Source organism: Meles meles, chromosome 8 (assembly GCF_922984935.1).
Source record: "Meles meles chromosome 8, mMelMel3.1 paternal haplotype, whole genome shotgun sequence".
Classification (NCBI taxonomy): Eukaryota; Metazoa; Chordata; class Mammalia; order Carnivora; family Mustelidae; genus Meles; species Meles meles.
In genome coordinates, this window is record NC_060073.1 from 15,153,682 (window position 1) to 15,225,770 (window position 72,089).

The window sequence follows — 72,089 nt, forward strand, 5'->3', positions numbered from 1 at the left end:
TACATGTTGGTTCATTGAATTTAAACAAACACATAAACGGTAGATAAAGGTCTTGAATATTTCTCCAAAAAAAAAGATGTTTAAATGGGAAAAAAAACACATGAATAGGTTCACCATCATTATTCACTAGAGCAGCGCAGATCAAAACCACAAAAAGAAACCACTCCACACGAAGGTGGCAATAATAATAATAATAATAATAATAATAATATAGGTGTGGACAAAGATGTCTAGAATTTTGAACCCTTGTACAGTGCTGGTGGGAATTTAACTGGTGCAGCCACCATAGAGTAGGGTCTGTTGGTTTCTCAAAATGCTATAAGTAAAATTACCATATAACACTACTAGTTATACGCCTAAAATAATTAAAATTCGGGATGCAAATAGATATCTCTATATAAATGTTCATGTCAGCATTATTCACAATAGGCAAAAGGTGGAGACAACCCAAGCATACACCTACAGGTGATGGATAACAAAATGTGTTATAGGCATACGATGGGTTACTATTAGTCAATAAAAAGAATGAAATTCTGACACATATGGCAATGTAGATAAACCTTGAAACTATCATGCTACATGAAATAAGCCCTGTGCAAATGGACAAATATTATATGAGTGCTCTTACATGAACTATCTAGATGAGGCAAATTCATGGAAACAAGTAGATCGGAGGAGACCAGGACAGAGAAAATGATGATGGTACATAGTGTCTGTTTGAGATGATGAAAAAGTTTTGGAAATATGCTGTGGGGATCATTGCCTAACACTGTAAATGCAATTAATGTCCCTGAATTATGCACTGAAAGTTGCTGAACTGTCAAATTTCATCTGTAAACAAATTTGAGGAATATGGCCTATGCCTCTTGAGAAAAATTATATCAGAGAAGATATGGTTATTGAGAAATCAGTATAAGCAAACATACAGCACAAAAGAAAAGACAAGACTTGGGAATTACTCCCATTCCAGGGATGAGGTGTATAAGGGGATTGCTTGAATGATTTTTTTTTTGCAATTTTTAAAAAATATTTTATTTATTTATTTGACAGAGAGGTCACAAGTAGGCAGAGAGGCAGGCAGAGTTTTTTTGCAATTTTTATGGTGTTATGTCAGTCACCATAAAATACATCATTAGTTTTGTTGCAGTGTTCCAAGATTCATTGTTTATGTAAAACACCCAGTGCTCCATGCAATACATGCCCTCCTTAATACCCACCACCATGCTCACCCATCTCTCTACTCCCTCCCCCCTAAAATCCTCAGTTTGTTTCTCGGAATCCACAGTCTCTCATGGTTCATCTCCCTCTGCAATTTCCCCCAACTCACTTTTCCTTTCATCCTCCTAATGTCCTCCATGTTATTCTTTATGTTCCATAAGTAAGTGAAATCATATGATAATTAACTTTCTCTGCTTGACTTATTTCACTCAGCATAATTTTCTCCAGTCCCATCCATGTTGAACCAAAAGTTGGGTATTCATCCTTTCTGATGGCTGAGTAATATTGCATTGTATGTATGGATCACAGCTTCTTTACCCATTCATCTGTTGGAGGGCATCTCGGCTCTTTCCAGTTTGGCTATTGTGGATGTTGCTGCTGCTATGAACGTTGGGGTACAGATGGCCCTTCTTTTCACTACATTTGTGTCTTTGGGGTAAATGCTCCATTGTGCAATTGCTGAGTCATAGGGTAGCTCTACTTTTAATTTTTTGAGGAATCTCCACACTGTATTCCAAAGTGTCTGCATCAACTTGCATTCCCACCAGCAATGTAAGAGGGTTTCCCCTTTCTCCACATCCTCTCCAAAATTTGTTGTTTCCTACCTCGTTAATCTTTGCCATTCTAACTGGTGTAAGGTGGTATCTCAATGTGGTTTTGATTTGAATCACCTGGATGAATTTTTGACAGAAAAAGCAACAGCTACGTAAGGACCTTGAAAAGGAAAACAGAAAAAAAAAGAAAAGTTTTTTATCAAAAAGTTTTTTTTGTTTTTTTTTCCATTTTATTTATTTTTTCAGCGTAACAGTATTCATTGTTTTTGCACAACACCCAGTGCTCCAGGCAAAACGTGCCCTCCCCATTACCCACCACCTGTTCCCCCAACCTCCCATCCCTGACCCTTCAAAACCCTCAGGTTGCCCCAACCTCCCACCGCTGACCCTTCAAAACCCTCAGGTTGTTTTTCAGAGTCCATAGTCTCTTATGGTTCGCCTCCCCTCCCCAATGTCCATAGCCCGCTCCCCCTCTCCCAATCCCACCTCCCCCCAGCAACCACCAGTTTGTTTTGTGAGATTAAGAGTCATTTATGGTTTGTCTCCCTCCCAATCCCATCTTGTTTCATTTATTCTTCTCCTATCCCCCTCACCCCCCATGTTGCTTCTCCATGTCCTCATATCAGGGAGATCATATGATAGTTGTCTTTCTCCGATTGACTTATTTCACTAAGCATGATACGCTCTAGTTCCATCCACGTCGTCGCAAATGGCAAGATTTCATTTCTTTTGATGGCTGCATAGTATTCCATTCTGTATATATACCACCTCTTCTTTATTCATTCATCTGTTGATGGACATCTAGGTTCTTTCCATAGTTTGGCTATTGTAGACATTGCTGCTATAAACATTCGGGTACACGTGCCCCTTCGGATCACTATGTTTGTATCTTTAGGGTAAATACCCAGTAGTGCAATTGCTGGGTCATAGGGTAGTTCTATTTTAAACACTTCGAGGAACCTCCATGCTGTTTTCCAGAGTGGTTGCACCAGCTTGCATTCCCACCAACAGTGGAGGAGGGTTCCCCTTTCTCCACATCCTCTCCAGCATCTGTCATTTCCTGACTTGTTAATTTTAGCCATTCTGACTGGTGTGAGGTGATATCTCATTGTGGTTTTGATTTGTATTTCCCTGATGCCGAGTGACGTGGAGCACTTTTTCATGTGTCTGTTGGCCATCTGGATGTCTTCTTTGCAGAAATGTCTGTTCATGTCCTCTGCCCATTTCTTGATTGGATTGTTTGTTCTGTGGGTGTTGAGTTTGCTAAGTTCCTTATAGATTTTGGATACTAGCCCTTTATCTGATATGTCGTTTGCAAATATCTTCTCCCATTCTGTCAGTTGTCTTTTGGTTCTGTTAAATGTTTCCTTTGCTGTGCAAAAGCTTTTGATCTTGATGAAATCCCAATAGTTCATTTTTGCCCTTGCTTCCCTTGCCTTTGCCGTTGTTCCTAGGAAGATGTTGCTACAGCTGAGGTCGAAGAGGTTGCTGCCTGCATTCTCCTCAAGGATTTTGATGGATTCCTTTCTCACATTGAGGTCCTTCATCCATTTGGAGTCTATTTTCGTGTGTGGTGTAAGGAAGTGGTCCAATTTCATTTTTCTGCATGTGGCTGTCCAATTTTCCCAGCACCATTTATTGAAGAGGCTGTCTTTTTTCCATTGGACATTCTTTCCTGCTTTGTCGAAGATTAGTTGACCATAGAGTTGAGGGTTGATTTCTGGGCTCTCTATTCTGTTCCACTGATCTATGTGTCTGTTTTTGTGCCAGTACCATGCTGTCTTGATGATGACAGCTTTGTAATAGAGCTTGAAGTCCGGAATTGTGATGCCACCAACTTTGGCTTTGTTCTTCAATATTCCTTTGGCTAATCGAGGTCTTTTCTGGTTCCATATAAATTTTAGGATTATTTGTTCCGTTTCTTTGAAAAAAATGGATGGTATTTTGATAGGGATTGCATTAGATGTGTAGATTGCTTTAGGTAGCATAGACATTTTCACAATATTTATTCTTCCAATCCAGGAGCATGGAACATTTTTCCATTTTTTTGTGTCTTCCTCAATTTCTTTCATGAGTACTTTATAATTTTCTGTGTATAGATTCTTAGTCTCTTTGGTTAGGTTTATTCCTAGGTATCTTATAGTTTTGGGTACAATTGTAAATGGGATTGACTCCTTAATTTCTCTTTCTTCAGTCTTGTTGTTGGTGTACAGAAATGCAACTGATTTCTGTGCATTGATTTTATATCCTGACACTTTACTGAATTCCTGTACAAGTTCTAGCAGTTTTGGAGTGGAGTCTTTTGGGTTTTCCACATATAGTATCATATCATCTGCGAAGAGTGATAGTTTGACTTCTTCTTTACCAATTTGGATGCCTTTAATTTCTTTTTGTTGTCTGATTGCTGAGGCTAGGACTTCTAGTACTATGTTGAATAGCAGTGGTGATAATGGACATCCCTGCTGTGTTCCTGACCTTAACGGAAAAGCTTTCAGTTTTTCTCCATTGAGAATGATATTTGCGCTGGGTATTTCATAGATGGCTTTGATAATATTGAGGTATGTGCCCTCTATCCCTACACTTTGAAGAGTTTGGATCAGGAAGGGATGCTGTACTTTGTCAAATGCTTTTTCAGCATCTATTGAGAGTATCATATGGTTCTTGTTCTTTCTTTTATTAATGTGTTGTATCACATTGATTGATTTGCGGATGTTGAACCAACCCTGCAGCCCTGGAATAAATCCCACTTGATTGTGGTGAATAATCCTTTTAATATACTGTTGAATCCTATTGGCTAGTATTTTGGCGAGAATTTTTGCGTCTGTGTTCATCAAGGATATTGGTCTGTAGTTCTCTTTTTTGGTGGGATCCTTGTCTGGTTTGGGGATCAAGGTGATGCTGGCCTCATAGAATGAGTTTGGAAGTTTTCCTTCCATTTCTATTTTTCGGAACAGTTTCAGGAGAATAGGAATGAGTTCTTCTTTAAATGTTTGGTAGAATTCCCCTGGGAAGCCATCTGGCCCTGGGCTTTTGTTTGTTTGGAGATTTTTGATGACTGTTTCAATCTCCTTACTGGTTATGGGCCTGTTCAGGTTTTCTATTTCTTCCTGGTTCAGTTGTGGTAGTTTATATGTCTCTAGGAATGCATCCATTTCTTCCAGATTGTCAAATTTGTTGGCGTAGAGTTGCTCATAGTATGTTCTTATAATTGTCTGTGTTTCTTTGGTGTTAGTTGTGATCTCTCCTCTTTCATTCATGATTTTATTTATTTGAGTCCTTTCTCTTTTCTTTTTGATGAGTCTGGCCAGGGGTTTATCAATCTTATTGATTCTTTCAAAGAACCAGCTCCTAGTTTCATTGATTTTTTCTATTGTTTTTTTGGTTTCTATTTCATTGATTTCTGCTCTGATCTTTCTGATTTCTCTTCTCCTGCTGGGTTTAGGGTTTCTTTCTTGTTCTTTCTCCAGCTCCTTTAGGTGTAGGGTTAGGTTGTGTACTTGAGACCTTTCTTGTTTCTTGAGAAAGGCTTGTACCGCTATATATTTTCCTCTCAGGACTGCCTTTGCTGTGTCCCACAGATTTTGAACTGTTGTGTTTTCATTATCATTTGTTTCCATGAATTTTTTCAATTCTTCTTTAATTTCCTGGTTAACCCATTCATTCTTTAGAAGGATGCTGTTTAGTCTCCATGTATTTGGGTTCTTTCCAGCTTTCCTCTTGTGATTGAGTTCTAGCTTCAGAGCATTGTGGTCTGAAAATATGCAGGGAATGATCCTAATCTTTTGATACCGGTTGAGACCTGATTTGTGACCCAGGATGTGATCTATTCTGGAGAAGGTTCCATGTGCACTAGAGAAGAATGTGTATTCTGTTGCTTTGGGATGAAATGTTCTGAATATATCTGTGATGTCCATCTGGTCCAGTGTGTCATTTAAGGCCTTTATTTCCTTGTTGATCTTTGGCTTGGATGATCTGTCCATTTCAGTGAGGGGAGTGTTCAAGTCCCCTACTATTATTGTATTATTATTGATGTGATTCTTTGATTTTGTTATTAATTGGTTGATATAGTTGGCTGCTCCCACGTTAGGGGCATAGATATTTAAAATTGTTAGATCTTCTTGTTGGACAGACGCTTTGAGTAGGATATAGTGTCCTTCCTCATCTCTTATTATAGTCTTTGGCTTGAAATCTAATTGATCTGATATAAGGATTGCCACCCCAGCTTTCTTCTGATGCCCATTAGCATGGTAAATTGTTTTCCACCCCCTCACTTTAAATCTGCAGGTGTCTTCGCGTCTAAAATGAGTTTCTTGTAGGCAACATACTGATGGGTTTTGTTTTTTTATCCATTCTGATACCCTGTGTCTTTTGATTGGGGCATTTAGCCCATTAACATTCAGGGTAACTATTGAGAGATATGAATTTAGTGCCATTATTAGCCTGTAAGGTGACTGTTACTGTATATTGTCTCTGTACCTTTCTGATCTACTACTTTTAGGCTCTCTCTTTGCTTAGAGGACCCCTTTCAATGTTTCCTGTAGAGCTGGTTTGGTGTTTGCAAATTCTTTCAGTTTTTGTTTGTCCTGGAAGCTTTTGATCTCTCCTTCTATTTTCAATGATAGCCTAGCTGGATAGAGTATTCTTGGCTGCATGTTTTTCTCGTTGAGTGCTCTGAATATATCATGCCAGCTCTTTCTGGCCTGCCAGGTCTCTGTGGATAAGTCTGCCGCCAATCTAATATTTTGACCATTGTATGTTACAAACTTCTTTTCTCGGGCTGCTTTCAGGATTTTCTCTTTGTCACTAAGACTTGTCAATTTTACTATTAGGTGACGGGGTGTGGACCTATTCTTGTTGACTTTGAGGGGGGTTCTCTGCATGTCCTGGATTTTGATGCTTGTTCCCTTTGCCATATTAGGGAAATTCTCTCCAATGATTCTCTCCAATAGACCTTCTGCTCCCCTCTCTGTTTCTTCTTCTTCTGGAATCCCAATTATTCTAATGTTGTTTCGTCTTATGGTGTCACTTATCTCTCGAATTCTCCCCTCATGGTCCAGTAGCTATTTGTCCCTCTTTTGCTCGGCTTCCTTATTCTCTGTCATTTGGTCTTCTATATCACTAATTCTTTCTTCTGCCTCATTGATGCTAGCAGTGAGAGCCTCCATTTTTGATTGCACCTCATTAATAGCTTTTTTGATTTCAACTTGGTTAGATTTTAGTTCTTTAATTTCTCCAGAAAGGGCTTTAATATCTCCAGAGAGGATTTCTCTAATATCTTCCATGCCTTTTTCGAGCCCGGCTAGAATGTTCAGAATCATCATTCTGAACTCTTGATCTGACATATTACCAATGTCTGTGTTGATTAGGTCCCTAGCCTTCGGTACTGTCTCTTGTTCTTTTGTTTGTGGTGATTTTTTCCGCCTTGTCATTTTGTCCAGATAAGAGGATATGAAGGATCAAATAAAATACTAAAAGGGTGGCAAACACCCCAGAAAAATGCGCTGTAACCAAATCAGAAGAGACCCCAAATTGTGGCGGGAGAAAGGGGATAAAAACAGGTTCTGAAAAAAAAAGAAAAAAAAAAGAAAAAAATTTAAAAAATAAAACAAATAAAAAAATATAAAAAAGAAAGAAAAAATATATATATTTAGATGAACTAGTCAAAAAATGTTAAAAAAGAAAAGGGTAAAAGTTTTAAGAAATTTAGCAGAAGAAGAAAAAAGAAAAAAGAAAAAAAAATTGAAAAAAGAAAAAAAAATTGAAAAAAGAAAAAAAAAATTGAAGTAGCCGCAAGACTAAAGAATCATGGGGAGAAAGCCATGAGTTCCGTGCTTTGCTTTCTCCTCCTCTGGAATTGCTCTGTTGTCTTAGGAATTGAACCTGCTTTCTCCTTGATAGATGAACTTCGTCCTGGCTGGATATTTTGTTGATCTTCTTGGGGAGGGGCCTGTTGTAGTGACTCTCAAGTGTCTTTGCCCGAGGCGGGATTGCACCGCCCTTACCGGCGGCCGGACTAAGTAATCGGCTCGGGTTCGCTTTTGGGAGCTTCTGTTCCCTGAACGCTTTCCGTAGAGTTCTGGAGGACGGGAATGAAAATGGCGGCCTCCTAGTCTCCGGCCCGGAGGAGCCAAGAGCCTGGGGCCCCACTCCTCAGTGTGCCCCCAGAGGACAGCACCCAATCACTCCCGTATCCCCAGCCTCTAGCCGCGCTCTGAGCTCACCCAGCCCGCGACCAGTTCAAGGTAACCCCGAGCTGAGAGTTCAGTCCTCGGCTCTGTCTCTGCAGCCGGCTTCTCCGTTCTAATACTTGCGTGCTCTCCAACACTCCGACACTCCCGATCCTTCTGTGACCCTGCGGGGCCTGGGGCCACGCTGGCCTGCGTGGGCTTCACCCTGTTTTAGCCTCTGGAGCAATGTCCCTCAGTGGAACAGACTTTTAAAAGTCCTGATTTTGTGCTCTGTTCCTCCGCTGCTTGCCGGGAGCTGGCCCCTCCCCCCACGGTCTATCTTCCCGTCGTTTTAGATTCACTTCTCCGCCAGTCCTACCTTTCAGAAAGTGGTTGATTTTCTGTTTCTAGAGTTGCTGTTCTTCTTCTCTTCGCTCTCCCGTTGGATTTGTAGGTGTTTGCAATGTTTAGATAAGCTATCGAGCTGATCTCCTGCTACCTGATGTAGTCTCAGGCTGCTACTTCTCCGCCATCTTGACTCCTCCTCCCGAAGGCTGGAGAGCCTCAAAAAGTTTTTTTAAGGGTGTGTGTGTGGTTTGGGTGGTTAAGTACCTGACTTTTGCTCAGGTCATTATCTCAGGGCCCTAGAATGGAGCTCTGCATCGGGCTCCCTGCTCAGTGGTGAGTCTTCTCTCCCTTTCCCTCTGACCCTCCTCCCACATGTGCAGGCTTGCTCTCTCTTTCCCTCAAGCGAATAATAATATCTTAAAAAAATAAAATAAAAAGTTTTTATTAGACAACAGGAGATGCCCACTGGAATATCCAGCCCCCTCTTCAAACTGTAAAATGAGGCAACATTAATGTTTCCTTCTATATACAACCCAGGGTTTTCTTCTCTTTATAATTATTTCTGAAGTGACAGGTCTTTCAGGTCATTGGAGTTTCTGTATAACTATTCCCATATTAAATGGAATATGAACTGGTCTTAGTTTCCATATACACACAGGAAAAATTTGAGTTGATTAAGAGAATTATTTTTAGGTATTGGAATAAAGTTAAAGTATTATTCAACATAAAAAAAAAAAGTTCAGCTTTACATTGGTCAAATTATCCCAGTGGGAATTTCTAACCTCACAGATAGACTGCAATAAATTTCTGCAGGTTAGATATCTCCTAGGTAAAGCTGTTTGGGAATTAGCCAAGAATCATTTATATTGTCTTTCTTTTCATTTCCCCCAGAGAATGCCATAAAATTGCTATTCAAGGATCAATAAAGAATAGTTGCCAACATAAATGCTGAAGATACCAGTTTCTTTGTCTACTGAGTATTAAAATATAACTGGGAAGACTCTTGAATTTGCTTTAGGAGAAAACTAGGTATCCTATCTTGGACAGAAGGTAAGCTGTAGCTTTAGGATTCTTTGGAATGGTCTACAAAATGAAACTTATTAAGAGATTCATTGACTTTATTGGTTGATTCTGAGTGTGGTAAATTTGAATCATTGCATGTACCCTAGATGTAAGTAAGCCTAGATGTAAACCTGGTGACTCGGACACAAGTTAAGTTTTATTCAACCAATCCATAATGACCCACTGGCCTTAGATCAGTAAGAAATATTATTTTAGAATTTATTGTTAAAATATCAATTTAATGATTATTTAGGTCTTGACTGATGTTTATTGGAAAACTTTGGCCATAATTTGTATATTCAAAGCTATTGAAAGTATTGCTTCCTCTACCTGGTAATATAGAACATCTCTTGGAGTTACATATTTTTGATACACTCCATATATGGTCATTTACTCTTTCTGTGTCAATTGCATAAAGGAATTCAAAACATCATGGCGCTATTTTTTTTTTCACAACTTGAGATAATTTCAGGTGAAATAAATAAAACAAAAAGTTAGTGGTTTGTATTTTCGTGAAGGGTACAGAGAAAATCTGAAAAGGAAAACACAAGAAACAAAGTGTATCAAATGACCATTGCTACTTCTTGTTGATCGTCTGGGTCGTATTTGCAGTTTGTGATTTTCAGTTTTGGATTTAAACAACACCTAGTCTGATTCTGCCAAATCTGGGCTATCTGTTAAAATAGGAAATGAATAAAAGATGATCTTCATACGCATCCAGCATTGTCAAAAGAGTGGAGAATAAAGTGCAGCTAGGTTTATATCTGTGCATTTTGGGGACCACCAAGGGAGGAGACCACCCCTTTTGGGGAAGGTGACATGAATATTAATATATATTAACATATAAGACTCAAGAATGTCATCTCCACAGTAAGCCAATGGACTAAGTAAGGAATGAGGGACTGTTGCCAGGAGATTTATGTGAGTACCGAACGATTTTCACAACAGGTACTGGTAGAATCAAAATCTAAATGGCTACCTCTCTATATCTCTCATTTGGAAGTAAATTTGATTACAAATATTCTGTATTTTTATAACTCCTCAATATAAGAAAAATGATAATGATAATGATACATAATTAAAATGAACTTCCAGTGTAAACCTGGCGATTCACAGACCTGTACCCCTGGGGATAAAAATACATTATATGTTTATTAAAAAAAAAAATTTGGAAGGGGAGGCGAACCATAAGAGACTATGGACTCTGAAAAACAACCTGAGGGTTTTGAAGGGTCAGGGGTGGGAGGTTGGGGGAACAGGTGGTGGGTAATGGGGAGGGCACATTTTGCATGGAGCACTGGGTGTTGTGCAAAAAGAATGAATACTGTTACGCTGAAAAAATAAATAAAATGGGAAAAAAATAAATAAAATGAACTTCCATTCTATTCTTTTAAACATTGAAAGTAAATTTATTCATTAATTTTGCAAATGCATACTAATTACTTAAAATGAGCAATCTATAATACATGGTTACAGAGAGGAATGAAATGGAATAAATATTTTAATACATGCTGGGGCCAGCTGTCATCTAGTTGATTACATTATGAATGTATTATCTTATTCATTGAATTCTTCACAATTCGTGAGTTAATTATCCAGTCACAGTCTTAAACTACGGAAGAATACAATAACTATCTTACTAAATAAGAACTTGAGTGAGGCAGAGATGACTTCGGGCTTTTGCCCATCAAGCACAATACCTGGCACATAGTAAGCATGAATTCATTCATTCATTCATTCATTCATTCAACTTTTTCCAAAGTGACAGGAGATAAAATTTATTCAGGGCAAAGTACTTAAGTTTAAGCCTATAGGCACGACTGGAGATTTCTGCGCGCCACAATATATAAAGGAAACAGTGTATAGGGAGTTTAAAAGTAGGAAGTTATGAAGTATCCACGGAAAGAGATCCTGCTCCTTTCCGGGAGAAAGGCCATTTTGTTGATTGTGCAGTTCACTCACTTGACCTGAGGAGAGATAAGAGGGACAACAACCTGAAGCTGTACTTGTAAATTTATTCCAGTGTGTTTGGAAGAAAGGCAATGAGCCATCCACAGCCAGCTGCTGACTCCTCCTAACCCAGGTCAGAATCATGGACAGGGCAGTCCCAGAAGTTTCCTTAAAGATCCTATTTAAGGGGCGCCTGGGTGGCTCAGTGGGTTAAGCCGCTGCCTTCGGCTCAGGCCCTGATCTCAGGGTCCTGGGATCGAGTCCCGCATGGGGCTCTCTGCTCAGCAGGGAGCCTGCTTCCCTCTCTCTCTCTCTCTGTCTGCCTCTCTATCTATTTGTGATCTCTCTCTGTCAAATAAATAAATAAAATCTTAAAAAAAAAGATCCTATTTAACATAACTGAATCCATAAAAGGAATACAGCATATTAATATCATCCAGTTAAGAAGTAATAGAGCCAGATGAAGGAGATAATGTTTTGTTCTATTTTACAAACAGTCCAGTGTTTTAAAGTATATCTACTAATAAAGTGATATCATTATCTATGCTTTAAAAATATGAAATCAGTCTTGTCTTACATAGGAGTCATGCCTTCTTAGCTTTCTTTAAAAATAGGGGAAATGATATTTTCAAGTGATTCAGGAACACAGATTATAGTTTTTGAGTTATGTACTACATAGATTTGCATTTTGAAAAGTAATTTAAATAATAAGTCTTTTTCACATCTTTTTCCCCCACCTGTCTAACAAAGTGGGTGGGGTGAATTCACATGATTATACTTTTTAAAAATACAGTGTATTTTGTCTGAACTATCTGAGTATTTGCTAAAGCAAGATAATCTGCATTTTAAAAAGTCTTACTTATTTTTCCTGATAATCCCTAATCATTCTATGTATTTTCCACTTTGGGTCTGAAAACATACTTTCAACAAAATTGCACTTGCATCATATTTTTCAAAGTGATTTAATCTGTTCCCTGACAAAAAGTCCCTTGCAGATTAGATCTTGCAGAACTTTAGACTGCCATTAAGGGGGAAAAAAATCAAGGAAACTTGCTATACAATCAGCTCATATATCAAATTAATCATGAAGTAAAGACTAGATTGTAATTAAAACTTTAACTTGCAGTTCCTTTCCCTAACTCACAAGAATATAATTTTTGGGAGAAGTTATACTAGAGCACTAAATTCCTTTACGTTATTGGGAATAGTTTTAAAAGCCTAAAACGTACTTGTTAATTGAATGAGATAGTTTATTTGACCACTATCAATACTCCTTCTTCATTTTATGGCATAAAGGATACCAAAATATCAATTTGTGGCAATTGATGTTAACTCTTACACAATGGATAGATTTATATGTTTTTCTTTTCAAAACCCTACTATAGGAGGTTTATGTACATAAATTTGAATGGTAACTCCACCGAAAGGCATAAGGGAATGGAAGGGTTATAGTTTTGAAAAACAATTGTAAATATATTGGTGTCAGATTTACGAATAATTAACACAAAATGTTTTAAATACTGTTTCAATGTTTCATACAGCTGAAGCGGAGAATTGATGGTATAATTTAGTGGGAAGTTGAAAATTTATTTCTAAAAAATTCTTCTTCAGTCCATTGATGATATTTGAAAGTCTCCCCGTAGAAAGGTATTTCTCTGTCCTGAGATTTAACAGTTGTTACCAAAGAGACATTAATAGAACTGGTTGTACATTATTACAGTGAGAGGGAAGTAAATTCAATGGGAGTGAAAGAAGAAAGAGATGTAAGACTGGCAGTGTGCTAAGTGAAGGGAACATGCACTTCCAAGATGGGTGGTTAGGAAAATGAGAACAATTTACGTAAAACAATTAAAAAGAAGTCGGTTTGTACAAGTGAGTAGGGCACTACAAGGAGACTCTAAAATCCAAACTATACCTACTACCATTATCCTCAAATGCCTTGATTAATGTCCAAGGCATTTGAGATGATGTTTTGAAAAATAGAGATATTCATACTTCTCTTGTTATCCATTTATTGACTATGAAATATAATCAATCCTTCATTTGTAAATTAGGTATATTTTCAAATTAAACACAAAAGAAACATAACTGATTATACCCATATATAAATACCTCACAGTTCTGAATACATTGGTTGGTTTTTCTATTTATTCCCTTGCCACATGGGACAGGCAGGAAATGTCTCCCGTATAATATTATCTACCTACTACACTAATTAAATTTGCATTTTTGTGTGTTTTTTTCTCAATGTTTCATTTGCATGTCTATTTTATCAGTAATAATGAGAACAGCAAAGATATTTTTTCTTTCTTTAAAAATATCATTTTTGTAATTTTATTGAGACATAATATCTGGTAATGTGTTAAAGTACATGTTAAGAATTATTACATAATATACTATATTTTACAATGTTAGTCTTCACCTTGGGCAACTAAGATGTTTATCACTAATTAATATTTTCAAGAAAGGGACAAAAAGACCTCCAAAAAGCCTTCATTGATAAAATTTAGATTTCTATTTTCTTCAACCTTTGAATGCTTTCCATCACAATCTGCTCCTTACCAAAGAGTGATATGTCTTTTCATATTTAAATATATATCATAAGCATTCATAATTTATCTAATTTCAGGTAGCTACAAACTGGTCTGGATCATGGAAAATAGGAATAACATCACAGAATTTATTCTTTTAGGACTTTCTCAGAAAAAGGAAATAGAAATCCTCTGCTTTTTACTGTTCTTACTTTGTTACATTGCAATTTTGATCGGAAACCTGCTTGTCATGATTTCTATAGCCTGCAGTCACCTTATTAACCATCCAATGTATTTCTTCCTGAGTTTCCTATCCCTGGCAGACCTTTGCTACACTTCCACTGTGACCCCCAAGTTAATCATTGACTTGCTAGCAGAAAAGAAGGTCATTTCCTACAATGGGTGCATGACACAGCTCTTCACCATGCACTTCTTTGGGGGGATTGAGGTCTTCATCCTCACAGGGATGGCCTATGACCGCTATGTGGCCATCTGCAAGCCCCTGCACTACACCCTGGTCATGAGCAGGTGGAAGTGCGATGCCATGATTGCAGCTTCCTGTTTTGGTGGATTCCTACATTCCTTTGGGCAGTTTCTCCTCGCCATCGTTTTACCCTACTGTGGCCCCAATGAAATAGATCACTTCTTCTGCGATGTGTATCCTTTGCTGAAGCTGGCCTGCATGGATACCAGCAGAATCGGTCTCCTAGTCGTGGCCAATTCGGGACTGATGGGTCTGGTGACTTTTGTGGTGTTGCTGGTATCGTATGCTGTGATCCTATATACTGTCCGGTCCTACTCTGCAGAGAATCGTCACAAAGCTCTTTCCACCTGCAGTTCCCACGTCACTGTGGTGGTTCTCTTTTTTGCTCCTTTACTCTTTATTTATATCCGACCAGCAACTACATTACCAGAAGACAAAGTGTTTGCACTATTCTATACTGTCATTGCGCCCATGCTCAACCCTCTCATATACACACTAAGAAACATGGAGATGAAGAATGCCATAAGGAGACTTTGGAGCAATGTCATGGGGAGTAAGGACATAAATTGAAAGGCATCCCTGATTTTTGCCACTGAGTTTGTTGAGTATGTGATTTCTCTACTCTGAAACCTTTAAAATGCATAATGCTTGCCTCTGTGTCTTGTGTGCAGCAAGGTGTGTACTGCCAAATATGACCAAAAGATTAGAATTCCCCAGATTTACCGAGGCTCCTCTCTGCTATGCTTTCTTTTCTAGTTTTCCTATTTATATCCTCTCTGCCTCATTGCTCCTTCGTGCAACTAACTTAGATATTTATCAGCAGGCTGCCCAAGGCAGAGTGCCCCCTGTATTAACCCTGCAAGTCCACACAGCTCATTTTTGGGTACGGCTGCATTCAGTGAAGCCAATTCTAGTCACTAAACAATGCTAAAAAAACAAAAACAAAAACCTGAACTTTTTACTTGCATCTATTAAAGACTACCCTAACATATCTAATTCAAGGGCCACAACAATATTTCTCAAAAAGTCTCCTTCTGTTCTGATCATTTTGTAGCCAGTGGCCTTCGGGAGCATCTCACATGCCCAACACCAGCAGTTCATCCCAAACCCCATATCAAAACTTTTTCTTTTGCTTTAAGGCACGTGTTCTCTTAGCTCGATCATATATAAACTAACTGCACCTCTCTGCTTAACTCTAGCATCTTTCTCTGCAGATGTGCGGTACTCTTCCTAACTCTTACATATTAATGTCGCATTCTTGTTACCAGTGAACTTACATGTTTCTCAGAACTTACATTTTCTCAGCATCTTTCAGAATGTTTTTTAGCACTGTAAAAGTTAAAGGCAGGTTTGGTTTTTGTTTGTTTGGTTTTGGCTTTAATTTTAGATGTTGTTGAAATTCACCCTAAAGAAAATTAAAATTTACACCAAATCAGAAAGGGCTAGGATTAAAATCAGGCCATTGGATAACTAATTAGAATAGAGGAGAAACTCAAAAGTTGTATAGAAAATAGTTCAGATATGAAATGCTTGCAGAAGTATTTGTTTCAGGCTGTGATGAGTTACTATTTATTGTTGAGGTTTTCCTAAAATGGGTGGAGAACATAAAGAGAAAAATAGCAGAGTGCTGTGACTCAGTTTAAAATACCCAACGAGGGGCGCCTGGGTGGCTCAGTGGGTTAAGCCGCTGCCTTCGACTCAGGTCATGATCTCAGGGTCCTGGGATCCAGTCCCACATTGGGCTCTCTGCTCTCTGCTCGGCAGGGAGCCTGCTTCCCTCTCTCTTTCTCTCTGCCTGCCTCTCTGCCTACTTGTGATCTCTCTCTCTCGCTGTCAAATAAATAAATAAATAAAATCTTTAAAAAATAAATAAATAAAATAAATAAAATAAAATACCCAACGAATGGAAGTGAAAATATCACAAGCTAAAAATTCTTGGAAAATACACCGACATACTTAGTTGTTCTTCATCTAATTCTTTTTTTTTTTTTTATATTTTTAAGATGTGGTCTTGTTTTTTTTTTTTTTTTTTAATTTATTTATTTATTTATTTATTTATTTTTTCCATTTTATTTATTTTTTCAGCGTAACAGTATTCATTCTTTTTGCACAACACCCAGTGCTCCATGCAAAACGTGCCCTCCCCATTACCCACCACCTGTTCCCCCAACCTCCCACCCCTGACCCTTCAAAACCCTCAGGTTGTTTTTTATTTACAGCATAACAGTGTTCATTGTTTTGGCATCACACCCAGTGCTCCATGCAGTACCTGCCCTTCCTATTACCCACCACCTGGTTCCTCAACCTCCCACCCCACCCCCACCCCCCCGCCGCCCCTTCATAACCCTCTGGTTGTTTTTCAGAGTCCATAGTCTCTCATGGTTCATCTCCCCTTCCAGTTTCCCTCAACTCCCTCTCCTCTCCATCTCCCCATGTCTTCCATGTTATTTGTTATGCTCCACAAATAAGTGAGACCATATGATACTTGACTCTCTCTGCTTGACTTATTTTGCTCAGCATAATTTCTTCCAGTCCCGTCCATGTTGCTACAAAAGTTGGGTATTCGTCCTTTCTGATGGAGGCATAATACTCCATTGTGTATATGGACCACATCTTCCTTATCCATTCATCCGTTGAAGGGCATCTTGGTTCTTTCCACAGTTTGGCGACCGTAGCCATTGCTGCAATAAACATTGGGATACAAATGGCCCTTCTTTTCACTACATCTGTATCTTTGGGGTAAATACCCAGCAGTGCAATTGCAGGGTCGTAGGGAAGCTCTCTTTTTAATTCCTTGAGGAATCTCCACACTGTTCTCCAAAGTGGCTGCACTAACTTGCATTCCCACCAACAGTGTAAGAGGGTTCCCCTTTCTCCACATCCTCTCCAACACACGTTGTTTCCTGTCTTGCTAATTTTGGCCATTCTAACTGGTGTTAGGTGGTATCTCAATGTTGTTTTAATTTGAATCTCCCTGATGGCTAGTGATGATGAACATTTTTTCATGTGTCTGATAGCCATTTGTATGTCTTCGTTGGAGAAGTGTCTGTTCATATCTTCTGCTCATTTTTTGATATGATTATCTGTTTTGTGTGTGTTGAGTTTGAGAAGTTCTTTATAGATCCTGGATATCAACCTTTTGTCTGTACTGTCATTTGCAAATATCTTCTCCCATTCTGTGGGTTGCCTCTTTGTTTTGTTGACTGTTTCCTTTGCTGTGCAGAAACTTTTGATCTTGATGAAGTCCCAAAAGTCATTTTTGCTTTTGTTTCCTTGGCCTTTGGAGACATATCTTGAAAGAAGTTGCTGTGGCTGATATCGAAGAGGTTACTGCCTATGTTCTCCTCTAGGATTCTGATAGATTCCTGTCTCACGTTGAGGTCTTTTATCCATTTCGAGTTTATCTTTGTGTACGGTGTAAGAGAATGGTCGAGTTTCATTCTTCTACATATCGCTGTCCAGTTTTCCCAGCACCATTTATTGAAGAGACTGTCTTTTTTCCATTGAATATTTTTTCCTGTTTTGTTGAAGATTATTTGACCATAGAGTTGAGGGTCCATATCTGGGCTCTCCACTCTGTTCCACTGGTCTATGTGTCTGTTTTTATGCCAGTACCACGCTGTCTTGGTGATCACAGCTTTGTAGTAAAGCTTGAAATTGGGTAACGTGATGCCGCCAGTTTTGCTTTTGTTTTTCAACATTTCCTTAGCAATTCGGGGTCTCTTCTGGCTCCATACAAATTTTAGGATTATTTGCTCCAGCTCTTTGAAAAATATCGGTGGAATTTTGATCGGAATGGCATTAAAAGTATAGATTGCTCTAGGCAGTATAGACATTTTAACAATGTTTATTCTTCCAATCCAAGAGCATGGAACAGTCTTCCATCTTTTTGTGTCTTCTTCAATTTCTTTCATGAGTGTTCTGTAGTTCCTCGAGTACAGGTCCTTTACTTCTTTGGTTAGGTTTATGCCCAGGTATCTTATGGTTCTTGGTGCTATAGTAAATGGAATCGATTCTCTAATTTCCCTTTCTGTATTTTCATTGTTGGTGTATAAGAAAGCCACTGATTTCTGTACATTGACTTTGTATCCTGCCACATTACTGAATTGCTGTATGAGTTTTAGTACTTTGGGGGTGGAGTCTTTGGGGTTTTCCATATAAAGAATCATGTCATCTGCGAGGAGAGAGAGTTTGACTTCTTCCTTGCCAATTTGGATACCTTTTATTTCTCTTTGTTGTCTTATTGCCGTTGCTAGAACTTCTAATACTATGTTGAACAAGAGTGGTGAGAGTGGGCATCCTTGTCGTGTTCCTGATATCAACGGGAAGGCTGCAAGCTTTTTCTTCATCTAATTCTTGACAGCTACACCAGAGCTCCTAAGAAGTGATGTGGGATACAAAGGCAGAAGAAAAATGATTAAACTTCCTTACTACCTACAGCCCATTGACAAGTCCTTGAAATATGCAGAGTGAAATTCCTTGAGGAACTCAGCTGCTTTTATGCTAATTACCTCACTAAGTGCAAAAGGCAATCTTAACCCAACCCTAGGACCCTGTTATTCTATTTAGCATGCAGGAATTCCTTTGGAAAATTCCTTTATCTCTACCCACCAAGATGCATGTTGGCAATCATCCTTGGAGCATGTGACCCATTGATAAAGGTCTGAAGAGTCTCCTGACTGAGGTTTTACTGAACAGTAACAAATGACCTTTGCTACCAATAGCCAACCCCTCAGCATCTGGGAAACCTTGTTTCCAAAATACCCAGAGGGCTTATGTTATCCTTAAGCCCTCCCCAACTTAAATGTATATAATGAGCCCCTCCTCCTGACCCCAGGGTAGCTCTTTCTGCTCCTGGGTCCTGTCCCTATGCTTTAATAAAACCAACTTTTTTGGACCAAAAGACATCTCAAGAATTATTTTCTAGCGATTGGCTTCAGACATCACCTATGTTCAAAACTATATCAGAAGGACTCGAACAGTTACGTGTCAGAGAACAGCAGCAGGGCAGAAATGTAAAAGATCACTTTCTGGTATAATAAGCAGAATCTCTGGCAAGAAGACCAGCAAAACCATGAACGTTGATGTTGTTTCAGAAGCTCTGTCTTCCAGGCCAGCCAGATTTGTAGTATTGAAAAATAAATTTTCTCACCTTCTCAAGACCATGTCTTTCTCATCACTTCATTGGTTCTCCTGCCCTTCTCTGCAAGAGCAATTATTCTTTCTCTAATAGGATCTCTATTAGGATCTCTAATAGGATCTCGAATAGGATCATTGATATCCACATAAAGCTGTAGGGAAAAAGGCTGAGATTCTTTGAAATTTAGTGAATATCCTTTCTAGCTCTTCCATTCAGATTATCTACCTTTCATTGCCTTTGACTAGGATATTTTACAACACTGTAGAGACAGAAATTACCTCACAGAAAATAATAGTAATGCCAATAATGCCTGTCCATAGAAATGCAAATTATGTCCAATGAAATGCAATTGATTGGAGTCTTGTGGGTATTTTGCTAACTTTGCATCCACTTGTAAATTAATCTCCACATTCTTTACCAGACTGTAAATGTGTGGAACACAGTGTTGCTGTCTGAACCAGTGGTAACATTTTACTGGTTTCTGCATTCACTACTGAGCTAGATGAAACATTTGATGTGTTTGTTTATTATTTGTTTAAAAATCATGATTATAGGGGTGCCTGGGTGCCTCAGTGGGTTAAAGCCTCTGCCTTTGGCTCAGGTCATGATCCCAGGGTCCTGGGATCTAGCCTCACATCTGGCTGTCTGCTCAGGGGGAGCCTGCTTCCTCCTCTCTCTGCCTGCCTCTCTGCCTCCTTGTGATCTCTGTCTGTCAAATAGATAAATAAAATCTTTAAAAAAATCATGATTATATCCTCTTTTAAAATTTATTCTTTATCACATGGTTTTACTTATATGTGAAACATAATGAATAGCATGGAAGATATTAGGAGAAGAAAGGAAAAAATGAAGCCGGTGGGGGGAGGAAGTCAGAAGGGGTGATGAAGCACTAGAGACCATGGACTCCAGGAAAGAAACTGAGGGTTTCAGGGTGGGGGGGTGTTGGGGTGGTGGAGGAATGGGTTAGCCTGGTGATGGGTATTAAGGAGGGCATGTATTGTAATGAGCACTGAGTGTTATATGCAAACAATGAATCACGGAACACTACATCAAAAACAAATTAAGTACTGTATGGTGACTAACATAACTAACATAATAAAAAATAAAATATAATTAATAAAAAAATAAAATTTATTCTTTAACAAAACGAACTTTCTTTCATCTAAAATAAAACAGGGACACCTGGGTGACTCAGTAGGTTAAGCATCTGCCTTCAGCTCAGGTCAAGATCTCAGGATCCAGAGATGGAGCCCCATGTTTGACTGCCTGCTCAGTGTGGAGTTTGTTTCTCTCTGTCTCCCTCTCCCTCTATACCTAACTCCATTCTTGCTCTCTCTCTCAAATAAATGAATAAAATCTTCATCAAAAAAATAAAATTACATTTGTATGTTAATTCAAGAAATTGCTGTTTTTTTGCTCCTGATCCAAATCTTTGAGATATGATTCTGTCAGTGTTTATTTTATGGCTTTAATTAAGGTTATATGATTTTCTTCCTATTCATCCTATTCATCCACAGCTTCTCTTAGTAAAATGTGTTTGTAAATAACTTATTCTTTTTTACTATTGTAAATAGAACCTTTTATTTCCTTTTCTATGTATGTCCATAGGTTAAATACAATCTATTTATTTAGTGTATACACTAAATACATATCTTAGATCTATGTTACCTTTTCTTATTAATCCTAGATATTTTTACCATTTCATAGAATTACAATCTACCCCATTTTATAGATGAATAAAGCTACCTCACAGAATAGTCGTGTCTTTCTCACTAAATTAACAGCAAAAAAAAAAATTATCTTTAATTCTCTGTTCAGGGGATGCTTCACCAAATCATAGCAGCCATTGGTTGATTTTTAAAAAGTCACATAGAAATAAACTTGTTTCTAGCCTGAAAGCATAATATTGTAATTTTATAAGATACATTATTTACTTCTGAAGCATATAAACATATGTAAAAAGCTCACCAGGAAAATTTCAGCCTAAAGGGAAGAGACCACATGCTAAGTTGGGAAACAATGAAGGAGTTTTAACACTACATCACCTGGTAGTTAGGGCATAGAGATAAACTTAAGAGAAGGGAGAATTTAATGCTATCATCAAGGAACTGAGGAAATGGGGTGTGGAATAATATAATTGTAGTGTAAGTTTACCAGGCTCTGAATCAGATCTCTCCAACACTATTTTGAAAACAAAAAAGATGAAAAGTGAAAACAAATGTTACTTAAAAATGAACAAATTGTACTCATTTCCCTTCCATAAAAGATAAGGTATTGAAATTCAAAGCTTTCCCAATTGTTTTGTATTCAGAATACAGTGAGCTAGAATTGATGAAACTTAATTTCGTGAGCAAAAGTAGACACAGAGGAGAGTAGGGAGTAAAAGTTTATTGAAGGAAGTAGATATTGGCATAGAGCACTGGGAATTATACGCAAACAGTGAATCATGGAAAATGACATCAAAGCCTGGGTGGCTCAGTGGTTTAGGCCACTGCCTTCGGCTCAGGTCATGATCTCAGGGTCCTGGGATTGAGTCCCGCATCGGGCTCTCCGTTCCGCGGGGAGCCTGCTTCCCTCTCATTCTCTCTCTGCCTGCCTCTCTGCCTGCTTGTGATCTCTCTCTGTCAAATGAATAAATAAATAATCTTTAAAAAAAAAAACTAATGATGAAAAAATAAAACAACTAATGATGTACTGTATGGTGACTAACATAATAAAAGAAATTAAAAAGATGAAAATTGAACAACATAGTAAAGGTAAGGTACTTGTAAGAGAACCTCAATATTGAAGAGTTTTAAAATACTTTACTATAATTAAAATACCTTTATTACTTTAGGCCACAAGAAAGTCTCCCAGAAACAGTAGAAGAGTTGGTACTAGAAATGAGATATTCTGGGTTTAGAGTGTTAGGTCCCCCAATAATGGGTCTGTGATTAAAAGAGCTAGACTGATACAAAGCAAAGGTCAAGCAAAGCTTTATTTCACACCAAGTATCAAGAATCAAACCAACCGTCAAACAGACCAGTCGGGGCCACCTCCTACAGAGAGGGCAACACCTCCCTGCCTTATAGACTAACTTTTATAGAGCAAAGGTCATGTGGTTGGGTCTGGCCACACACAGGTGGCCAATGAGATTGTAACATACAGAGAAAGCTGCACAGACATGCTAGGTCCCACACGGGTGGCCAAGTGAATTACAATTCACCCTATAGTAGCTATTTGAACTGGCCTATCACCTTGGTCAGAATTGGCCCAAAAGGGGGGGCCCACACTCCTTGATAGCTAGGGAAACAGTATGCATGGTCTACTGATTGGATATCTCCACCTGACCCAACTCATCCCTGCATTCGGGCTGTTAACTCCACCTGACCAGGGTCAGTTTAAGTTTTACTGCATAAACAAAATGGCTTTTCAACTGAGGTGGGGCCACTCTGGCTAAATAGGCCCTTACAAGAGGCCCTCACACCTGCCAACACACCTATTGCCTAGTTAAGGTACATAATAATTAATATTTCTAATAAAGAAATTGAGATATACTACAAGAATTATAAGTCTTCCAGTTCTTACATTCAGAAAACAAAGGACATTTCCACTAAAGATAACTTAAGTTGAAATGAGGAATAATACCTGAAAATTAAAAATCTGAACATGCGGATGTCTTTAAATATTGCTGAAATTTGGAAAAAAAAACTATAAAGATAGATTCATTCATAGATATTTGCTATTTAAATCAATTTCAACAATAAGTGAAAAGATCTAACAAGATTTTAGGCAGACAATAAAGACAAAGTACACTTTTTAAAACTTCCTTAAATCATGTAATTGCAGTTTTAGAATGAATCTAAAGACAAGATTTTTTAGGTATAAAAATGGTGAGAAAATACAAGTGTCTTGTAGAATTACTTAAACATTAATTCAAGAGGTAAGCAAGTAGCATTATCTGTATAATATAAAATAGTCAGAGACTTACTATTTAATAAAGTTTCCATAAATTAAAAGAAAAATACTAACAGCACCCTCTTCTTTGCTTTTGAATATGCTGTTTATAATCATACATTTGTTTGGGTTTTTTTGTTTATTATATGCCCCCTCCTTTAGTCTCTAGCCTCAGAGAAGGCAAAGACTGTCTTTTCACCACCATATGCATTCTCTACACTAAATTTTTCCAACTGACAATTTTTGTTTTATTTTTTTAAAGATTTATTAATTGGGTGCCTGGGTGCCTCAGTTGGTTAAGCTCAGGTCATGATCCTGGAGTCCTGGGATGATTCTGCCTCAGGCTTCCTACTCAGTGGGGAGTCTGCTTCTCCCTCCACCTCTCCCCTGCTCATGATCTCTCTCTCTCATGTTCTCTCTCCTTCTTTCAAATAAATTAATTACATCTTCAAACATTTATTTATTTATTTGAGAGAAAGAGAGATGGAGAGTAGAGGAGGAGCAGAGGAAGACAGAGAGTCCCAAGCAGACTCCACAGAGATCAGGAAGCCCCACTCAGGGCTCAATCCCATGACCCTGAGACCACAACCTTAGCAGAAACTGAGAATCAATGGAGGCTCAACTGACTACACCACCCAGGCACCGCAACTGACCCTTTTCAGAAGAAGGTGAAAGTAAATATTTTTTAAATAAAGGAATTGACACCATTTTATTTATTGCAATATTTTTCTGTATGAACATTACGTACAATGTTTTCTTATAGCTCTCTCTCCCATGTCGAATCTCAGTGCTTTTGATACTGATGCATTAGGGAAATATAATTATAGACTTTGGCATTGCTGTTAGGGAGAAATTTAAGTGACAGCTCATATCTGTGGCAAAAAGTATACTGATGGGGAATTTCCAAACCCTCAGAGATATGAGAGCTATTCTATATAACATGTTTTCTCAGAATTTGCTCTAAATACCAATTTGATATCAGAAAATATGTATATACAATATATATAAAAATACATCAACAATATAAACATCAAAATATATATATAAATACAAAAGTATATATAATTTTTCAAGAGAAATTAAAGTCAAAGAGACAATTATTTTTTTAAAATGGAAAAATAATATGCTAAAAATCTCAAATTTGGTTCAGTTTACCAAATATATCTCCATTAATGGTATATCACACAGTTCCTTCATAAGACTTTATACAAATTGCTATTTATTATTGTATGGTAATGCGAATTTTTCTTTTATTCTGACTTTATCTTATGTGTGAAGCCTCAGCTTACAAGAAATCTGTTTGCTGAGTTCAGCAGCTGGTAAGTTAAATCTAGTTCATAAATATACCAGTTATTTAACTTCAAAAGAATACTTGAAACTTTCTGATTATGACTGTTATATAATGTTTGTATTTTTAATATTTTATTTATTTATTTGACAGACAGAGATCACAAGTAGGCAGAGAGGCAGACAGAGAGAGAGGAGGAAGCAGGCTCCCTGCCGAGCAGAGAGCCCGATGCGGGGCTCGATGCGGGGCTCGATCCCAGGACCCTGGGATCATGACCTGAGCCTAAGGCAGAGGCTTTAACACACTGAGCCACCCAGGCACCCCTTATATAATGTTTTTAAGAGACCTTTGGATGGAAAAGCTTCTGCTTTTCTTCCATCTATAACTAACTGTAGCTACAGTGGACCTCAGATTTTTGTGTTGGATGTTCGAGTCATCAGTACTATTTTCTCAAGTGCTATCAAAATATTAGTAGATTTATTTGTTTTGTCTTATTTAGAATGTCATAAATGTAGCCTTAGCATTAGCCCTCATATTCCATGATCAAAGACAGTTGAATATGCAGGACTTACTGGCGCAGTAGGTCACTGGACAGTTTCAGTGAAGGGGGTGAATATAAAATGATAGAACAGCAAAATACCAGTATGATCCTAAGACTGAAGAAACAAACTATATGGAAAAATTTTCAGTCAACCTACTCAAATGCATCTACTCAAGTGTATCTATGGGGTATGTTTCTTTCTTTCTAGGTTTCATATAGATAACTTTTTTTTAGGTGAAAGAGGGATATGAACATCCAACTAATGTAGAGAGGGTTAATGAATCCAAAGCAAAGAAAATGAAATCATTAAATGACTGTCATAAGCAACACATTGACCTTCAATTTTGTGGGTTGAAGGTCAGCTGAAAAGGACTGAAATATTTTATTTAAATGAGAGAATGTAAATCCTGATGTGAGAGACCCAGGCTTTAGGTAAGAAAGAACAGATTGTTCATGGCAGGGAAACTGTGGTCTCACCTACCTACCTGCATTTACTCATGTTGAAATATTATGTGTTTTTAATAAGCTATTCAAAATTTGTAAAAGAATAATGATATGGCATATTATTCTTAATTTATATTTATGTCCACTGATATGGCAAAGTGTATAGTATTAATACATATAATTAATACTATTAATTAATATTAATATTAATATTAATGCTAAAATATTTATTGAGTATCTAATTTTTATATAACACATTCTGTACTCAGCTTTTATGTAAATGAAGTCACTGAATCCTTATAATAGACCTCAGAGTTATCATATTATTCATTTTATAAAAGAAAATGAGGTTATATATTTTTCCCAAGATTTTTCCATGAATTTTGGAGCCAAGTTCCTATCTTATTTTATGTAGCTCCAGAACTTAACTTCTTAATTACGAGGATCTCCTACCACTTGAATATCTTGAGTACTTCCTGCATTTATAACACCATAGGAAGTTCCAATGAGGAAACAGGACCAACTAGTAATTTTTGAACATTGAGCTTCATATGCATTATTTTATTTGCGTTTCACAGTCATTCTATAAGTTAGTCACTGCAATGTTCACTTTACAGAAGAGGGAAGGAATTGTTCAAGGAAGTAAGAATCTTGCATTTAAGTATCAGGGCTATTTTCAGAACTAGGTTCAATCTGCAAAGTTTCTATTATTTCCAAAATTGTGAAGAGAGGGATAGTTAAGGTACAATTTCTGTTCTGATCTACTTACATTTTCTCTAGGGATTCTTCTTTTTTTTTTTTTTTAAGATTTTATTTATTTATGTGACAGACATATCCCAAGTAGGCAGAGATGCAGGCAGAGAAAGGGAGGAGGAAGCAGACTTCCCACTGAGCAGGGAGCTTGATGTGGGGCTCAATCCCAGGACTCTGGGATCATGATCTGAGCCAAAGGCAAAGGCTTTAACCCACTGAGCCACCCAGGCACCCCTCTCCAGGGCTTTGATCTTGCATTCAGTAGTTGTAGAGTTAACAGTTAACAGTTGTTAACAGTTGTTTAATGTGTAATACTTTCCAGGGACTGTTCTAAGAAATTTTACATGCATGAACTTCATTATTTCAAACATGACCCTATATAGATGTATTATTGTTACTTCAGTTTTACAGAGAAGGAAATTGAAGCACAGACATGGTAATAAACTTGCTAATACTATATTTTCTATAGTTTCAATGTATCCAAAGGAGCTTGGAAGGCATGAGGGAGGCAGACAGTTGTTTTCTCCAAACTATTGTGGAATCAGGAGTCACAGAGTCAAAATCTGGAAAGAGATCTTCAGAAATCGTCTACTTCAACTCCTTTATTTTATGGATGAAAGCCCAAAATCTAAGGGACTCAACAATTAAGATCTACTGCTATAACTGACGAATTATTGAATCATACATCTGAAACTAACGATGTAGTATATATTGGCTAATTGAATTTAAATAAAAAATATAAGCCGCAAAAAGTAAGTAAAAAAGAAAGCAAATTCTAATCAGTTAACACAGAGTGTAATTTTAGTTTTAGGAGTAGAATTTAGTGATTCATCACTTACGTATTTCAAAAAAAAAAAAATCTATTGCAATAGCACATTTACCACACAATTACCTGGAATGCAATATAACTCCTTCTACTTGATATATTACAAGGAAATTAAATTATTTTCTAAAATCATGCCACCTATGCAGAAGGATTCCCTAAGAAGGTAAGGAAGAAAATGAAGCAAAGCAAGCTTTTTATTTTATTATATTTTGTTTGAGGGCTCTATTTTGAAATTAAAGGAGTCTGCTTTTTTATATGATAATTCCAACTTAGGCACCCATAATTGATCACCTGATAAAATGGCCTGCAAATACTTTTTCTGAAAAACCAATTTTTTTGAAAGAATATGTAATTATTGTAAGGACCTATTTAGAAACTGTCCCTGCTCCCCTTCCCCCAGGGGATTTACTTGGAGACAAGTCCCGGAAACCAGCTTCAGGTAACAAAGCCCAGATACAAAGGTGGGTCAGGACAGGTGGAGACATCCGATCAGTGGGAGGATACATACTGTATCCCTGGTTACCAAGGAGTATGGGTCCCGCCCTTAGGGAGCCTTTTGGTCACCAATCCCGATCAAGGTGTAATAGGCTGGTTCAAATGTCTACTAGGGTAAATTGTAACTCAGTTGGTCACCTAGCATCACTGTGGAGTTTCCTGTGTGTGTTACAATCTCATTGGCCACCTGTGCATGGCCAGGCCCAACCACATGGCCTTTGCCTTTAAAAGCTAGTCTGTGAAACAGAGAAGGGTCGCCCTCTCTCGTAAGAGGTACGCCCCGAACGCTCAGTTAGATTCTTGATGCTTGGCGTGAAATAAAGCTTTGCTTGACCTTCGCTTTATATCAGTCTTGCTCCTTTTAATCACAGACCCATTATTGAGGCATAACAATTATAAAAAAAGAATTATTAAAAAGAAATTTACTTTGATCTTCATATCATTTCTCCATTCCATGCTCAGTCACATTCTTGTGACAACAATATTCAAAATTGTATGATGCTTTGGAATTACTTTTAAGGATATTCTTTATATGTCAGAGAGAAAGAGTGAGAAAGCACAAGCAGGAGAGTGGCTGAGGAAGAAGCAGGCTCCCAGCTGAGCAGGGAGCCCCAGGTGGGACTTGGATTCTAGGACCCTGGGATCATGACCTGAGCCGAAGGCAGACACTCAACCAAAGGAAACATTCAGGCATCCCAAAATAATCTGAGCTCTTATGTGTTTGTATGAAATTGCGAGATCTATGAAATTATTGACACAGAAAGTTGAAATATTCCTTTCGTTTAGCAAATTTGAACAGAATTCAGAGGTTTATCAGTCATTCAACTAAAAGAAACCTGATAAGAATCAATGCACTTTTGTTTCTCAATAAATTCTCACTTAAGGATAATTTTCAGTGTGACCTCCTGGTGTTAGTTTCCTCTAAAATTCTAAATGGGCTTCCAGACTTTACTGGACATAATTCTTCAATATATTAAACTGCATTTAAAGAATAAATGGATAGTCATATTTACAAAGATACCTCCAAATTAATCTAAATCATAAGCATTAATAATGTAAAATACATGTTTATTTATACAATATACCTTTTCTAAAAATGAATAGAAGTTCATGGTAACTATATGTTGGCTAGTTGAATTTAAAGAAAAAAAAGGTTTGGGCAAAAAAAAAGAGTGTAAATTGGAAAATTTGTTGTTAACAATTTACTTAAGTATTTAAATTAATTTCTCTTGGACATAGCATAACTAAATATAAACTGAAGAACTTTTTCACTTTGGATATATACTTATAAAGAAGCAACACTGACTTCTAACTGATAATTCTAAAGTTAAAAAATAAATAAAAAATATTTTTCAACTACATGCCTCTTAGCATTAAGTTTAATTTCATGTGTAGTGGAATACATGCAATTTTATATAAAAGCAGAAAGCATCAATGATTTATACATGTTTTAATTCATTTGAAAATTACTGAACCAAGAATAAAATTTTAAAACTAATATTGATTTTCCTATAATCTTTCAAGAGACAGAAATAGGAAAAGCAGAACTATAGATACATTATGCTACAAATAACTCTTAAGTAATATTAAAGTTTCATGGAGTAATTTCTGTAATTATTTCCTCTTACATCCAAGAATATTACAAGTCAATTTAGGAAAATAATTTCCTCTTTGGTTCTATCATGAATTACCTGAGTAATCATTATTTTTAATATTGTGTTACTCCTTCAAGCCTATAACATGCACTTTACTTTCTAGTTTTTTCTTTAGATAATACTTGTTTAACATTGACTATATGACTATAACATTGACTATATAAATCACTCAAATGCTCTCCAACATTTTTATGATCTCATTAGAAACCATCTGTTCAGGTAATTCTATGGCTACATCCAGTTTATACCCTAAGATGGCATATTGTGTTTCCTTAACAATAATTGAATTAATAGTTAACATTATTTGCACTAATATGTATACTTTGAACTTAGTATTTGAACAAATACTTAACACTATAAAATATCTTTCTTCCTCTTAATGAGCATAATTTCCTTCTTCCTCACACAAGAATTTAAATTATACAAAAGCTAGGACTTTGTTTAATTCATCATTATATCTGAAGTTCTTGGAAGGGTATTGGCACTACTATATATGTGAAAGATTTTACTAAATGAATGAATGATTTCAATGGATCTTAAAATGGCTAAGGTCTTAAAACACGTATTAGATCATGTTAATTGAAATTAGATTTTCATTTTCTCATTAATGATTTGCTTCATTATTTTTGTCGTTTCAGATACCTTTCTGGAACATCAGATCATGGAAAATAGGAATAATGTTACTGAGTTTATTCTTTTGGGACTTTCTAAGAATAAGAAAGTCCAAATTCTCTGCTTTCTATTTTTCTTACTCTGTTACCTGGCTATCTGGTTGGGGAATTTGATTATTATGACTTCCATCACATGCAGTCAGCTAATTAATCAGCCCATGTATTTCTTCCTTAATTACCTTGCCCTCTCAGACCTCCTTTATACCTCCACTGTGACACCCAAACTCATGACAGACTTACTGACAGAGAAGAAGGTCATTTCCTATAAAAACTGCATGACACAGCTGTTTACCACACACTTCTTTGGAGGGATCGAGGTCTTCATCATCACAGGAATGGCCTATGACCGTTATGTGGCCATCTGCAAGCCACTCCATTATGCCATCCTCATGAACAGGCAAAGGTGTAACTCAATTCTCAGGGCATCCTGTGCAGGGGGCTTTCTGCATTCCCTTGGATTGTTTCTTCTTACAATTTTTTTACCATTCTGTGGTCCCAATGAAATAGATCATTATTTTTGCGATGTATACCCTTTGTTGAAACTGGCCTGCACTGATACACACAAAATCGGTTTCTTAGTCATTGCCAATTCAGGCCTGATGGGACTGGTGATCTTCGTGGTTTTGATGGCCTCCTACTTTATGATATTATATAATGTGAGAGCATATTCTGCCGAGAACCGTCACAAAACCCTTTCCACTTGCAGCTCCCACATCACGGTTGTGATCCTGTTTTTTGCACCTGTCATCTTTGTTTACATTAGACCCGCCACAACTTTACCAGAAGATAAAGTGTTTACACTCTTCTACACAATCATTGTCCCCATGCTCAATCCTCTTATCTACACACTTAGAAACACAGAAATGAAAAATGCCATAAAGAAAATTTGGTGCACTGGAAGGTTTTGGAAAGGGAATCCGATGATTTGAAGGCTATTCTTCTTCGGATGTGAATGGGTTTCATCTTATCACACATCCCCTTTCTTTGATTCCTTGCTGGTGGAAAAATTAGAATATGTGAAGGCCAACTCCTAAACATTAGCTTGTGATCAGTGGGTTCCTCCTTCATATTTCTTTGCTGGTGGGCTTCACTTGTTTTCATCCTTCACTAAGCTTTAAGTTCCATGAAAGTAGGGATCATGTCATAGTTTTTTCACTGCTAATTCCCTAGTAGCCAGAAAAGTGTACAGCATATATGTGATGCTCAAATAAATATTTATTGAATGAATCTATAAGTATCTTGTCACATAGCTCGGTTTCTCATTCCTGAGAACAAAAACTTCATGAAGGAATCACCTTCATGGTTTATTGACTCACTTGGACATTAGACACCACGATTGTCCTGATAAGTATCCTTCTTCACATATTTCTCTATTTCCATATAGTTTGGCTCCATAGAGCCAAGAAGGGATTCCACTCTGGATCCAATCAGACAAGACATCTCAAAAAGCGTCTGGGTAGCAAAGATGAGTAGGCTGAAAGCATGCTGTTTTAACTGGTTTGGCATTCAATATATATGATCAAGGAGTAAACCACAGCTACCTGTCCGTGGAAAGTTAGAAAATATAAATCCTTCAAAATTAAGGATTTTTTCAAAGTAAAAGATTTTTTATTTACTATCTAAATTCAGGTTTAAAATAACCTGAAAATAATACCTGACATGAACTATAGAACAGATTTTTTGGGGTAGATAGATGATGATGATGATACATAATAGATAATAGGAAGACAGATAGATGAGAGAGTGAGTAAGTGAGAGGAGGGGAAGAGGGAATGGAACATGTAAGCAGTTCTCTGATGGAATTTAATGGAAAGAAGAACATCTTTGGAGAAGTTGGATTAACTCACCCAGTTGTGGGTTTGGCTGGAATTTTTTGTTTGTTTGTTTTAAAGCAGACATTTCTCAGTTGTATCTAGTCTGAAAAGCTCATCTGACTCCATCGTCTACTCTTTCTTTTATATATGTTACTATCAAGAGTGAAATCTTTAATCTGTTTTTTTAAACTATTTTATTTTTTCAGTATTCCAAGATTCATTGTTTATGCATCACACCCAGTGCTCCATGCAGTATGTGCCCTCCTTAATACCCACTACCAGGCTCAAAGACTTCTTTCTTGCTGGAAAGCTTGAAACAAAACAAAACAAAACAAAACAAAACAAACAAACAAACAAAAAAAACTTTGACATTTGTTATCAGTTTATATAAAAATTCTCTTTCATTACAGAACTACTTCACTCCCCTTCTAGGTTCGGGTTTGATATTTAGAGACGTTAACCTCTGAATTTCAGTTTACTCATCTGTAAAATAAAGCAGATAATTAGATCATTAATTCAAAATTGTAGTTTTGGAGTATTTTTTAAGAAAAAAAATCCTCACAAATACCTTGCATTGATTGAAATCATGTTTTATAAAGTTATTTAAACATGTATGAAATAAAATATTTTTAAAAAATGGGACAGCTAGGTGGCTGGCTCAGTCGGTTAAGCATCTGCCTTCAGCTCAAGTCCCACATTGGGGTTCTTTACTCAGCAGGGAGCCTGCTTCTCCCTCTGTCTGCCACTCACCCTGTTTGTGCTCTCTCTCTCTCTGCCAAATAAATAAAATCTTTAAAAAAATGAATAAACATGAATTGACAGAAGTCACAAAAATTTTATGCTTATCATTCTAAAATAAAAATGTCAAAGTATAAAATGAAATATTTATGTTAAAATTTTAATTTGAATGTTTCACAGAAATTAATGTGCAGATGCTAAGCATGATAACAAAAATAAAAATTTATTCTGAGCAGTTTCCTTTCCTAGAACAATACTCATTTCCTTTTTTTTTTTTTTTTTTCCATTTCCCCTTACCATTACCTTATGAGGTAGTTACTATTACCTGCAATGTACAGAGGGAAAAAAAGAGGAGGAAAGTGTAGTTACCTTTCCAGGATCCCTCAAGTAGGAAGATATTTTTCATCTACCTGCTTAATTATCAGCTGTTATGAACATAATTTTTTTGAGCATTAGGAGAAATCATTTGAATTTTAACTATCATCTCTATTATTAGTTTATTTTGCTATAGCAGTGATATATAATCAAAAATCATTTCATCAGATAATAAGTTTAAGAGTTTAACCCAAAATCAAGTTTTAAAAATAAAGCATTTGTTAATTTTCTCACTGTTTCAAGAGTTACCTTTAGGGACACCTGGGTGGCTCAGTCAGTTAAAGCTTCTGCCTTTGGCTCAGGTCATGATCCCAGGGTCCTGAGATCCAGCCTGGCAATTGGGCTCTTCGCTCATCAGGGAGCCTGCTTCCCTTCCTCTCTCTCTCTCTGCCTCCTTCCTACTTGTGATGTCTCTCTCTCTCAGTCAAATAAATAAATAAAATCTTAAAAAAAAAAAAAAGAGTTACCTTCAATGAACTGGTGTGAACTGACAAGTATCATGATGTAGACTGTATAACGATTACACTAAAGATTCATTTAGGTTATCAACTGCTCTAGTAACAATTCTCTTGAATTTTTAATACATTTACAAACATGCCCCTTATAAAGACAATTCTCCAATCATATTTTCTATTTGAACTTCTTTAAAACTTCTCTTTACACACTGTGTCATGACCTTTTCTTGCTGCTCCCCCTATATATCCATTCACATATTGGTTCTAGGTTCATTTCCCTCCATAACCCGTGCAATATAATGCCTTGCTCCATTCCATCATATTCGTTTCATGATGTGCAATGAGCCCACTGTCACTGAGTACAACTATTTGAAAACTTTTTCAATTCTGCAGGCATCTATAGATACCTAGATGTACAGATGTATAGACGTTCTCTAGAAATTGGAAATTTCTAGTTTTCATCTTGATGGGAATGGAAAAAATAAATTGAAGCATAGTTTAGGGCAGGTAGTTTCAACACTGGCACCTCTATTTTCTTTTTACAATCACATTGGCTAAAAGTAATGGGAAGTGGAGATCCTATAATCTAACTGCCACTAACCTTTCTATGGGCATCCACACTTCTCAGACATTTAAGAGTAACCAAACTTCCTACTCTCCAGATGCCGTCTCATTTTATGTCTGTTGAGTCAGCACAATTGTCAGTGCACCCTCATTTTACACCCAGACAAGGTTCAGTTTGGAGAATGAATTATACGGATATCCTTTTTATTACCAATACCACTTTTTCATTACCATTTTACAGCCAATATTTCTATTATTTTTGAAATGCTGTGATTTTGAAATGACTATGTAAGTTACTTTAGAAAAACCCTTCCCACTTTTATACAACCATATTTCATACAGTGTTTTTTAATGCTAAGACCCTATTTAAATAATTTTTGCTTTTTAAATTGTTGCAGTGAATATGGAAACTCATGAACTGAGTGCAAAACATGAATTTGAGTTTCTGACACTCCTTTCTGGAAGAAAGCAGCAAGGACACTTTATGTCTGGGATGATTAATACGAATGCCAGCTTATGTACATATGAAGATTCATTCACGAATCCGAGGCATAGGGAGAATAAAGGGGGACCTCTAGTTAGTAACTTGAGGATAAAATCCAAAGGAAAAAATATATCAAAGAAAAATGTAGCAGAACTTGAACAAGAAAATGATAACTCAGGTTACTAGGGGAAAATGTGAATAGGAAAAAAATCAATAAATAAAGAAGAAAATACTTCAAGATAAATTATTATATTAATACAATGACACCAATTTCTATGCTTATTTTTCTTACAGCAAAGTTCATGGTTTTTCAAGTATAGTAACTGTCATCTAAGGAAGTTAATGATTTGCCTTCCACTCAAACACAGTTTCTGGCACCACACTTTTCTCAAGGTATTCTTCATCTCCGTGTTTCTGAATGTGTAGATCAGAGGGTTGAACATGGGGGCAATGATGGTGTAGAAAAGAGCAAACACTTTGTCTTCTGGAAAAGTCGTAGCCGGTCGAATGTAAATGAAGAGAACAGGCACAAAGAACAGAACCACAACTGTGACATGGGAACTGCAAGTGGAAAGAGCTTTGGAGCGGCTCTCTGCAGGGTAAGCCCTAAGGGTATATAATATCAGTAAGTAAGACAGCACCAAGACCACAAATGTCACCAAACCCATCATGCCTGAATTGGCAACCACGAGGATCCCAACTCTATAGGTATCTGTGCAGGCCAGTTTCAGCAAAGGGTACACATCACAAAAGTAGTGATCTATTTCATTGGGGCCACAGAAAGGTAAATTGATGGTAAGGAGACATTGGACGAAAGAATGCAGAAATGCCCCAGTACAGCTAGCAATGACAATGGCATAACACCTCCACCTGTTCATGATGGCGGCGTAGTGCAGGGGCTTGCAGATGGCTAGGTAGCGGTCATAGGCCATCCCTGTGAGGATGAAGACTTCAATCCCCCCAAAGAAGTGCATGACAAAAAGCTGTGTCATACAGCTGGTGTAAGAAATTATGTTACTTTCTGCCAGCAAGTCAGTGACTAACTTGGGTGTCACTGTTGAAGTATAACACAGATCTGAGAGGGCAAGTTTATTGAGGAAGAAATACATGGGTTGGTCAATGAGCTGACTGCATGTGATCGAAATCATTAGGAGCACGTTTCCCATCCAAATACCTATGTAACAAAATAAGAAGAGTAGAAAGCACAAGTGTCTAATCCTCTTATTCTGGGAAAGTCCCAACAGAACAAATTCAGTGATGTTGTTAATATTTTCCATGGTCTAACGCAGTTAAGTCTCAAAGGTTTGCCTGGGTGGGGGGAGAAATGACAAGTCAGTGTGAGAAATACTGAACAAAGTACAGTGTGAATTAGAGGGAGTGTTGTAAAAATAAATTCATTTATTTAATTGACTTCCTATAGTATATTTTATAGTAATTCTAAGCTTTGTATGGACACATTACCATACAGTGTAACAGATCAGGCAATTTTGTAGAGTGAAACAGAATACTATTAATAGTCACACTTCCTCAGGATCCTAAACAAAGATGTGCAGTCATCTTATGTAGGGCTTGCAAAGGAAAGCTTTTTGAGGAGGCACTTATTTTCCTGGAGTACTTCACCTGCTTGATAGGTTGAAATAGTCAGACTTGGGTGCCTGGGTGGCTCAGTCTTTAAGTCTCTGCCTTTGGCTCAAGTCATGATCCCACGGTCCTGAGATCAAGTCCCGCATCCAGCTCCCTGCTCAGTGGGAAGCCTGCTTCTCCCTCTCCCACACCCCCTGCTTGTGTTCCCTCTCTCACTGTCAAAAAAAAAAAAAAAAAATAGCCAGGCTTAGATCCAGGTAAGTGAGAGGAACTGTGAAATTGCAAGGTACCCTCTTGTCTTTATTTAACATTCCATTTTTTGTTGTTGTTGAATCACTAAATTCTACACCTCAAACTAATATTACACATATATTAACTATCTAGAATTAAAAAAAAAAACTTGTAAAAATAGATAAATAAAATTCAATTTTATGGTGGAATTTGCATTTTTTAAATATTGCATAAAAATCTTACTGTCTTCATTATTGAATTGTTTACACACAAGGTGAGTAACCCATTTATCCCACTCTAGTCCTGACCCCCGCTTGAAACCACTTAGTATTTACCAACATTATAGAGGGCAATAATGAAAATATGATAGTAGCTAAAGCTTAAGCGGCTGTGACATTTCTTTTGACTTAAATAGATGTATAAAATAATTAATTTAATTAATTAAATACTTAATATTGAGAGTTAAAGACTTTCTGCAGGACTAAGCTAGAGCAATACATAAAGTGACAAATGGCACATGCTTGAGACACATTGGATTTCAGTCACTGCTTTTTAAATAAATAAAAAAAATACAAGTAGCAAAATTTCATTAATTAACAAGCAGGATAGTTTGAAACTCTTTTTGTCTCTTGCTCTTTCTCTCATGTTAACTAGATCCCATACTGGCAAGATAGGCAAATATTTCACTGACTTCCCTTATTTCCCTCAGCTGAATATTCTTCTTGGTAGTTCTCCAAAGTATCATCAGATACCCAAAGAATTCATAATCATGCTATTTAAATTAGAACATTTTCAGCACCTTCACATTATTTACAATGTCTCCTTTGCTAATATTAAAGTTACCAAATTTGAGATTTATAAGATCCTGATTTCATGTCTGTGTGATTTAATGAGAGAACTTTTCAGAAGCTACAAGGACTAATTCCACTATTAAGGATGGCACCGAGTGGGGTGCATAAACAATGAACCTTGGAACACTGAAAAAATAAAATAAAATCAAGATGTTAAAAAAAAAAATTCTGGCACAAGGCAAATTCATGAGCTATAACTATAGTCAGGTTCCTTTACGTCCTCCCAGCCCCTTCTTTCCCTATTCTGGTAACTAAAATAACACCTTAATAAGCCCTGAAAAATATTGAATAAATAAATTTAAAAAGCCACCCCTTTTGTTTACCTCCAGGAAGACTTCTTTTTGGCTCTTTAAACCTACGGAAATCTTTCTCATTTGAACCTCCCTGAAATACTTCCATTTATTTCATTATTAACATTTAAATTTGAACACCCAGGAAATTAGTTTTCATTTAATTGGTTTAAGGCAGCTCCTCAGACAGTGGTTACGCCTTATATTCTTCTTTCCCTTAAAGATTTGGTATTATAGTAAGCAGATAAACTTTGGATTCACACAAAAGACCAGGATAGCGATGGGGCCATATAGTCTGGAGTAAGGTGATTAATTTGTCTGACAATCACTTTCTCCCTTTTTAACATGGGCATTCCCAACATTGATATTCCATAGTTGTGTGTGTCAAATAATATGGTGCAAAGTGTACAATCGGTCTTTTTCACATTGTTTTTCCTCATATCATTATGTATAAATTAGGTACCCCATATATAAAATAGAAAATAAGCAAAAGTACACTAAAATGTTAATAAATAAAAATGCAGACTATTAAATTTATATCAAATAGGTTGCTATTATCAGCAGTCTTGCACAGACATGAGAGAAATAATGATAATATCTAATACTATTTAGTGCTCACCATCCTCTGCAGACAGTTCTAAATCTTCTACATGTATTAAATTGTGACTCTTAAAGGTCCCAATGATTCTTTTATTATCTCTACTTTGCAAAAAGAAAACCAAGTCTCTTTACAATTTGGATAAAATACTGATGTTCTAAACACTAATTTTAGGCATATTTTAATTATTTTTTATTACCTGATACTGATAAATTTGGTTGGCAAGTCCAGATTATTCTTAGAATTATTCTAGGGGCATATTACCTTTCTTTGTTTTTTCTTTCTGTAACCAAATTGCCTCTCCCCAAGTCAAGGTCCAGCTAAATCTTTGCCAACAGCTTCAGAGTTTTCTCTCAGCACCAGTACCCAGGCTTGACTGAGCTAATTCTATTTCCTTTCTGTCTTATTGTTTGCCCTTTTCTCCTCCTTCCTTATCAGATTTGCCCCACATTGTTGTGCAGGATCCTCTGGTTGATGTTTTCCAAATCACAGCACATCATACTCTTAATTAATTACTCACTGTACTTACAGAGTAGCAAAGGACGTAGAGAAGGAACGTGTCTCTATTCTAGTGCGTTCCTTTCATTATATTTAATACGTACCTCTTTCCTCTTTATTTTTCTTTCTCCTGCTTAAAATTCAAGTTGCTCACTTGATTTATCTACCAATTCTTTTTCAGATACACCCCATATAGGCCATGAATAATAATACTACTATTTCCTTCATGAATTTCCCAAAATCATACCAAAAAAGGGTCTACTTCATTTTGACATCTGCTGAGGGACATAATATTAATCAGTCATTGAATTGTACTAATGGAATGGAAAGTTACGTTACAAAATATTTGCAAAACTTGAAGGGGGAAATGCACCTATAAAATCAACATACTCATAGATAAATATTTAATTTATTTATATAAACTTATATATATATGTGTGTGTATATATATATATATATATATACATATATATAAGCTTTTTAAAATTTGAAAGTCATGTTTGTTTACTATATGTTGGTTGGATTTTTACTTACCAGATGGTTATCTCATTAGATAAATTTCGTTATCTCTGAGTAAAAGGTGGAATCTGGTGTTTTCAATACAATCAAAATAAATGATTAATTTTGCTGCTGAAGATTAATGAATTTCACCATGAACGTAGCCCACATAAGTCCTGGTTCTGGGACTTCCCTATTGCCCTTACAAAGAGAAGCATTCTCTCTTGATTTTTTATACTAAAGGGAAATAAAAAAATCATCATTGACATTTATTTTAAAAAATGCTTTTGTTTTCTACTCAAAAGTTGTGTAGTCGTTGGTTTTAGTGTTGGAAATATATACAAGTTTTCTGTTTAATTTCCAAGTGTCATTTAAAGTACATTACCTGGGAGAATATAACCCCAAACCTCCCTCTCACTCTTTCTATGGGATGAGACATTTCCCAAAAGAAAAGTTGGCCAATGTACAACTGAACAAGACTTAGTTCTTTTCCAGTCCTTAAAAAAATAGCTACGCCATGGTTAATAACTTTTTGTACCCTGAGGAGTTGGAACACAAACTGAGAGTTCAGTTCTATTCAATATTGATAGGACATAAATCATGTGCTTTCTGTTGAAACAGATTTTGAGGAACAGTAGGGAACAATGTCTCAGCATAGGTTAAACTAGAAAATGCCAAAGACACCAAGGCCAGGTTTTGAAGTCGGCTTTAGCGCAGAATAAATTAATTGAACAGTGGGTGGCAAACTTCTTGTGTGTTACTTCATACCCCAATGGCCCTAATTCTTCCTCCAGCCTCCACCCTGACAACCGGTTTCCACAGAGTTAACTCTGAGAGCTGGTGTAAATTTATAGCACTTCCTCCTACAAATAGCACAAGGAGGATTTTGTTCAATAACAGGTAGAAAATGTTCCCCTAAAAGAAATAAGATGTTTTGTAATCTAGGCAATCCAATTACAAAGAGATATACAGTGGAAAACACATTTAAAATACCTAGAAAGGGGCGTAAAACTGAGTGAAGCTTGCATAGTACATGATGATACCATTGACCCTTGAACAGCATGGGCCTGAACCATGAGTTGTGTTATACGTGGAGTTTTTTTCAATAAATACAGTACAGTACTATATTTTCTCTTCCTTATGAGTTTCCTACTAATTAGTTTATTTTCTTATAAAAATACAGTATATAGCACATATATCATGTACAACATACAAAATATGTGTTAATCAACTGTTCATGTTAGTGGTAAGGCTCCCAATCTACAGTAGATAATTAGTTAAGTTTGGGGCAGGGCTCAAAAGTTATACATACCCCTAATCCCCACATATTTAAGGGTCAACTGTAGATTATGAAAGATACAACTGAGAGACTTTATGATATGGGTGAACTATATGAACAAAGACTTGAGGCAGACTGAGAATGTCTAAAAATGATACATCGGTTATGATCAGGACGAGATAAGGAGAGTATGCTGATTCATTTGGGAGAGAAGGGAGGAATTTGATTGTTATGAGGGCAACCATAGTCTAAATAACATTGAAACATAGAGCTGGTTATTCCTCTCTGTAGGGAAAAAAATATTGTTAAGTGGAAAAACATATAAGTTAGTATTTTGAGAGAAAACTCTTATAATGTTTGTCTATGAAAATGTTAACCTTGTGTTTGAAAGAACATTTTTCCTATTTTCCACACAAAAAACTTACTGATTTTCTGAAAACAACATTGATGTGTTCGGATTTACAATGACCATGGAGTTTGAATGATATGACGGCAAGACACAGTTATGAGGATTGTAAAGTGGCCTGCCTTCTATTGGTGGCGTCGGTAAGCTAACATAAAGGTAGTTACTACTTGGTCTACACAACTTCAGGCAGACCATCAAGATGAGAGCTTTTTTGTTGCAGTTATGTCTCCAGAAGCCAAAACACAGACCCTGACGAAAATGAAGTCATGGGTTTGATCATAGACTGTATAGGGAACAGAAAACGCAGCCTCTGTGGTTTGTTATTTCAACAAAAGAACCACAAAAAGAAAAAATAAAATGAAACAAATCCAAGATGATGTGGTTTGGGGTTGAATGGGAGAATTCTGAGAAGCCAAGTGCCCTGAAACCTCTGCACAAACAGAATCCCCTTCCTCCATATTTCTAGAGGAGAACAGATTCTCATGGCCTGGGATGATATAATAACATCACCTGAGTTATTTCCTTGCCAAACCATGTTTATTTTAAGGTCTGATAGGCTCAAGAAATTTTGATAAAATTCCTATGAAATCATCTCCTTTCTCTCAGTCAACTCCTGTTGCTTTATAGGAAGTTGGCCAAAGAGGAAATATATGATTGTATCTGTTTATATTTAGTTCTTTCTGGCACCAAATGAAATGGAATGTGGTAGCATTAAAGCCCAAATACAAAAGCACTACAAAAGATGGGAGTTAAGGAAAATCTTGTTAACAAATCCTCAACCAGTGCATTTGATTGTCTGCTTTGTACAGACCAAGAGATAACTAGAGGCCTAAATCTACTCCAATTCATGACAGTTGTTAAATGTTTTACTTGTGTTTAGGGACTCAGTGTGAGTAGAAATTGTGACTATATGGGTAGGCCTCAGGGACAAAATATAAGTCATACGAATGCACACTACATGTTGTACACTGTGGAGGAAATTCTCAGAGGTGGTAGATGAGATGATATGTTTCATGGACCTTAGTCACCCTCTTTTCCCAGCTACCCAAGTTCTAACTCATTGGTCTAGAGCTAAAGGAGTCATGGATGGGGCACCTGGGTGGCTCAGGAAGTTAAGTATCTGACTTTTGGTTTCAGCTGAGGTCATGGTCTCAGGATTGTGACATCAAACCTGACATTTGGATCTACTCTCTGTGTGGAATCTGCTTGAAAATCTTTTGCCCTCTCCCGCCAACCCTCCCCTGCCTACTCTAAAATAAATTAATAAATAATCTTCAAAAAAAATAGAACATAAATCAAGTGGTCAAGGTGGTTTAGGAAGCATCCCTATGAAGACTATTGCTAGGGATGAACAATATGAAATTTACCTCTAAAATTTCATCTGGCTTCTGTGACTACTGAGTACCAAATGTTTGTAGTTACTATGACTGTAAGAGATAACCCTAAATTTTGTGCATAAAACAACTAATTTACTGTGCATTTGGGTTCTGTGGATCAGGAATTTAGACACAGTGAGGACGGTTTGTCTATGCCACATAACGTTTGAGGTCTCAACTGAAAAAATACAAAGACTGGGAATGCCCACTAGCTAGCAACTGAAATTATCTGGGGTCATCTTGACTTACATGTGTGGTGGTTGCCACTGGTTGTGGGCCCAGACATCAGATGAACTGTTTGCCATAAAATTCTATATCTGGCCTCTGCATATGGTCCCTCCATACGGACCAGTTAGGAAATACTGCTGTGGCCATAATTGGCCACTTTCTGTAACACCAGCATTGAACCTCAACATATACACTCCTCGAGTCCACTCACTCCTATGGTAGCAAGTTGATTATAATCACTGGAAACATTTCATCATGGAGGAAACCAAATTTGTCTTCACAGAAATAGACACTTATTCTGGATATAGATTTGTCTTTCCTGCTTATAATACTTGTACCAGCAGCACAAAGCATTGACTTAAGGAATGCCTTATTCACCATCATACTATTTCACTTAGAATTGATTCTGATCCAGTAATGTATTTCTTCCAGTAAAGAAGTTTGGTAGTGGACATACACACTAAAATTCATTGATCCTATCACATACTCTGTTCTAGGCTGAATTGAGTTCCTGAAAATTCATATATTGAATACTTAGATCCAAGTAACTCAGAAGCTGACTATTTAGAGATAGGGCCATTAAAGGGGCAATTAAGTTAAAATGAGGCCTTTAGAGTAGGCTCTAATCCAATGGGGTAGGCATCCTTATAAGAAAAAATTTGGACACACAGAAAAAACATCAGGAATGTATATTCACAGAGAAGACCATGTGAGGACATATGGAGAAGGCAGCCTTCTGTTAAGCCAAGGAGACAGACCTTTGAAGAAACTAAACCTGTCAGTACTCTAACCATGGTCTTTCAGACCCCAGAAGTGACAGAAATATATGTTTTGTTGTTTAAGACATCCTATCTATGGTATTATTTTATGGCAGCCTTAGTGAACTCATTCATACCCCATTTATCTTAGGTAACTGATTACATACAATGAAGAAATGGCTTACCGAACAGACCGCCAATCAAAATATAGCACCCTGAAAAGCTTGAGTTATATTTTCAAGGATGTGTTGACCAACAGATGAGTATATTTCTCCCATAGCCAACATAAACAGTTATAGATCCTATGGAATTGAAAGATGTACATGCAAGTACCTCCTTTATTATTATACTAAAGTCCTTTATAGTTCTGCTTCCTGTACCAACAGTTTTCAACTTCTCTGCCTTTTAGGTTTTAGTTATAGATGTTATGGTTTCATGAGGGACCATAACAACTATTTTATTAAACTGGAAATTGAAGTTGCCACCTGGACACCATTTGGTGTCTTCATGCCTTTATTAAACTGAAAGATAAAAAGGGACTGGAGGAATTGGTATTGATGATGAGATGAGATGAGATGAGATCTGTTTGTTTTACATAATGGGACATGAATGATCACTATTTGGAATCCAGGCCTTCTCTTAAAAATTCTAGAACTAATAGTAAATGTTAATTTAAAAAAAAAAAGAAAGAAAGAAAAAAAACCCGACAGGACCATTAAAGATTCAGAATGTCAAGAATGAAGATTTGGTACACATTGTAGATAATGAACCTCAATAATAAAGGTTAACCTTAAATCAAAGGGAAGAGTGAGTAGGCAGTGCAAGAAAAAAAGGTATAAACATTACCTAAAATCTCATGATCAATTATAGAAACAAAGACCCTTATAGAAATGTAAAAGTATATTGAGTAATTTTAAAGCCTGTTCTTAATTTTACAGATTTTTCAGGAGTGATTATATCCTGAAGCAGAAGAAAACTAAGATAAAATTAACTTTGTCCAAATGTTGAGGATATTATCCTTCCTCTGTGGAAGGGAAACAGTGAGATGAGGTTCAAATATCATATAGAAGAGTGCTTATGAATGCTGAATAGCTCACGTACCTATTACTATCAGCTCAAAAACCTACTTTATTTGCTCTCCTCTGAGATGTTAAAATTAAAATCTACCTATATTTCTAATCATACAATTTCCTATCATTTCTATCAATTGGAGTGCACACTGTAATGATAGTAGAAGTCAAGAGGAGGAGAAAGAAGACTTCATTACATGTTCAACACAAAGTATCAAACTGAGGATTAATTGAGACTAGTATGTGAGGATATTAGAAACAAAATGAAATGAAAAAATAAGTGAAAATTGTCCAATCATCAATAATATTATAATAGCTGTTTATGGTGACAGATGATAATTAGACTTATTGTGAAGATAATTTCAAAGTGTATAAAATATTGAATTACTGTGATGTATACCTGAAGTGGACAGGATGTTGTATGTCAATAATAACTCAATAAAAAAGAAGAAAAAAACACCTTTAAAAATAATAAATTTATCCAGTCAGGAGAGTTCTGAGGAAATGCCAAAGATTCTGATCTCCAACCTGTGGTTGACTTTCACAGTCATGATATACTCTTTGTATGTCATTTCTTCTTTATTCTAAGACTCAAAATAGAACCCTTTTTTATTCTAGAATGCTTTTAATACAAGTTACTTCCCTTCCCAAAACAAATGATGATACCACATTTTCTTCATGGCATTCTTCATCTCCATGTTTCTCAGTGTGTAGATCAGAGGGTTGAACATGGGGGCAATGATGGTGTAGAAAAGAGCAAACACTTTATCTTCTGGGAAAGTTGTGGCTGGCCGAATGTAAATGAAGAGAACAGGAACAAAGAACAGAACCACAACTGTGATGTGGGAACTGCAAGTGGAAAGCGCTTTGGAGCGGCTCTCTGCAGGGTAAGCCCTAAGGGTGTATAATATCAGAAAATAGGACACCATCAAAATCACAAAAGTCATCAGAGCAATCAGTCCTGAATTAACAACGACCAAGAGACCAATTCTGTATGTGTCCGTGCAGGCCAGCTTCAGTAAAGGATACACGTCGCAGAAGTAGTGATCTATCTCATTGGGGCCACAGAAGGGTAGGAAGATGGTGAGGAGGAACTGACTGGCAGAGTGGATTAAAGCCCCAGTACAGCAGGCTGTGATGATTGTGTGACACCTCTCTCTGCTCATGATGACGGTGTAGTGCAGGGGCTTACAGATGGCCACGTAGCGGTCATAGGCCATCCCTGTGAGGATGAAGATCTCCACACCTCCAAGAAAGTGCAGGATAAAAAGCTGTGTCATGCAGTTACTGTAGGAAATGATCTTCCTTTCTGCCAGTAAATCAGACATTAGTTTAGGTGTCACAGTTGAGGTGTAGCAAAGGTCGGAGAGTGAGAGGCAATTAAGGAAGAAATACATGGGTTGGTTCATTAGTGGACTGCACATGACAGAAATTATTATGAGCAAGTTTCCCACCCAAATAGCAACATAGCAAAATAAAAATAATACAAAGCAGAGGATTTCAATGTTCTTGTTTTGAGAGAGTCCCAAGAGAATAAACACAGTGACGTTATTATTTTCCATGATCCAGTGCCATAAACATGCTTAACAGTCTCCTGAAAAGACATAATGTACAAGTCAGTGTAGAACATGTGCATGGAGAATATAGATGATGACCCTGACATCATGAAGCTCTATTTAATGGATATACCAGCAGCATTTTAGAAAATAAAATCTGATATTTAATATTTTTTCTGATTAGTCTCGTGATGATTTCTCTTAAGTCAGTTTTCTAGAACATTATGTTTGATCTTGACATGGTTTATGAATGAATTCAATCAGTAAAATAAAAAAATTAAAAATTATTATTACTTGACAAATGTTTTTCAATTTTAAAAGAATATACAACAAAGTCCTCAGAAAGGACATTTTTCTGGGTCCTTGCAAACACATATTTGTTAAAGAGGCAAGTGTAAGTCATTAAAGTTGCTGTTAAATGATATAGAAGCAAATGTTAAGCTTGACAGTGGTCAATAGTGGACTACATGCTTCCCCCAAAGAGTTTCAGGTTGAGGTAGAAAATAAACCTAGAGATTTATATGATAGAAATATATTTACAAAGTGGAAGACAAAAAATCTCTGTAGGAGGCCTCTGAGTTAGTTTGAATAATTTTTTGATTGCTTGTTTATCTTTATGTAGTGATTTAGGAAAGTAAGATGCTGACCTTTTGTATCAAATGTTTATTTTTATATCGGATATCAATACAAATCATATACTTAAATGAACCACAGAATAAAGAGATAGTTAAAACTAAAAAGATGGGCCACCTGGGTGGCTCAGTGGGTTAGGCCTCTGCCTTCTGCTCAGGTCATGGTCTCAGGGTCCTGGGATCTAGTCCCCTAATGAGCTCTCTGCTCAGTGGGGAGCCTGCTTCTCCCTCGCCCTCTGTCTGCCTCTCTGCCTACTTGTTCTCTCTCTTTCTGTCAAATAAATAAAATCCTCATTAAAAAAAATCCTAAAATTTATATGGAATCAGAAGAGACCCCGAATTGCTAAGGAAATGTTGAAAAACAAAAACAAAACTGGGGGCATCACGTTACCTGATTTCAAGCTTTACTACAAAGCTGTGATCACCAAGGCAGTGTGGTACTGGCATAAAAACAGATACATAGACCAGTGGAACAGAATAGAGAGCCCAGATATGGACCCTCAACTCTATGGTCAAATAATCTTTGACAAAACAGGAAAAAATATACAGTGGAAAAAAACAGTCTCTTCAATAAATGATGCTGGGAAAATTGGACAGCTATATGTAGAAGAATGAAACTCGACCATTCTCTTACACCTTACACAAAAATAAACTCAAAATAGATAAAAGACCTCAACGTGAGGCAGAAATCCATCAGAATCCTAGAGGAGAACATAGGCAGTAACCTCTTCGATATCAGCCACAGCAACTTCTTTCAAGATATATCTCCAAAGGCAAAGGAAACAAAAGTGAAAATGAACTTTTGAGACTTCATCAAGATCAAAAGCTTCTGCACAGCAAAGGAAACAGTCAACTGAACAAAGAGGCAGCCCACGGAATGGGAGAAGATATTTGCAAATGACAGTACAAACACAAGGTTGATATCCAGGATCTATAAAGATCTTCTCAAGCTCAGCACATGCAAAACAGATAATCATGTCAAAAAATGGACAGAAAACCTGAACAGACACTTCTCCAATGAAGACATACAAATGGCTATCAGACACATGAAAAAATGTTCATCACTAGCCATCAGGGAGATTCAAATCAAAACCACATTGAGATACCACCTAACACCAGTTAGAATGGCCAAAATTAGCAAGACAGGAAACAACGTGTGTTGGAGAGGATGTGGAGAAAGGGGAACCCTCTTACACTGTTGGTGGGAATGCAAGTTAGTGCAGCCACTTTGGAGAACAGTGTGGAGATTCCTCAAGGAATTAAAAAGAGAGCTTCTCTATGACCCTGCAATTGCACTGCTGGGTATTTACCCCAAAGATACAGATGTAGTGAAAAGAAGAGCCATCTGTACCCCAATGTTTATAGCAGCAATGGCCACGGTCGCCAAACTGTGGAAAGAACCAAGATGCCCTTCAACAGACAAATGGATAAGGAAGATGTGGTCCATATACACGATGGAGTATTATGCCTCCATCAGAAAGGATGAATACCCAACTTCTGTATCAATATGGGCTGGACTAGAAGAGATTATGCTGAGTGAAATAAGTCAGGCAGAGAGAGTCAATTATCATATGATTTCACTTATTTGTGGAGCATAAGAAATAACACGGAGCATATGGGGAGATGGAGAAGAGAGTTGAGGGAAATTGGAGGGGGAGATGAATCATGAGACACTATGGACTCTGAAAAACAATCTCAGGGTTTTGAAGGGACAGGGGTGGGAGGTTGGGGGAACCAGGTGGTGGGTATTATGGAGGGCACGTATTGCGTGGAACACTGGGTGTTGTGCATAAACAATGAATTCTGTTACACTGAAAAGAAATTAAAATATAAAAAATATGTATATATATATGTGTGTATGTGTGTGTGTGTATATATATATATATATATATATATATATATATATATATAATAAAACTAATAAGAAGAACGGAAGGCATTTTACCTTTACAGTTTTTCTCCTGACTCAGTGTACCATAATTCACAAGTCAATTTCTTCCCATCGGTCTGAATTATATTACTGAGTTCTTTTCGATATTTATCCAAAGCATGACTTTTGCCAGACCCTTAAAGAATCTTGACACTGCATAATTCAAAGAAAAAAATGTGTAGGAAAATGTTTATATGAAGAGAAACAGTTGGGACCAAGCCTCCATTAATACTTATACCAGTGTGTGACTTTGGATACCAATTATTTAAAAAAAAAAAAAATAAATGATCTCATTTGTAAAATAAAATAAAAAAAAATTGACTGAACTTTGCCACAAAATGGTTGAGAAACTCAAAATAGTCAAGAAATGACCCTTGCTTTATTGACCATAAGAGTATGAGTGCTAGTGTTACCTAATCAGCAAAGATGTCATTAATGAAGTCTAGTAAATATGACTCCCTGTAGAAAATCAACTTTTATTTATTTATTTTTAAATATTTTAGTTATTTATTTGACAGAGAGAGATCACAAGTAGGCAGAGAGGCAGGCAGCTCCCTGCTGAGCAGACAGCCCAATGCGGGGGCTCCATCCCAGGACTCTGGGATCATGACCTGAACCGAAGGCAGAGGCTTTAACCCACTGAGCCACCCAGGTTCCCCAGGAAATGAAATTTCAATGCCATAAAATTATTTTGAGCAGGAAGGTAGCTTTGAGATTTTTACTAATCTAATCTCCTAGTTCTAAATAGAATTGATTTTAATTAAAAGTATGTAGAAAATATAGGGACACCTTGCTGGCTTGGTGAAGCATGAAACTCTTAATCATGATGTTGTGAGTTTGAGCCCCATGTAGGGCATAGAGATTACTTAAAGAAAATCTTAAAAAAAAAAAAAAATTAAGCAGTATATAGAAATACATAGAATGAATGAAGATAGCTTCAGTCTCTTCATCATTCACCAGTTATATTAAACCTACAGGATTTGATATGTGAAGAGACAGGCAATTTAGTTGCGGTTGAGCATAGCTTCTGCTAACTTAGTTAAAGTCTCAGTGCTAATGAAAAAATAACATTGAATTGGTAACCCGTGATCCTATTGTTTTTCTGTAAGTTTTGACCTCAAAAGGCATCATTAATATTTACCATCTTTCTTAGAAGTTTTGATACATCTTCTGCCCTAATCTTGTTGCTACAGTTTCTCATCAATTAATTTTTAAATTCTCCCCTTATCACTTGCTTTTAGAGGTTAAGTTAACTGTTTCACACACCAAATATAAAATTCTTTTGTAATGGGGCCTAAAAACAAATGAATTTATTTCTTTGGTACGATTTTAAGATTTAGAATTAGCTTAGCGAGAATCACTGAAAAGTTAGGTTTCATGCCTCCAATGAAGCCATGAAAACTTCTTCTTACCTATAAATAAGCACATCCTATTTAAAAAATAATATTTAAAACACTTGTTTGGTCATCTTTTTAAAGTAATTGCTTGTTCCTTTGGATGGACATAAATAAAACCATTATTTTAATCATGTGCATAGAAATAAACAACCACCTGAATTGTTTTTCTTTTTCCCCTTCCCCAAAATTAAACAAAATTTTACTACAACCTGAAATTAATCCCCTATACAAATCAGTTTTCAGAACATGTAGGTAAAGCCCATCGTTCTGTCTTCATCTGATACAAAATTAATTTTCCAACTGATGAAATGTGGTTTAACCTCATAACAAAACAGTAATGCTAAATATGTGGCTCAATTTTCTATTTTCTCCAAACTCAAGTCCACAAATAATGCTTCATTTGCCTCTTTTTCTTTTTTTTCACTTCACTGTTCCACAATATCATGTGGTTCATCAAGCAGGAACCACCACATATATTTCTAGCTTCTCAATATTATTTCATTAAAATTTATTTATTTATTAGGAAAGAACACAGGAATGGGGAGGTGCAAAGAAAGAGGGAGGGAATCCTAAGCTGACTTCCCACTGAGCACAGAGCCTGATCCCAGAAGCTGAGATCATGACTTGAAGCCAAAACCAAGGAGCTGATGCTTAGCAGTCTGAACCACCAGGCGCCACTCTGGCTTCTCAATTTTAGAGTGCAAGAGGACCTCTGATTTCTATTGCCAACTCAGTCATCAATTTTCAGTGTGAAGTCCAAACTTAATTCCCCTCAACTTTTGTTTGTCTAAAACATAAGCAAATTATTTGTTCCCTAAATAAGAGAGTTATGAGTTTCAGATTTAGAAATAGATGTATGAGAACTTTGAAAAAAATACTATCTAAATGAATACGGTATTAAGATCAGTTTGATGCAGGTATAAGAGTAAAAATACCTTACGGAGATAACGATTGAAAATTTCCTGATAAGTATACATAGATCATCTAACTAGAATTTAGCAAAACAGAATTTGAAATCAGAGTTTTCTGAATCTAGAGCCCGAGTCCATACCTGGAACAGAAGAAATTTAATGTTAAAGACCCCTTTCCTCAAATTACAAAATTATTTCATGCAAAACCAGATAACTCCAAAATCGTGATCCTTAAACCATTTCAGGTGTAATCTTGATATGCAGATAACAAAACGAGATAATAAATTATGACAAACTATCTTAGTCTATAAAATGCAGAAAATATTCAAACAAAACTGCAACCTCAATCTGTTCCTCTCTCCTGCATATGTAGCCCAATTACAAAGAGTAAGAATAGAGAATAAAAATCTCTGTTATTTTTGAGAATGCAATTTATTCTTAGAGAATACAATGCACTGAATGTTGTCATGTCCTTGGATATGCTTCTCCAGCCACAAATAGTCCCTCTGTAAGAGCAGTGGTTAGAAGAAAGAGGTCATCATTTTCTCCCTGCTGTAGTTCCTCCCTCACTGTAGGAACTTGTGCTCACTTGTTCTAGAGGCCCCTTCTTAAAAAGGACAAATCTACTCTTGATAATTTAATAATTAATTAATTAAATAATAAATTCTGGGTTTGTTATGAATGAGCATATGGCCTCATTTCATTACTTTACTACACTATCAGTATGTTTAATAATTTGTATATAAGCTTGCAATTTGAGCATCTCAGATGCATAACATAAACTTTTTAAATTCTCCCAATAATTCTGAGAAGTAAATATTTCTAAAAAGCTCATTTAAAAAAATGAAACTGAATCATAGAGAAATTAAGTAATTAGCCCAAGACCACAGACATAATTAGTAGAGTCTGACAATCTGAAACGTCTCATTTAGTAATATACTTAGCAAAACGTTATGTACTTAGCATAGTTACTGATTCTTAGTGAATACTCAATAGGTATTGGATACTCTAATGACTTAAACGAGTGCCTCTCTGACCTCAATATTTCCATTTTTAATTTATGCCAAACTAAACCCAATATAGTCCTAAGTTTTGTGATCCTAAATTTCCAAAGGACAGAAAGATAGTCTTATATTCTGTCTTGAAATACTAAGAGGTGTTTGCACAAATTTAGCTTTCAATTCTTGCCAGGTATCCCCAGTCTGTACGATCTTGGCATGTACTGTTTTTTTCTCAGATCATCGTATTGGCAATGGATAACTACATCACTGGTGGGTACATCTATCTCCTGAGACTGTTGTGAGATAAAATGTGAAAGTCACCCAGTACATTGTAGGGACTTGATAAATATTTCTAATTATTTTATCTTTGTCTTATATCTTGTCAAATACAAGCTACAATTTATTTAACCAATACTCAGGAAATGTTTGTAAATAATTAAAATAAATAGCTTCAATGATTTCAAATGGTATATAAATAAAATGCTCCGTAAATGAAATTATCGTCCTAAGGCTTATTCCCAGAAACAAGGGCAGGCAACAAAATAAACAGATATAAGATAAACAGAGACTCAAGTTTTGAAATATTTTCATTTGATTTTTTTGGTGACCTGTGTAGGGTCATAGGTTAACTTAGCTCTTGAATCCTTGGAGTTTGTTTGTTTTGAGGAAGGAGTTATCAATACTCATGATAGGGTTAGTGCAGGGAGTTTATTTATACTTTCAATTTGGTCTTTATCACTTTCCTAGCAACCTGTGAATCACATTTTCTTAATCAATTCTTTTTCAGCTGCCCCCCACCCCTGCAAGTTCTAAAAATTTTTTTTTTTTTTTGAAATTTGTTATCCACCTAAGCATCACTTCCTGTTTGCTGTCTGCCTGTCTCTTTAGAATGTCATATGGTACTTTCAATGGGCAGCACTGTGAATTTACCACCGCCTCAACCTCAAAACAAGCTAGTCTATACAATTCAGAGAAGATGCCTGTATCTAACTTTAACTGAAAGTAGTCAGCTAGCTCTACAGTGGAGGCAAAAATACATTTAGTGGATCTCACACAGTCAGGCAGGATAATGGGAAGGGAAGAGAAATAATTCACCTCATGTTCTTTCACTTTTTGTGGATTCATTCCTACTTCCTTCTTCTGGTGTCCCCCCTTTCTTCACTGAAATTCTGGTCATTCACCTACTATCCAGAGCATTTCATATCAGCTTCTTGAATTCACATTTCACTCAGTGCAACTCATCAGCCATTCACAGAGGAAAGCTGGTATTATTTTAGAGACAACTGACATCACTCAACCAACATTCCCACAATGAGTCATATATTCAGAGTGACAGTTGGAAGTCAAAAGGAATAATTTTATATCCAAAGGGATCAAATCACAATCTATATTTTCATATTAAAATTACCCCTAGAGATGTCTAAGCTCACATGATTAATTAATACTTTATAGAGAGTACATTATAAATTATGTTTCTCTTATTCTAGAGCACTATTCTTTCCAAGAAGTTTGGGTTTACCTTCCAAATATAAGTTCACCAGGTTGATTTCCTTCAGATCTAAGTGGACAAAGTGCAGCTAGGATTGGATCCAGATTATAAGCACTGTGCAAGCCACAATTAATGTTGCATGCCATTTAGGAATTTGTCATTAGAAATTCCTCCTGGGCCCCAGGAACCATATTCTCCTGCACTTAAGGAATTCTGTGTTGAAAACAAACTTGAGGGCCTAATCCTTTCTCTGATCTCCATAAACTGACAGAAGTTTAGACAGCCTTGGCCGGCATGGTAGCTAATGGTCTTCCTCTCTCCTCAAAAACTGTCTTTATTATAGTCTCTAAGAGAATGACAATGAGTTATAGAGTACTTCCGAGTATATAGGTAAATTTCTGGGAAAATTATAAACTAACAAAGCTTAGCATTATTTTGTATTATTTTTGGTTTAGAGAAAAATAAAGATTTATTTTTAGAGACAGACTGAAAAAGAGCACGAGCAGGGGAAGGGGAAGAGGGAGAGGAAGAGAAACCTCAAACAGGTTCCCCACTGACCCAGGGCTTGATCCCAGGACCCTGAGATCATGAGCTGAGTAGAAATCAAGAGTTGGACGCTTAAGGAACTAAACCACTCAAGTGTCTCTGATTTAGAACATTTTTAAAAAGTTATTTGAAAATGAAAATTTTCATGTGAACAAAATTTGCATTTGAAAATCTTTAAATGAGGGTTTGCTGTGTGTTATACACTAAGTACTCCTGTTTAATCTTTACAAAGACTCGCTGTGTTCTTATTTGACCCACAAGAAAACTCTGTAATGCCTAAGATAAATACTTGACTGACTAAGGTCGCTAGACAAGGAGGAGATTGTGTATCAGTGTCAAGAGAATAGTTAGTTCTTGGGAAGGGGAGCAGTGAGGACAGGATGGTTGACTGTGGAGATGGTGGCAGTATTTTACTTTTTGATTCATATGGAGATTACACGGGTATTTCCTGCCCAGTTCTCAACCCCAACCCCAGCCCTCATCTCTCTCTCTCTAAGTGCCTTTGTGTATTGTATTTCATAAATTAAATATGAGAAGAATACATAGCAAGACAACCCTAAAACCATATCCAGGGCACTGAAGCGACCCAGGGTAGAGTGTGAAGGTGGGTTTGCCTTCAAAGAATTAACTTGAAAGCAAGCCTAGCTGTTTCATTTTGGTCCGGTCTATTCCCACTCTCCTCAGGAGATCTGGTTTTTCTGTTTGTTTGTTTGTTCATTTTGTGGTTTTTTTTTTTTTTTAAAGATTTTATTTATTTATTTGACAGAGAGAGATCACAAGTAGACAGAGAGGCAGGCAGAGAGAGAGAGAGGGAAGCAGGCTCGCTGCTGAGCAGAGAGCCTGATGCGGGACTCGATCCCAGGACCCTGAGATCATGACCCGAGCCGAAGGCAGTGGCTTAACCCACTGAGCCACCCAGGCGCCCCTGTGTTTTGTTTTTAACCTTATTGAGGAATCATTGACAAATATATTGTATATATCTGAGGTAGACAGTGTGATGATTTTTTATGCATATACATTGTGGAATTATTACAAATACATTATTACCATCACTTTATACAGTTCACTACTGTGTGTATGTGGCAAGAATGCTCTACTCTCATCAGCTTTGAAGTAGACAAAAATGTATTATTAACTGTCGTCACCATATTGTGGTTACATCCTCAGAACTGATTCTTCTCCTAACTGGAAGTTTCTACCCTCTGACCTAGGTCACCCCACTGAAACCTGATATAAGGCATTCTAACACTTTACTCAAAGAAACCTTCCCCAGTCTGTGGCATGTTTTCACCATTATTTCTATTCTTAGCCCAGAATTTCCATGGATGTCCATTGAGCTCACAGTCATCTCCACACCATGCTGTCATCTCCAGGCTCTGCTCTACAGCCCCTACCCCTGAATCTTTCTAGCTTTACTTCCCCACCAAAGAAGAGCATTTACTCCCATAGACTCACTGTCCTCCAACATAGAGGTGTCATTACAAAAGTCTTAATAGTTATGGTAGCACTGAAGAGGTCAATGTACCATAAATGGGCTATGACTTAGAAATGATGAATGAGTTAATACTCACTCATAAAGCATGGCAGGAAGAAAGTTGTTGAAAGAAGACTATGCTCTTGATAAAGGCTGCTCTGATGTATTGTAAAAAGTCTAGCTGGGTTTATTCACAAAATACATTTTGGATACATTAAGTTTGGATAGAATCTGGGCAACTCCAAAGGTAATGAAACGCGCATTTGCTAGCTTCCTATCTTGTATAGTTAAATGTCGATTTTAGCAGTTTGGGAGAATTTATAATAAATTAAGTTTCTCTAAATAACAGAGGATCTTCTCTGTGGGTTCCTTTCTTCCAGAAGATGGTCAAGAATAGAGCATCATGAAGACAGCACCATTGAGAAAAGAATATGGAAATAGTCATATAACTTCTGTTGTAGATAATTAATGTCTTAAGTAATAGCTATTCCGTGTGTCCTAGCCACTAAAAAATTTCTCAAATGCAATTTCAATTTAACATTTCATATTTAAGTGACAATAACTTTACTTACCAGTTTTATATTGTAAATGAAGAATACAAGATGCTAGTTGTTTGCTGATATAGAGTCACGCCATTACAAAATGGTGGACTGACATGCAAATCAAAGTGTAGGACTGGTTTGATGCTCATTCTTCTCCCTAAGTGCTATTAAGGTAGCTCTTGAGGATGAAGACAAAATCTACCAATTATTTATATTCTGACTTTCCTTTAAGATTTTTTCAAAGATTAATCACTTATGGTGTTATGAAACTTTTTAATAAAGTAAAACATTTGCTCCAAGAGAACTTATGGGTAATAAATATTAAGCTGATATGAAAGTATCTTTTTATTTTTTGCATTAATGAAAGACAATAGGACTAAGACTAAGACTTACACTCTCATTCTTTTTCTCTCAAAATCTGTAGATATTCCTATACTGTCTTTTAGTATGTGGTACCAGTGATGTAGTTTAAGCCACCACAATATTCATTTTTTCCTAATAATTTGTCTAAGTTGTAACTTATGTGATTCTTCTCACACATAAATGTGCTACAATTTGCATTTCTTATTTTCTCTCCCATTCCCGCCCCTTCATTTTTAAAAAAAGATTTATTGATTTATTTTAGAGAGAAAGAGAGCGCAAGTGGGAGGGACATTGGGAAGGGAGAGAGAGTTTCAAGGAGACTCCATGCAGAGTGTGGAGCTTGAAAGCAGGGTTGATCTCATGCCCCTGAAATCACAACCTGAGCCAAAATCAAGAGTTGGAATCTTAACCCATTGTACCACCCAAGTGCCCCACTTTCCCCTTCATTTTATGTTGTTGCTGTTGAAATTAATTTTCTTAATTCTATTGCATTTTGTTTTTAAATATTCTTCATGTTTTAGAAATAACTCACCTTGATAGTATTACACCATTATCGATCTTCTTTTGAATGTCAATTCTTTTTCATAAAGATCTTAATTATTTGCATTCTACTGATGATAAAAAAATATTTTCTTACATTGTTTTCTGGTTTTCTTAGGAAAATTTTCTCCAAAATACCTACAGATAATGTAGTTATTTTGTTCTATTCATGGGTGATGGTAGTATATCTTTTAATATCACAAAAAACTGTATTTTCTTTTATTACTTCCTTTTTCACTTTAAGATGAAAAAAATATATATGTATATATACAGGAATTATATTGAAAGAAAATTTCTATCTTGAAAAAGTTCAGTTGACCCCATTCCTTGTCCATCAGGATGGAAATGGAATGCATTTCTCAGCTCTACATGTCAAGGCAAGCTGATATGTGCAGTTTCTCCCAAATGCACAGTTTTGAGCTCGCTCAACTAACCCAGCTCTACTGGAAGGGGATATGCTCTACTACTTTTCTCATCTTGTCTTTCCACATTGTGAGTATCTGTGATGCAATAAACACAACAGAAATGAAAATTTCCCCCTGTCCCTTTGTCCCTATCTATGACATGTTAAGGGAGATGGGATGGGAGGGAGTGCAGCAGCTCCCACAGGGCAAGAATGAGCACCCTTTTTCTTTGCTTTTTCTTTGGTTTAGAACCAAATGATCTGCATGGATTTTTTTCATCCATAATTTATTTCACATAAGACTTGGATGAATATCCTATAGAAAATAAAGCTCAATAACAAAAAATAATCTTTTAATTTCTGAAAACCACTTTTAATCTCCATCTCTACAGAATAACAAAATGTTGTCAAATCTATAAATTTCATATGCAAATAAATATTAAGGTTCACAAGCAGCCTCACAGCTTCAGAAATGCTTACTGTATGTGACATGGCCACTGTCATTCCTTTAACCTAGAAAATTTTTAATATACTCATGTTCCTACCCAATCTCAGTTCCACTAGTAAAGTTGTCACTGTACTCATAATTCCTCAGCTTATCATCTCCAACACTCATTAAGTGAAAGGTTTGGTTTCAATGATCTGAATGATCAGAGCTCTCTGACTTCAAGTTCATTTTTGCTCCTGCCTGAAGTTTTTAGCATTGATTGAGGAGGACAAGTCAATTGTGTTTTTCTTCTGAAAATATTCTTTGACACCAAACCCTCCTCATGGCTTTTCTCATCTCTGTATTTCTCAGAGTGTAGATTAGGGGGTTAAACATAGGGGCAATGATGGTGTAAAATAGAGCAAATATTTTGTCCTCAGGGAACGTGGTAGGAGGTCGAAGGTAGGCAAAGATTGAAGGTCCAAAAAATAGGATCACCACAGTGATATGAGACCCACAGGTGGAGAGAGCTTTGTGTCTTCCCTCAGCTGAGAGATTTCTTAAACTGAATAATATAACAACATAAGACCCAAACAAGAGAACAAAGGTTACTAAAGCGACCATTCCTGAATTGGCAACCACAAGGACCCCAGTGATGTAGGTATCAGTGCAGGCAACTTTCAGCAGAGGGAAGATATCACAATAGTAGTGATTGATTTCATTGGGGCCACAGAAGGGCAACCTGATTATCAGAGAAAACTGAGAAAAAGAATGGAGAGCCCCACCAGCCCACGTAGCCAAGACTAGGAGATGGCACCTTGTCCTGTTCATGATAAGCAGGTAGTGGAGAGGTTTGCAGATGGCAGCATAGCGATCAAAGGCCATGACTGTAAGGATGAGGATTTCAATCATTCCCAAGAAGTGCAAGGCAAAGACCTGTAACATGCAATTATCATAAGAGATGGTTTTTCTAGCCAGTAGCAGGTCACCAATCAGTTTGGGTGTCACACAGGAGGTGTAGCATATGTCCATAAAGGATAAATGGCTGAGGAAATAGTACATTGGTTGGTAAAAAAGGTCACTGCATCGAACAGAGACAAGAATTAGGAGATTTCCCACCAAGACGGAAACATAACAAAATAAGAAGAAAACAAAGCAAAATTTTTGTATGTTCTGGTTATAGGAAAGTCCCAAAAGGATGAATTCTGAGATGTTTCTCTGACTTTCCATAAATTGTGTGTTATGCACAAATAACTGATTATCTGAAAAAGAAAAAAAAATTAGATGAAAACATTGATAATATAAAGACAGTCGTATAAAACCTACTAACAAAATATGAACCTAATTAAACAAATCACAACAGCTAATTTATAAATCAATATTGTTATACTTTTTCCCTTTAGGAATCATAACTGATTTTGTGATGATTTTTTAATCTTTTCAAATATTCTTTTATTTTGAGATACTAAAAAATACTTTTGCTTAAATTTTGAAAATATAATGATTTAAAAATGACTATTTTTCTAGAAAGAAATTGTTCCACTGTTCTTTGTAACATTTAGATAGTAGTGGCATTAATTTAATGCAGGAAATTTATTTTACATATCATTTTCCACTGTGTTCTTTATTCACAGCCAGGCTTCTGTTCCAGGTAAAGTTCATTTCCTCACATGTTAGCAACTTCCTGTTAACTGGCTGGAGACAGAAGATGGAGGAAGGTAGTTGCATTTAAAAACAGAGAAACAAAAACACATCTGCTTAAATTGTGAGTTGGTTGATTAGGATTGCAAATAATATTCTTTGAACTACAAAGGTGGATGTGGGGTGTGTACTATCGATTGAGCTTGAGAAACCTATTGTGCTAGCTATGTTATAAGGCAAAAATAGTTGAAAATATTAAAAAAGTAGATTTCTCTTGTCAGTGAAATTTTGAAAAATAATTAGAAAAATATGTATATTTCTAGCTTAAATTATAGTCTAAAAGAATGTTTTAAAGTTGGTTTTTTTTTTTTTAATTTATATATTTGACAGACAGAGATCACAAGTAGGCAGAGAGGCAGGCAGAGAGAGAGGAGGAAGCAGGCTCCCCACAGAGAAGCGAGCCTTGTGGGGCTTGATCCCAGGACTCTGGGATCAAGACCAGAGCCAAAGGCAGAGGCTTTAACCCACTGTGCCACCCAGACACCCAGTGTAAAAGAATGTTTTAAGGTAAACTCCATAGCAATTAAACTTCATAATGTAAATAAAGAAATAAAAAAGACACTAATGGAAATTGAAGACATTCTAGTCTCTTTTTTTTTTTTTTTAAAGATTTTATTTATTAGACAGAGACACAGTGAGAGAGGGAACACAAGTACGGAGGGGGAGAGGGAGAAGTAGACTTCCCGCCAAGCAGGGCGCCTGACGAGGGGCTCAATCCTAGGACCCTGAGATCATGAAGTGAGTCGAAAACAGCTGCTTAATGACTGAGCCACCCAGGTGCCCCACTAGTCTCCCTTTTTAACATGAAAACATCAAGTCGTATCCTCAAAATTGTATACAAGTTATAGTTCTCCCATAAATTTTTTTAAGATTTATTTATTTATTTATTTGACAGAGAGAGAAATCACAAGCAGGCAGACAGGCAGGCAGAGAAAGGGATGCGGCGCTCGATCCCAGGACCCCGAGGCATGACCTGAGCTGAAGGCAGAGGCTTAACCCACTGAGCCACCCAGGTGCCACATAACACTTAATTTTAAATAAATAGTCTTTTTCCATGCTACCAAAATTAAATAAAAAAGCCAGTTTGTAATTTTGTAGTACTTCCTAACAGTCCTATTCTTTCCTTATGAGTTATTACCAGCTTTGTAAGATGGCATTCTCCTATAGGTCAACCACCGTAAGAATGTACTAAATATATACATTTCTATTGATGTACTCAACATGCGTCTTATTACAAACTTACTTTAGCTGATTCAGGTGAATCTAAAAAAAATTTAAGAGATGCTAATTTCAAGGATCGGATTTTCTTCAAGATTGTAGGCTGGAAAGTCACTGGCAGCCTAAAGATTTTATTAGTTTTACATGTATTTTTCAAAAACATAAATTATGTTTATAATATACAATATAAACTAAATATTGCTTTTTAAAACTCTTCCTTAAATTTTAATACACCACACAAGAAGGTATAATCCTTAAGATAACAAAATAAGTGTCAAATAGATCTGATGAGCCTAAAATAGGAGGTTTTAAGTGCGATTACCTGAGCATCAGTTGTGGATGGTCTTCAAGTTTTCATTTAGTCAGGAAAATGTCTTGGTCACACATATGCCCCCATTAGTTACATAGTCTGCTAATCCTTCACTGGCATTTACATCTGAAAATGTGAGACTGGAAAGCACTGATTCAAACAAATCTCAGTAAATTCTCTAAAAATATCTATTACTATCACTTTCCTTGAATTTGCAGGAAGGAAAGTCCTATCCGTTTGCAAAGTGGGTGAAAATATAAATACCACTGAAAACCATCTTCATTCACAGAGAAATATGTATCCACCTCACAAGAAAGGGATCTAGGATTTTAAATGCGGATATAATTCCCTGACTCCTACTCATATTTACAAGTAAACAGGAGCATTTTTGCATTGTCTGCTAAAGCATCCTACATATATATGCCCTAGAAATCAGGTCTTTCAGGTGTATGCCTGCAAGTCATTTGGTCTCCAAGGGCCAAATACAAACTGAGAAGAGATTATAAGAACTTTTTGATTTTGAAATTTACAGACATTGTTTTCCCAGAAGTAGTTCTTAAAAGAGCCTCAGCAAAGAACATTAATCAATTGTCCAAGCCTCCTGCCCTAACCTCCTGGGAATTTTCAGGCTTTCAATTTATTTTCCACTTTTGCATTAGCCAAGCTCTGGGCACTGTGTCTCTAGAGGTCACTATTGTTATTCAGATCCAGAGTAGTTAAAGAACTTCTGCCTGTTCTGGCTAATTTCTTCCTCTGAAAAGCAGAAGGGAAAAGTATGCAACCTTATGAGAGCATTGGTTTGTTTTAGAGAAATCTCTATTTCTACAGTGGAGAAGGTAAAAGAAAATCAGAGAGAGAAATTTCCAGAGTCCCAACAAGAGTCATTAACAAAAGAAACATGAGATGAATAACAATGAACAAGTCAATGACCTGTCACACCACTATTCTCCCGGACCACTAGCCACACCCAATAGTAATTAACTCTCATTGCTGCAATGAAGGGTTGGATTGTTAAAAATAGCAAAATAAATTAAAAATTAAAAAAAAGGGGCGCCTGGGTGGCTCGGTGGGTTAAGGCCTCTGCCTTCAGCTCAGGTCACGATCTCAGGGTTCTGGGATCAAGCCCCGCATCTGGCTCTCTGCTCAACATGGAGCCTGATTCTCTTTTTCTCTCTCTGCCTGCCTCTCTGTCCACTTGTGATCTCTGTCAAGTAAATGAATAAAATCTTAAAAAAAAAAAAAAAATTAAAAAAAATCCCCACTCTTATTTGTAGGTTGGACAAGGACTTACAGGTTTTGTTGAAAAAAATTGGAGAGGATAATCAACAAAATAGGGTACAGCTCTATTCTCATTACTACCAGGCTCATTCCTTTGTGTGGTTGCAGTGCTGCAAGGTACACAGACTCAGAATCCTGTGCTCTGAAATTCAGGTGGCCTCCCTTCTTGGAAGGCAGCTATGCTCACCACCATATGACCAACGCAGGTGGCCTCCCTTCTTGAACAGAAAATCCATGTATGTGTGTGTACTCATATGACTTCAGAAAATCAGTGTTTTATAGCATATCATCTAGACCAGCTTAGATAGTAAACTAATCATAATATTTATAAGCATTTTTAAATTCCTATATGTTAATCACTATATTAATTATTTCAAGTGCATTATCTGATTTATTTATTTAAAAATAAAACTTTCATGGGAATTATTGCCCTCATTCCTCAAAGGGCAAAAAAAAAAAAAAAAAAAGGAATCTTCTTTTTGCCCTCAAAGGGCAAAAAAAAGAGAAAAAAAGGATTAAATAGCTTGCTAAGATAACAGAGCTGGTTTCCAAAATAATAACAATATATCTGGTCTTTTATAACTTTTGTAGAACTAAAAGGTATGGCAACATTGCATAAAGGTTGACAGTAGAGAAATGGAAGCATATTATTGTAATGCTATTACACTATGCATGAAATGGTATCATAAAAATGCTCAATTGATTCAAGAGCAGAAGAAGAAAAAAGAAAGAACAAATAGAATTAATAGAAATTTATTAGAAGATGATAGACTTACACTCCAACTTATCAATAATCACATTACATGGAAATGGTATAAGTAGTAACATTAAAAGGTCAAATAGAATACACAAACAAAACAAAGCAAAACAAAAACAAACAAAAAAAAGCCACGCAATCTAACTATACTCTGGAAACAGAAAATTATGTATTTTACGTATGAAGATACAAATAATAGATCAGAGGTAAAGGGATGGAAAAGATAAATAATGCTAATGCCCATGAAAGAGGGAAAGGCTTTTCAATTATCAGAGATAATTCATGAGCAAAAAATATTACCAAAGATAAAAAGAAAAATTCATGTCATTTAATAAGTGGGACCAACTAATCAAGGAGACGTAACTACCTAAATGTTTATGGTCCTAATAACAGGGCTATCAATTCATAAAAGACCAACTTATAGGATCTGAAGGAAAAACAGACAAATTCATAATATGGTTGAATATTTCAGAACACATCTATTAATAATTAATGGAAGAAGTAAAAACTCAGTAAAGATATTAGTAGACTTGAGCAAAATCATAAACTGACTTGATTGTCTCTATGAAATATTTCATCTGACTCTAGCAGAATACATATTCTTGTCAAGTTAGCTCAGAGCATTGACTAGGTTACATCATTTTTTTGGTCCATCAAGCATGTCTCAATAATAAAAGGACTCTAACCTTTCTAAGTATGTTCTTTGACTATAGTGGAATAAAATGAAAAAATATTAGAAAAAAACTAGAAGATTTCCAAATATCTGGAAATTATATAAGGCACTTACTTACTTCTAAGTAACCTCCTGGATCAAGAAGAAATCCAAAGGGAAATTAAAAAGTAGCTTTATATGAATGAAAATGGAAACAACATATATCAGAGTTTGGGGATCCTGCTAATGCAAAACTTGGAAGGAAATTTATTGCACTAAACATCTAGACTGGAAAAGAATAAAGCTTTCAGATTAATGTCCTCAGCCTCCAGCTTAAAATTAGAAAAAGAAGAATGAGTTAAGTCAGAGTGAAAAGAAAGAAGGAATGAAGATCAAAGTGAAAATCCATGAAAAACAAAAGAGAAAAACAATTAGGAAAATTGAAAGCAAAAACACCTATTTGAGAAATCCAATAATGTTGATAAACCTCTGGCCAGAATGATTGAGAGCAAAGGTAAGAAGACACAAATTGTCAATATAGCAAAAATGAGAGAACTGACATCACTACAAATTTTGCAAATAATGAAAGATTAATCAGAGAACAGTATAAGCATTTTATGTGTAAACATTCAACAATTTTGGGGCGCCTGGGTGGCTCAGTTGTTTATGTGGCTGCCTTCAGCTCAGGTCTCAATCCCGGGGTCCTGGGATCAAGCCCTGCATCAGGCCTCCTGCTCAGCGGAGAGCCTGTTTCTCCCTCTCCCTCTGCCTGCTACTCTGCCTGCTTGTGCTCTGTTTCTCTCTCTCTCTCTCTCTCTCTCTCTCTGTCAAATAGATAAATAAAATCTTTAAAAAAATTAAAAAAAGAAAATTTCAACATCTTAGATGAAAATCTTTAAAATGGACAAAGGATTTTGAAAAGACATTTTCCCAAAAGACCCTGCACTCTTTACACCATGTCAAGTAAGTGCATGAAAATCTGCTCAATATCACTAGCTATTTATGAAATACAAATTAAAGCTACAATGAAAAGCCAGTTCACACCTTGTAGGGTGGCTAATAAGAAAATTTGTATAGGAAGAGTGGAAGAGAAGGGAGAACATTCATAAACTTCCTGTGGGGATATAACTTTGAAAAGTTACGCTGAAAAAATAAATAAAAAGGGAAAAAAAAAAAAAGAGAGAGTTTGGTGGTTTCTTAAAATGTGAAACATACCCCTGCCTATGACCAACCATTCCACACCCAAGGATTTACCTGACAGAAGAGAAGCCTACGGTTCACACAGAAACTTGTGCATGAATGTCTACAAGCAGGTTTGTTTGTAGTAGCCCAAACTGGAAACTCCCCAAATTCCCAAGAGCAGAACTATGGAATTTGCAGGGTAGAATCCATGCAACAATGAACAGGGAATGCACAACTGATGCGTGCAATATTACGGATTAATCTCCAAATAATCATACGGAAAGAAGCTAGTGAGCATAGGTTATATACTGCCTGATAAATTTATGTAAAAATCTAAAGAACACAAACTAATCTATAAAGACCCAAATCAAATCGCCAGGTATCAGGGAAAACTTTTCAGAGGTCTGGATACTCTCCCAGTCTTGATTATGGTGATGGAGTCACAGGTTTATATTTATGTCACAACTTTATCAGATTGTACATTTTAAATATGTGTAGTTTTTTGTAGAGCATTTATACTTCAATGAGAGTTTTAGAAGTAACCTAGGACTGAAGAATACCTAAAGAATGAACATGGAAGAGAGGAACCCTCCCCAACGTTGGGAATGGAAAAGGTGAGGTTATAGGTGTGGCCAGGACAGTCACACTGACCCAGCAAGTGGGAAGTGCATGGGAAGGCAAGACAGTGCAAACTGGTAGGAGGCTACGCATAGTCTGGATGGAGAGAACCAGCTAAAAGGAGGGCTATGTGAGGTTAGGAGCATGCAGTAGTTCCTTACAGAAGAGGCTAGGAAACAAACTTTCTTGGATGTAGGCTGACAGATACTGAATGGGGAATGCTCAGATATACTGGAGACTTGTGAACTGGGAGGCTCCAGCCCAGGGGACAAATGTTTGCTTTTGAAGGGTCAAGAGGGTCAAGTGCTAAACATTTGCCTGTTCTACCCTCTTCATTTCATCAATTTCAATTTTCATGCCCTGGAATCTTTTGTAAAAGCACATTAGTGTCTTTTCATCCATTATGATAATCTTTGTTTTTCTACTGGAGTATTTAGTCCATTGTGTTGATTTTGTTTTACTCATGTATTTGGACTCAGTTCTGTGACTTCTTCTTTTCCTCTGTCCTCCTCCCCCTCCTTCTTCTTCCCTTGCACTCTCCCTCCTCTCCCTCCATCTCCTCTTCCTCTCTGTTCTCCTCCTCCTCCTCCTTCTTCCTACTACTTTTCACAATTTGTCTATTTTCTCCCTCTTTTCTTGCTTTTTAATTGGATTGGCCTCCTTTCATTCCTTCAGTTTTTTTTTTTTTTAAAGATTTTATTTATTTGACAGAGGGAAATCACAAGAGAGGCAGGCAGAGAGAGAGGAAGGGAAGCAGGCTCTCCGCTGAGCAGAGAGCCTGATGCGGGACTCGATCCCAGTACCCTGAGATCATGACCTGAGCTGAAGGCAGGAGCTTAACCCACTGAGCCACCCAGGCGCCCTTCCTTCAATGCTTTTTTTTTTTTTTAGTATTTTTTTATTTATTTGACAGACAGATCACAAGTAGGCAGAGAGGCAGGCAGAGAGAGAGAGGAGGAGGCAGGCTCCCTGCTGAGCAGAGAGCCCGATGCGGGGCTCGATCCCAGGACCCTGGGATCATGACCTGAGCCGAAGGCAGAGGCTTTAACCACTGAGCCACCTTCCTCCCCACCATCCAAAGTGTCTATGTCTTTCTTATGACTTTACCCTGATGGCCACAACCGCTGAAGCTGACAGCAGTTACCCTCTGGCTGAACCATACACGGTACTTAAAACCCTTTTTTTCTGATGGTTTTCTTCCAACTGCACCCCACAGATATTGTGTACAAGATCTTTGTTCTGTCGTCTATGCTTTATCTCACATATTAGATAAGATGACCTATTTTAATATAATTTTTAAGCTTACCGATAAGCCTAGTACTTCTTCCATTCTCCGTTCTTCCTGGCATCTATCTTCCTTCTCAGACTTCCTCCCTTTTTAATGAAAACATTCTCCACAACTCTAAGTGAGCATCGATTTGTAGTCAGCTCTTGGTTATTTTTCATGGTTGTTCCATTGTACTGAAAAATCCTCATTTTACTCTTCTTGAAAAATTCAGAAGTCAAGGGTAACATTTTCCTTTTAGTGCTTTCATGAGGCAATTCCATTTTCTTCTGTTTTCTTATTATGATTTCAATATTGATTGGACATAGTGTTTTCTATGATTCTTCTTAAAAGCAATCTTTTTGTGGGTGCCTGGATGGCTCAGGTCTTCTTGGTCCCAGGGTCCTGGGATCAAGCCCTGCATCAGGCTCTCCCTGCTCAGCAGATAGTCTGACTCTCCTCCATCTTCCTCTGCTACCACTCATGCTATCTCTCACTCTCTCTCTCTCAAATAAATGAATAAAATCTTTAAAAAGGGAGCAAATATGTTTCATTCTTGTGATTATTTTGCAAAGATTATTTTCATCAGTTTTCAAAAATTAACAATAATTATCTTCTTAATTTTTTTTCTGTTACCCAAATCCTGGAGTCTGATAGATACATGTTGTTTTCTCTTACTTCATTCATAATGTCTCTTAATATATCGACTTTTTTCTATCACTTCTTCTTTCTAATTCAGTGTTCTGGTAAATTGTTAATATCAAGATTCCATTCACCCTATTTTTCTTAAAATATAGCTACTCTTTTTTATCTACCAAATTTCTAATTAGAATATCCTACATTTGTTTCTTAAATTATTTTGTCTTTTAACACCTTGGACAACTTTGAGATTCCTGTTACTATATCATTTATTTATTTATTTATTTATTTATTTATTTGACAGAAATCACAAGTAGGCAGAAAGGCAGGCAGAGAGGGGGGAGCAGGCTCCCAACTGAGCAGAGAGCCAGATATGGGGCTCGATCCCAGGACCCTGAGATCATGACCTGAGTCAAAGGCAGAGGCTTTACCCCACTGAGCCACACAGGCGCCCTGCTATATCATGTTTTTATTTATTTACTTTTTTAAGGATCGTGTTTATTTATTTGAGAAACAGAGATAGTGAGAGAAAGCAAAAGCAAGAGATGGTGGGATAGAGAGAGAAGCTGGCTCCCCACTGATCAGGAGACTGTTCAGGGCTCCATCCCAGGACCTGAGATTATGACCTGAGCTGAAGTTAGATGCTTAACCATCTTAGCAACCCAGGAACGCCTACAATGTACATTTAAAATTATTTCTTACTTTTATATAATAGACATACTCATATTCTGTTTGTATCTGAGAACTACACTCAAGGCTACTATTATATGACATATTCTGCTATAGCTGTTTTCTACATAACTTCCTCATTTCTCAGTAATTTTTGCTGCCTGATATATGCTTTGAACAGAAATTAAATATTTCTCTCTCATTCTTCATTGTCTACCCAAATCTGTTTATTCTGATTACAGCAGAGATAGAAGCCCCTGGAAGATGTTATTTTCTACACTGGGTACTTCTGCACATGTGTGTGGATGTGTGGCAATACAACATTGTACATACAGCATTCCTTCTGCACATAAAACACTGCCCTTATTTAAAGCCTACCAAATTTTTTTTTTCCTTTTTAGGAACTAAATAAAGAATTTTCCTTGTTTTGCTATTAGGACAAACGACTTCATATAGTCCAGTGAATATCCTATGTATTAAAATTTCCCAATTGTGATCACCAAAGTATTCATCTTGCTAACATAGCTTAATGATCTGTTCTGGGAAGTTTTTCTGAGCTGTGCTGTAGGGACTATCTTCTTAAGAGTTCTCTTCTTTCTAAGAACTGTATGTGACAGACAGGTTGGTTTGCGTTAATAAACATCTTACATACCATGGATCCTAGACGTGCCAGGAGTTTCACAAATTTCTAAACCATTTATTGCACTCACCCTAGCGTTTTTCTATTGATAATACTTTTTAATTTTACATATTTTGTGTCAGTAATGTATTAAGAAAGAATACTAACACAGGTATATAACCACTATCTTAAAATTAAGTCTTGGGGCGCCTGGGTGGCTCAGTGGGTTAAGCCGCTGCCTTCAGCTCGGGTCATGGTCTCAGGGTCCTGGGATCGAGTCCCGCATCCGGCTCTCTGCTCGGCGGCGAGCCTGCTTCCCTCTCACTCTCTCTGCCTGCCTCTCTGTCTACTTGTGGTCTCTCTCTGTCAAATAAATAAATAAATAAATAAAATCTTAAAAAAAAATTAAGTCTTAATTACGATATAAAACGCACTAAAGCATGATACGCTCTAGTTCCATCCACGTCGTCGCAAATGGCAAGATTTCATTTCTTTTGATGGCTGCATAGTATTCCATTGTGTATATATACCACTCCTTCTTTATCCATTCATCTGTTGATGGACATCTAGGTTCTTTCCATAGTCTGGCTATTGTAGACATTGCTGCTATAAACATTCGGGTACACGTGCCCCTTCGGATCACTATGGTTGTATCTTTAGGGTAAATACCCAGTAGTGCAATTGCTGGGTCATAGGGTAGTTCTATTTTCAACATTTTGAGGAACCTCCATGCTGTTTTCCAGAGTGGTTGCACCAGCTTGCATTCCCACCAACAGTGGAGGAGGGTTCCCCTTTCTCCACATCCTCTCCAGCATCTGTCATTTCCTGACTTGTTCATTTTAGCCATTCTGACTGGTGTGAGGTGATATCTCATTGTGGTTTTGATTTGTATTTCCCTGATGCCGAGTGACGTGGAGCACTTTTTCATGTGTCTGTTGGCCATCTGGATATGATCTCCCTGATGTGAGGACATGGAGAAGCAACATGGGGGGGTAGGGGGATAGGAGAAGAATAAATGAAACAAGATGGGATTGGGAGGGAGACAAACCATAAATGACTCTTAATCTCACAAAACAAACTGGGGGTTGCTGGGGGGAGGTGGGATTGGGAGAGGGGGAGCGGGCTATGGACATTGGGGAGGGGAGGCGAACCATAAGAGACTATGGACTCTGAAAAACAACCTGAGGGTTTTGAAGGGTCAGGGGTGGGAGGTTGGGGGAACAGGTGGTGGGTAATGGGGAGGGCACGTTTTGCATGGAGCACTGGGTGTTGTGCAAAAAGAATGAATACTGTTACGCTGAAAAAATAAATAAAATGGAAAAAAAAAAAAAACACACTAAAGCAACAATAGAAGATCTATATTAACCAAAAGAAATGTTCAAGTGCTGCTCATAATGGCCAAAACAGGAAATGACCCAAGTGTCTAGCAACAAAAGGATGGATAAATTAGCTGTTACACACTCATACGATGTAATACTATGAAAACACTCAGAAAATACACAAAATATGAGGAATGAATCTCAAAAACATAATGAAGAGACACTAAGAGTATGATCTACATCATTATTGTTCCACAAAGTACAAAGGCATATCAAACTAATTGATTTAGAGATGAAGAGAGTGAGGGAAGGCTAGTGACTACAAAGAGAAACAGGGAAGACTTTAGGTAATTTCTAACTCTTAATCTGGTTGCTAATTACAGGATTTTATTGCTCCTTTTGTGGTAATGCATGAACTGCATATAAATGTTACATGCAACTTTCTGTGTTCATGGTTGAGTAAACAGTTGAAAATTGAAAGTATTATTCTCTTTAGCTCTTTAGCATTTTAAAGTATGAAAAAATGCATGCTCTATTTTATCTTTTTTTTCTTTTCCCAATACAATGGCCAATAGGTGATATAATCTTTTGTACATAAGATATCATCTGATTATTTTCTATCATATAAGCACAATTCTTTTTAAAAATTTATTTATTTTAGAGACAGAAAGAGAGAGAGAGAACAAGAACATAGTGGGGAGGGGCAATGAGAGAGGAAGAGAGAAACTCAGGCAGTCCCGCTGAGTGCAGAGCGCCACGGGGCTCGAGCTCAGGACCCTGAGGTCATGACTTGAGCTGAAATCAAGAGTCAGATGCTCAACCTAGTGAGCTGCCCAGGCGCCCCTATAAGCCTAATTCTTCATACCTATCTTAGGTGGAGAGACATGTGAATAAGAATTATACTCAGCTTATTGATGAGGTGTCAGACTGAAGCATAAAACAACAGAGGTGATGCTTCCTGCTTGCCCCCTTACCCCTCCAAGCAGTGGGGCCAGATGATTAGAATAGATCTGAATCAGTCTTAGGTTTCAAGGAACCACAGCATGAAAATCAGAAATGCTTTTGCAAACCTACTCTCCTTCCAAAAGTATATGACGGCACCACACTTTCCTCAACGCGTTCTTCATCTCCGTGTTTCTCAGTGTGTAGATCAGAGGGTTGAACATGGGGGCAATGATGGTGTAGAAAAGAGCAAACACTTTGTCTTCTGGGAAAGTTGTGGCAGGGCGAATGTAAATGAATAGCGCAGGTGCAAAGAACAGAACCACAACTGTGACGTGGGAAGTGCAGGTGGAAAGAGCTTTGGAGCGGCTCTCTGCAGGGTAAGCCCTAAGGGTGTATAATATCAGAAAATAGGACACCATCAAAATCACAAAAGTCATCAGAGCAATCAGTCCTGAATTTACAACGACCAAGAGACCAATTCTGTATGTGTCCGTGCAGGCCAGCTTCAGTAAAGGATACACGTCGCAGAAGTAGTGATCTATCTCATTGGGGCCACAGAAGGGTAGGAAGATGGTGAGGAGGAACTGACTGGCAGAGTGGATTAATGCCCCAGTACAGCAGGCTGTGATGATAGTGTTACACCTCTCTCTGCTCATGATGACGGTGTAGTGTAGGGGCTTACAGATGGCCACATAGCGGTCATAGGCCATCCCTGTGAGGATGAAGATCTCCACACCTCCAAATAAATGTGTGGTAAAGAGTTGTGTCATGCAGTTACTGTAGGAAATGGTCTTCCTTTCTGCCAGTAAGTCAGTCATTAGTTTGGGTGTCACAGTGGACGTGTAGCAAAGGTCGGAGAGTGATAGGTAATTAAGGAAAAAGTACATGGGTTGCTCAATTAGCGGAGTGCACATGATAGAAATCATGATGAGCAAGTTTCCCCCACAAATAGCAATGTAGCAAAATAAAAATAATACAAAACAAAGTGTTTCAATGTTCTTGTTTTTGGAAAGTCCCATGAGAATGAATACAGTGACATTATTGCTTTGATCCATGGTCCACTGTAGATAGAATACAATAATCACCTGAAACACAGAATCATGAAGCCATATTTAGAAGGGTTTCTTGAGTAGAGTGATGATCATATCCTATTCAAGGAATTCACTGGTTGACTATGCCTCATCCAAGTGTCTCAGAGAATAAAAACCAACTATTCAATTAAAATGATCCCGAAGAAGACTTTTGGAGAACAAAATATAACAGATTTCCATTAAATCTACCAGCAAATTGTGACTACTGTCTGCCTTAGTGGACACAAAGGCCTTTGATCAATCCCCAGTTGAGTCTTAAATGTTACTCAAAACACAACACTGATTGCCTAACAATGTGATTCATCCAATACTTTTATAATTTTGGATCAATTCTAACCAGATATCTTCATTACATCTGTATTTTCATGATTCAGGGTTATGATTCAGCCCCGACCTTATACCTGACTTCTCAATCAATTCCGATTTAAATTTCTTCTTCAACTCTATTCCTAAGTT

The 72,089-nt window shown here is 36.9% G+C and overlaps 6 protein-coding genes across 6 annotated transcripts; 2 read left to right on the plus strand and 4 right to left on the minus strand.

The window, feature by feature from the left end:
* The first annotated feature begins 13,951 nt into the window (after positions 1-13,951).
* On the plus strand, positions 13,952-14,884 carry LOC123949694 (olfactory receptor 4P4-like). The gene has a single exon (XM_046017265.1). It carries the CDS (start codon positions 13,952-13,954, stop codon positions 14,882-14,884), a length of 933 nt encoding a protein of 310 aa, XP_045873221.1.
* A 15,169-nt stretch (positions 14,885-30,053) lies between these two features.
* LOC123948608 (olfactory receptor 4P4-like) lies at positions 30,054-30,992 on the plus strand. The gene has a single exon (XM_046015810.1). The coding sequence runs from the start codon at positions 30,054-30,056 to the stop codon at positions 30,990-30,992; it is 939 nt and encodes a 312-aa protein (XP_045871766.1).
* A 3,827-nt stretch (positions 30,993-34,819) lies between these two features.
* On the minus strand, positions 34,820-35,770 carry LOC123948609 (olfactory receptor 4P4-like). Its single transcript, XM_046015811.1, has one exon. It carries the CDS (start codon positions 35,768-35,770, stop codon positions 34,820-34,822), a length of 951 nt encoding a protein of 316 aa, XP_045871767.1.
* A 9,025-nt stretch (positions 35,771-44,795) lies between these two features.
* Positions 44,796-45,722, minus strand: LOC123948611 (olfactory receptor 4P4-like). The gene has a single exon (XM_046015812.1). It carries the CDS (start codon positions 45,720-45,722, stop codon positions 44,796-44,798), a length of 927 nt encoding a protein of 308 aa, XP_045871768.1.
* Positions 45,723-57,665: 11,943 nt separating this feature from the next.
* Positions 57,666-58,601, minus strand: LOC123949655 (olfactory receptor 4P4-like). Its single transcript, XM_046017222.1, has one exon. The coding sequence runs from the start codon at positions 58,599-58,601 to the stop codon at positions 57,666-57,668; it is 936 nt and encodes a 311-aa protein (XP_045873178.1).
* Positions 58,602-70,667: 12,066 nt separating this feature from the next.
* On the minus strand, positions 70,668-71,597 carry LOC123948612 (olfactory receptor 4P4-like). Its single transcript, XM_046015813.1, has one exon. It carries the CDS (start codon positions 71,595-71,597, stop codon positions 70,668-70,670), a length of 930 nt encoding a protein of 309 aa, XP_045871769.1.
* Between the last annotated feature and the right edge of the window lie 492 nt (positions 71,598-72,089).

Bases quoted from the DNA above. Each gene is read 5' to 3' on its own strand.
- LOC123948609 (XM_046015811.1), bottom strand. From the start codon at position 35,770: ATGGAAAATATTAACAACATCACTGAATTTGTTCTGTTGGGACTTTCC.
- LOC123948611 (XM_046015812.1), bottom strand. From the start codon at position 45,722: ATGGAAAATAATAACGTCACTGTGTTTATTCTCTTGGGACTCTCTCAA.
- LOC123948612 (XM_046015813.1), bottom strand. From the start codon at position 71,597: ATGGATCAAAGCAATAATGTCACTGTATTCATTCTCATGGGACTTTCC.
- LOC123948608 (XM_046015810.1), top strand. From the start codon at position 30,054: ATGGAAAATAGGAATAATGTTACTGAGTTTATTCTTTTGGGACTTTCT.
- LOC123949655 (XM_046017222.1), bottom strand. From the start codon at position 58,601: ATGGAAAGTCAGAGAAACATCTCAGAATTCATCCTTTTGGGACTTTCC.
- LOC123949694 (XM_046017265.1), top strand. From the start codon at position 13,952: ATGGAAAATAGGAATAACATCACAGAATTTATTCTTTTAGGACTTTCT.